Source organism: Canis lupus, chromosome 20 (genome assembly GCF_048164855.1).
Source record: "Canis lupus baileyi chromosome 20, mCanLup2.hap1, whole genome shotgun sequence".
NCBI classification, from domain to species: Eukaryota; Metazoa; Chordata; class Mammalia; order Carnivora; family Canidae; genus Canis; species Canis lupus.
The window spans coordinates 25,665,577-25,737,665 of record NC_132857.1 but is presented as its reverse complement, the minus strand read 5'-3'; the positions used below and the strand labels follow the sequence as shown (position 1 = coordinate 25,737,665).

General features: G+C 42.5%; 2 protein-coding genes, 1 non-coding gene and 1 pseudogene across 3 annotated transcripts; 1 reads left to right on the top strand and 3 right to left on the bottom strand.

Annotated features, from left to right (window-relative positions):
* Window positions 1–33,312: 33,312 nt before the first annotated feature.
* AMER3 (APC membrane recruitment protein 3) lies at window positions 33,313–44,439 on the bottom strand. The gene is made up of 2 exons (XM_072788664.1): window positions 44,300–44,439; window positions 33,313–38,895 (listed from the first exon to the last, which is right to left on the bottom strand). The coding sequence occupies exon 2, from the start codon at window positions 38,873–38,875 to the stop codon at window positions 36,470–36,472; it is 2,406 nt and encodes an 801-aa protein (XP_072644765.1). The 5' UTR covers window positions 38,876–38,895; window positions 44,300–44,439; the 3' UTR covers window positions 33,313–36,469.
* A 116-nt stretch (window positions 44,440–44,555) lies between these two features.
* Window positions 44,556–56,498, top strand: LOC140611784 (heterogeneous nuclear ribonucleoprotein A1-like; annotated as a pseudogene).
* On the bottom strand, window positions 46,364–46,467 carry LOC140612196 (U6 spliceosomal RNA). The gene has a single exon (XR_012013501.1). It is a non-coding gene; the product is annotated as a U6 spliceosomal RNA (small nuclear RNA).
* A 2,104-nt stretch (window positions 56,499–58,602) lies between the features above and the next one.
* Window positions 58,603–69,301, bottom strand: GPR148 (G protein-coupled receptor 148). Its single transcript, XM_072788230.1, is given in 5 exon segments — window positions 58,603–59,132; window positions 59,135–59,263; window positions 59,266–59,638; window positions 59,640–59,680; window positions 69,157–69,301. Coding segments are annotated over 5 exon segments (1,218 nt in total).
* Window positions 69,302–72,089: the final 2,788 nt, after the last annotated feature.

The window sequence follows — 72,089 nt, the reverse complement described above, 5'->3', positions numbered from 1 at the left end:
ATGTTAGGAAAGCTATTACATTCCTGCTCCTGAGCGTAATGGCTATATTTAGAAGAGGTCCTACACTACCTTGGGCCTGGTGCTTCAGGAGGTATTCAGAGCATATATTCTGCTGTTGTGTTTTGGCTGCTTCTTCTTTCAGGTCAGTCCTCAGCAGAGTTTCTCCTTGCCTGCAGTGAGGGTGTTTGGACCTTATCCACTGTGTGGCAAGCTTTAACTAGGTGTGTTTTGGTCTTTGTGTTAAAAGAAGCTTGATCCTATTTCCCCTTGAGCTGAAGCTTTGTAGTGCTCTATCATCTGCACACTTGGTGCATGTCAGGTGTGTGTAGTGGTCTTCTGGGGCAAACTTGCTGCTGATTCTCAGGCAGACTTGCTCTAGTGGAGATACACCTTCAGTGGGCCGGGGCGGGGGGTGAGGTTTGGTATAAGTGGCTCCAGCCTTCACTGGGGGATGTTGTGTTCCTCACTGAAGTTGCTTAGTACTTAAGGGGGTGGAGGAATAGCATTGCCTCACACTCTTGGTCCAAAAGCAGGGAGTTTAAACCTGCCATTCCTCAGGAAGCCCTCACAGAAGGGCAAACAATCTCCCTTCTTGTGTACCTGGCTACCATAACATTCCTGCCTTCATCCTGTCTGTGTCTGAGTTGTCTGCCTGCCAGATGAAACAGCACTCCTGTGTTTTATCTCAGGTGTGTAGCTTGGTTTTCAAAACTTCAAATTTGAGGAAACCATAAATCCTTGCTGATCCTCTGGGGGAAGGTCTTGCAGCACTGTGGCCAGTGTTGGTTTGTCCCAGAAAAACAGTCTCACAACCACACAGCAGTTTGGAGTTTATAGTAAAATGCAGCAAAATGGCACCACCAAGGATTTTTGCCCTCATCAGGCATTTCTGTTCCTATGCTAGTGAACAAGGCAGCACCTTGTGGCCCACCAGCTATTTGTACTCAGAGAGGCTGTACCACCACTTCCAAATGCACTCCAAGAAGGGGAACTATCTCTCCCAGTGAGACCCAGAGGACCCTCAGACCATGCTGCCTTCTCCAGGGCCTCAGCCTTCCTTCTCCACAAGGAGTACCACTAAGCCCACCAGGCTTGATTCCAGCTATGATGTGAACTTCTAAAACTTCAGACTTTGAGCTCTGCTGCTTATAAAAAGTTGTGGTAGTCCACCCCTCTCCCTTTCCCAGTAAGTGGTTTTGGGAAAGAGTTTTTCTTGTGCAATCCCCTGCTTGCTTTCTCTCTTTCTCCCTGTCTTTCCTTCTGTCTCTCTCTCTCTCCCTGTCTCTCCTGTCTCTCTCTCTCCCCTCTCTCCAAGTCTCTCCCTCTGACTCCCTGTCTCTTTCTCTCCCTGTCTCTCTCTATCCCTTTCTCTCCTTCTCTCTCTCTCTCTCTTCCCGTCTCTTTCTCTCCCCCCCTTTCCTTCTCTCTGTCTCTCTCCCCGCTCCTACTCTCTCTCTCTCCTTCTCCCCTGACCTCATGATCATGGCTAGCTCCACTCCACATCATCCACAATTCTTTTCTCTCTCAAATCCACTCTCTGCAGCTCTTTCCTTCCACGATGTGGCCATTTTCCTACATCTAGATTTGCAGTTTTTTTTTTCTCAGCCCTCAAATTGATTTCTTGGGTGTTCAGAATGATTTGATATTCATCTAGCTGTGTTTGAGGGAGGAGGCAGGCTAGGGTCCACCTACTTCTTTGTCATCTTAACTGAGGTGATCATGTTTTTTGTCTCTCATCGTGCTAATATCATGTGTTTCGTTGATTTTTATATGTTGAACAATCCTTGCTCCCAAGAATAAATCCAAATTGATGGTATATATTCTTTTTAAGGTGCTGTTGAATTCAGTTTGCTTGTATTTTATGGAGGATTTTGCATCTATGTTCATTGGGGATATTGGTCTATAGTTTCTTTTCTTGTAGTATCTTTGTCTGGATTTGATACTAATGAATGTTGACCTCATAGAGTGAGTTTGGAAGTGTTCCTTCTTCTTCAATTTTGGGAAGAGTTTGAGGAAGATCGGTGTTAATTTTCCTTTCAGTGTTTGACAGAATCCTCCAGTGAAAGCATCTGGTCCTAAGCTTTTCTTTTTTGGGAGATTTTTGGTTACTGATTCAATCTCCTTACTAGTTATATATCTGTTCAGATTTTCTATTTCTTCATGATTCAGTCTTAGATTCTGTTTCTAGGAATTTATTCATTTCTCCTAAGTTATCCAATTTGTTGGCATATAATTATCCATAGTAGTCTCTTAAGAACCTTTTTATTTCTGTGGTATTGCTCTTTCATTTCTGAGTTTGTTATTTGAGTCTTCTCTCTTTTTCCCTTGGTATTTAAGGGTTGATCAATTTTGTTAATCTTAAAAACAAAACAAAACAAAGCAAAACAACCACCCACTGTCAGTTTTGTTGATTTTTTTCTATTATTCTTCTCTTCTCTATTTCATTTATTTCTAATATTTATTATTTCCTTCATTCTCCTTTTTTTCTTTTTTCAGGTCATTGAGTTGTAAAGTTAGATTGCAGATCTGAGATTTCTTTTTAATCTAAGTATTTACCACTACATCTGTCCTTCTTAGTACTGCTTTTGTTGCATCCTCATAAGTTTTGGTATGATATAGTTTTGTTTTCATTTGGCTCAAGATATTTTCTAAGTTCTCTTGGGATTTTTTTTCTTTGACTCATGGGTTGTTTAATTTCTACATATTTGTGAATTTTCCAGTTTTCTTTCTGCTGTTCATTTCTACTTCCATTGCATTATGATCAGAGAAGATACTTATATGATTTAAGTCTTCTTTTTTTTTAAAATTTATTTATTAGTCACACAGAGAGAAAGAGAGAGGCAAAGACACAGGCAGAGGGAGAAGCAGGCTCCACGCACCGGGAGCCCGATGTGGGATTCGATCCCGGGTCTCCAGGATCGCGCCCTGGGCCAAAGGCAGGCGCCAAACCGCTGCACCACCCAGGGATCCCTTAAGTCTTCTTAAATTAAGATTTGTTTTGTGCTATAACATGTAGCCTATTTTGGTTAAAATTCCAGGTATGCTTGAGAAGAGTTCGTATCTTGTGGTAGCATTCTGTATCTATTAGGTCTATTGGTCTAGAGTGTTGTTCAAGTCCTCTTTCCTTAGTGATGTGGCTGTTCTATACACTATTGGAAGGAGAGTATTGAAATCCCTTCCTATTATTGTAGTGTTTTCCATTATTGAAAGTGGGGTGTTTCTTAAATTCCACATATGAGTAAAATCATATAGTATTTTGTTGGAGGGAAGAAAGAGAAAGAGAATTCGTAAGGGACTCTTAGAGAACATATTGAGGGTTGATGGGAGGGAGGTCGGTGAAGGATGCGTGAAGGGTATTAAAGGAGGGCACTTGTTATGATAAATGCTGGGAGTTGTATGTAAGTGGTAAATCCCTGAACTCTACTCCTAAAACCAATATTTCGCTGTATGATAACTAGCTAGAATTTAAATAAAAATTTGAAAGGAAAAAAAAAAAGAAAATGGAGTCTTGAAGCCTCTGACTATTATTGTGTTGCCATTTCTCCCTTCATTTTTGTCAATATTTGCTTTGTATCTTTGGGGTCTCTGATGTTTGGTGTCTATGTAGTTATAATTGCTGTATCTTCCTGTAGAATTGACCCTTTTATCATGTATAATGTCCTTCTTCTCTTACTACTGTTTTTTTTTCTTCTTACTACTGTTTTTGATTTAAAGTCTATTTTGTGTGACAAGAGTATGGCTTCCCCTGCTCTCTTTACATTATTATTTGCATGGAAGATCTTTTTCATCCTTTGCTTTTCAGGCTAGGTGTGCCTTTACATCTCAAGTGAGTCTCTTAGCAAATGATCTTTTGTTTTATTTAATCCATTCTGCCAGTTAGGTCTTTTTGTTGGGGACTTTAACTTACTCACATTTAAGTTAATTACTTAATTACATTAAGTTAATTTAAGTTAATAAGAAAGGACTCACTATTGCTGTTGTTGATTGTTTTCTATATGTCTTACAAGTATTTGGTACCTCATTTCCCCTCTGGTTCCCTTCCTTTGTGTTTCATTGATTTTGTGGTGACGTGCTTTGATTCCTTTCTCATTATCTCTTGTGTATCATCTATAGGTATTTTGTGGTTAAAAATACATAAAATGTCTTTCCTATCTCTGCTGTGGTAGGGCCAATTTAAAATAAAGAATCTGAACAATCATTACCATTGTCCTAATCTGTGCCCAGCGCTGAACCATCAGTTGATCCATGTGGACAGTCTTGTCCGTCAGTGACAATCCCAACAGGATGACCCTTTCTGCCTGCACCAACTTCCCAACCTCATGACCATGCACACAGGGTTGGGGAGAGTGGGATTCTCGTACATGGATTCCAGAATTACTGGTTTCTAGGAGACATGACTATCAGCCTGGCAGACTTACTTCCAGAGGGGGCTGTTAAAATCCACACAACTTCCAGAAAGCCGTAAATTCCTGTTTTCTCCAGTAAAGTCCTCCCCATTCCTAAGGCCAGAAAGGAAGGGGACGAGAAATCACCAGGGACAGTGACAAAGGGCCTCATTTGGTTTCCACTCCACCCTGAAATCCCTCCTTACTCAAATGATAAAGGAAATCCCTTTCACTTCTACTGGGTCACACTCCCCTCTTGAGGCTCTGAAGGGAATAGCACATTGTCTCCCCTGACTGGCTGTTTTCCTCATGCTCCTTCCAGGGGTGACCTGAGAGGGCAGATTGTGCGAGACATGTCTGGGGAGGCCATATAATTGGACTCACAGTCAGTGTTTATTGTCTGCCAGGCTGAAGGCACTCAGACCACCTTGGAGTGATCCTATGTTGGGATCCTATGGACAATTGGACACATTCCATGCTGAGGGGCTTTATTGGCTCCTATACCTGTGAGGAACCTTCAAAGGAAGCAGGTCTATGATAGTAAGTAGTGGATTGAGCTATCCTGGGTCCCCAGAAGACAGGCTAATAAACTAAAATCCACCTTTCTGAGCCCAGTTGGGCCAGCTACTTCTTCACCACATGTGATTCCCTCCCACAGAGGATACAGAGTGTGCAGAACTCAGGAATGTATGGTGGGGGGTGGAGGCACACACTACAAAGGCAAATGGAGGAGGCTTCTCTGAAGGACAGGTTTTGAGGCAGACCTCAGGTTGAATTGTTTAAAACACAGCCTGCAGGTATGGCAGGTACTTGCAGCATCCTGGGTGGCTGGGCTGTTGGAGGTCTTGCTCCTGCCTAGGGTCTTCCCCATGGCTCTGGGTGCTTGTGCTGCAATACCCACTGCCCTGGGGCATCTGTTCCAGCATTCCAGCAAGACCCTTCATCCTGATTGGTTCCCTCAGCACCATAAAGTGCATAGAGTTGGCGCAACAAGAGAGGACTTGGGTCAGAGAAGGTGGGAATGTCTTTAACTATAGAGGCAGCAGTGGCCTGGGAAGGAAGCCATTACACTGTGGCCTGGCCAGCCCTTTGGGCACTTTGGTCTGAAACAGTAGAAGGCTGCTTCAAGAGAAGTATAGCTGCCCCTTGCCAATGGTCCCACTTCCCATGCACGTGTGGCTACCTTAGGGGCCAGGAGGATTGGGACCCCTTTCTGGGTCTGAGTATGCTGTAGCGCTGAGTGCTGTGACAGAGACTGGTTACCTTTCTGTGGGACAGGCACATGCAGGGGGTCTTCAGGGAAGACAACTTGACACTCTGAGGCAGCCTGAAGGAGGTAGTTGGTAGTAGAGGGTGTCATCAGACCTCAACTACTTCTGCAGCTTTTAGAACTGTGAAAAAATTCTTGTGAGGGGACCGTGGAGGCTAGAGAAGGAGCATGAGCACCTGCTGCCTCCACACTGGCTGCGAACAGAGCCAGGTGAAAGCTGGGCCTTGGGTGAGCCAGAGGTGGTAGTCCTATAGCTGTTAGAGGTAGTACTGCCTTTCCTGGAGCCATAATGTTCTCTTCTTCCTCAGGCCTTGGGCTTTCAAGCTCAGTCAGTCTCCCATCTTCCCTCCTTCCTCTACAGACAGGATCATCCATTAAAGTTGCCTAAAAACAAGGCTCCTATAGGGAGCCTTTGGCATAACCCAAACTCAGGTTTGTTTTTGCCTATTTTTATTTATTTCTTTTAAGACCACCTCCTTACAATCTCCAGAGAGAAAGTACAAAACAAGAAACAGACTTGATTTTTTCAATTTTAGTTTTATTTATTCATGAGAGACACAGAGAGAGGGGCAGAGACACAGGCAGAGGGAAAAGCAGACTCCATGCAGGGAGCCCAATGTGGGACTTGATCTCGGGACTCCAGGATCACACCCTGGACTGAAGGCAGGGACTCAACCATTGAGCCATCCAGGATCCTCAGACTTGATTTTACATACATAAACAGTGTGCTGGACTTTAAAGCACTACTGATAACATTACAGAAGAACTTCACCTAACTCCAGGGCACTTCAATATTTCAGAAGAGTAGGTAAAGCATGTTCTCTTTATTCTCCTACTGGATGTTCTCAGGTGTAAGTCACTGCTCCTGCTTTTTGACATATATTCCATGTAGAAGATATGGAGCCTAGAAATCACACTGACAGTTGCAGTAGGCCATAGGATGCCTAGATACCCCAGGATACCCAACATACAAAAACTGCCCCCTGTGGGTTGGCCCCAGCCATACTGACCTTATCATGGCCCAGTTCTGAGGGAGTATTTGTGGTGAGCCTGTCATGTGAAGGCACTGGGCTATCCATACTCACCACGTGTAATCCTCACTGACTATGAGGCAGGACCACCATGATCTAGGTGAGATGTGGTGCCAGGAGACTGTTCTGAGGGCCAAGGTCAACATGTAGTGGCCTAAGCCGTTGGGCCTAGGCAGTCTACCTCTCTTCAAATTCCAGGGCAGGGTCAACAATGGTGCTATAACAAGGAAATTTTGCCCAACTGATAGTCAGGTTGTCATTAAGCTGTAATAATTATGACAGGATGGTGTTGGTACAGAGAAGTATAAATGGGCCATGCAGTGTAATAGCACATCCAGCAGCAGAACTTACTATAGATGGAAATCCAGTTTATAATAAAGCTTGCAGATCAGTGGGCAAATTGTGGGCTGAGAAATCAATTTGCCAGAGCAATTTGTTATCCATATGGAAAATGAAATAAAATTGGATGTTTGTTTTAAACCATAAATAAAAATAAATTGCCAATGGGCTAAAGACCTAAAAGTGAAAATTAAACATTTAAAACTGTTAGAAAAATTTGCAGGAGACTATATTTATGAGTTTTCTGTAAGGATTCCATAAACAAGACACAAAGTGTAAATCATATAAGAATTTGACATCATAAAAAACAGCAACAAAAACAAAAAGCCCATTAACAGGGAGAAAATAGTAGGTTAGTGTACAGAATGCATAATGAAGTTGCATAAATCAATAAGAAAAATATATAAAAATTTATGGGTAAGTAACATGAAAAGGCATTTCCCAGAAGAGAAAGTGTGGGCTGCCCAGAAGAATGTGAAAAGACACTATGTCTCATTAATCAGCAACATGCCACATAAAATCACAGTGAAATACTATTTTACACCCACTAGACAGCCCTGAACAAAAGTTTCTGACAATACGGAAGTCCTGTTCACTGTTGGAAGCAGGTCCATCACTGTCAAGAGGAGGGTAGTTTGGCAGAAGAAGTGGAGGGATGCACCCCTCACACCCAGCAGTTCCAGTCCAATGAATAGAAATGTAGAGAATAGAGAATAAGGCACTCCACTGACCATGAACTTAATTCAAAGGGTCAAGGCCAACATCCAAAAATAGAATAGAATTGAAAATATCAACAGTGCACTAAAGGTAGTTAGAGCACACATTATTTCAAGGAATTCTTGTAAACCTATATGTATTGAGTTAAAATAAAGAACTGTTTTTCCTCTGCAGATCACAGTAAAAAAACTGATTGAAAGCCTCTATTTTGAAGGAATGGCTGTCTGTACATCAGGAACAGCCAAGTTGTTTACTGTAGCACTTGAAAGAACAAAGAACTGTAAGCAAATGAAAGGACTGGCAATCAGAGAACAGATTGTGGGACACTCTAAAAGTGGGGTATTACAGAGGAGAAATACATGCACCAGAATTGTGCCTAGCCATAGATGAGCATCAGAGACTTTTTAAAAGATTTTATTTATTTATTCATGAAAGACACAGAATGAAGGCAGAGTCATAGGGAGAGGAAGAAGCAGGCTCCTCGCAGGGAGCCTGATGTGGGACTTGATCTCGGAACTCTGGGATCATGCATGCCCTGAGCCAAAAGCAGAGGCTCAAGTGCTGAGCCACCCAGGTGTCCCAAGCTTCAGAGACTTAAAGCTGAGTAAGAAAAGAAAATTACACAGGACTTTCTTCAGAATGATGCCATATATACAACATATAAAAATTACAAGCCACAAGGACAGTATATAGTTTAAGAATTAACCTATATTGAATGAAAGTATAAAGGGATGCATGGGGCTAACAATAAATACCAAATTCAGGACAGTGGTTACTCTGGATGGAAGGAAGTAGAGGCAACTGGGGAAAGTATATGAGAACAGTGTTTTATTTCCTAAGCTAGTGGTGGGTACGTGGGTATCTACTATGCAATTTTTATATGTTTTGGTATCTTTTAAATAGTACCAAATTAAAAAATTATCTTTTAAAAAACTGTCTTCTGGGAACTTTATCAGTTCCTTACACCGGTCAGTCCTATCCACCCCAAGATGAGGTTTCAGGGAAGATGTGGGCACCACCCCCTCAGGAAAACAGGAAGGAGGTTCTTTATTGAGGCATAGAAAATGGGACCCTCCCACCTCACTGTTTGCTCTTGTGCACAAGGCCCTATCTCCTCTGCACTAAGCAACTTGTATCTCCTTAACCCAACTGTACATGCATGCCCATCTCCACGCTTTGGCTCAGGACCTGACATCCCTGGGCCTGCATCCAGTGTCATTATCCTTATCCTTCAAGATGTAGCTTGGGGCCTCCTTGAAACTTCTCCTGAAGAGTATCACTGACCCGTGCCCTTCTGGGGGTCAAGCACCCCTGTGAGCATCACTCCAACAAATCAGTTTCCTCCCTGGGTATCACTGCCTGTGTGGTGATCTTCCTAGTGGGCCTCAGCTCCCAGAGGGCAGGGACTATTTAGAAGTTATTTGCCATATCATCAGCTCTTAGCATAGATAAGACACTTAGTATACACCAGATGATGAAGGAATGGAATTAAAATGTTCTTTAAAAAAAAAAATCAAACAATTATTTGCATCTCCTGTCTTGATAGTTAAGATGATGAACCATATGGTGGAGGACACAGAAAACTGACCCCTCATTCCCTGAAAAAATGTTGAATGATGAGAACAGGATGGTGGCACAGACAACCTGGATTCCAACCACGTTGGTTGGAATCCAACCTATGGTTGGTTAGCATCATGAAACTCCAATGACAGTAGTAAAAATGAATCTCCTCTCATTTCCTCCCTTCTTTTATATTTTAGATTTTGGAGAATCATTTTGTCTCTATATGTTTCCTTTCCTTAAAAATTACCTGCCTCACATCAAAAAGAAAATATTCAGGGATAAATTTAACAACAACAAAAAAAGCACAAGACTAGTGCACTGACAACTACAAAATATTGTTGAAAAGAATTACAGACCTAAATAAATGGAAAGACAACCATGATCATGAATTAAAACATTTAATATTATTAAGATGTCCATACTCTCCCAAATGATCCCTAGATTCAACACAATCCCTATCAAAACCTCAGGGGGGGCCTCGGTGGCTCAGTAAGTTAAGCATCTGACTCTTGATTTTGGCTTAGGTCATGGTCTCAGGGTCATGAGATCAAGGCCCATGTATCAAGCCCCATGTCAGTCTCCTCAATATGTGAGGATCCTGCTTGGGATTATTTCTATCGCTCCCTCTGCCCTTTCCCCTGACTCTCTCTCTCTTTCTCTATCTTTCTCTCTCTCTCTCCAGAATAAATATTATTTTAAAAAATCCCAGCTAAGGGCACCTGGGTGGCTCAGTTGGTTAAGCATCTGCCTTCAGCCCAGGTCATGATTCTGGGGTCCTGGGATCCAGCCCACATTGGCCTCTGTACTCAGCATGGAGTCTACTTTTCCCTCTTCCTCTGCTTCTCTCCCTGCTCTCTCTCTCTTAAATAAATAAGTAAATAGAATCTTTAGAGCTTCCATGAAGCTATATTAATCAAGCTAGCATGGTACTGGCATTAAGTAGAGATATATAGATACATGGAATAAAAAAGAAGCCAGAAATAAACTCTTAATTCACGGTCAATTGATTTTTGGCAAGCATGCCAAAATAATTCAATGGGGGAAAATCTCTTCAACAAATGGTACTGTGACAACTGGATATTCAAATGTGAAAGAATGAAGCTGGAGCCCTAACTCATGTCATATATAAAAATTAACTCTAAACAGATGATAAACATAAGTGCATAAAACAACAAAACTCTTAGGAGAAAGCAGAGTAGTAAATCTCTACGAACTTGGGTTAGGCAATGGTTTCTTATATATTATGACAAAAGCACAATCATAAATAAATTGGATGTCATCAAAATGAAAAACTTTTGTACTTAAAAGAACACAATCAAAAGTGAAAGGACAACCTTCAGAATGAGAGTAATTATTTGCAAAATATATATCTGACAAAGGTCTAGTATCCAAAATATACAAAGAAGTATAACAACAGTAAAAAGACAAAATCCAAACTTAAAAAGGACAAAGATTTTAGTAGACATTTCTCCAAGTGATCAATAAGTACACGAAAAGATGCTCAACATCATTAGACATCAGGAAAATGCATCAAAATTACAGAGATATCATTTTTATCCACTAGGATGGCTATAATAAAAAGTGTTGGAAAGGATGTGCAGAAACTGGAACCTTCATAAATCATTAGTAAGACTGTATGAGGGTGCAACTGTTGAAAAAGTTTGGCAGTTCCTCAAAATGTTAAACATCGAGTTGCCATATGGCCTAGAAATTCCACTCCTAGGTATATACCTTAAAAAAAGCCATACATCCAAAAAAAATTGTACTTGAATATTTATAGCAACATTATTCATAGTAGTCAAAAAATAAAAGCAAAAGCTACTCAGATGTCTACCAGCTTATTAATGAATAAATAAAATGTAGTATGACTACAGAGTAGAATATTATTCAGCCATATGATACACGTGACACCATAGATGAATCTGAAAACATTACATTGCCTAACGGAAGCTGATCCAAAAAGACCACGTATTATGATTCTATTTATATGAAATGTCCAGAATAGGAAAATCTGTAGAGACAGAAAATAGAGGAAAGAGGACACTAGCAAATATAGGGTTTTTATTTTTTTTTAAGATATCATTTATTTATTCATGAGAGACACAGAGAAAGAGAGAGAGAGGCAGAGACACAGGCAGAGGGAGAAGCAGGCTCCATGCAGGGATCCTGACATGGACTCGATCCCAGGTCTCCAGGATCAGGCCCTGGGCTGAAGGCAGCTCTAAACCGCTGAGCCAATATAGGGTTTTTAAAAGAAAGGACAAAACTATTTTAAAATCAGAACTATGTGAAGGTTGTACAATTCTGTGAATACACTAAAAATCCATAGAACTTTCCATTTTAAAAGGGTAAATTTTATGGTATATAAATCATATTTCAATACAGCTCTTATAAAAGAAATTACCTGCCAGAGCAGCAGCCCATGAGGGTGTGGGGGCCGGCCTTAAGTATTTCACAAAGTCTGACAGACCCAGCTGCTGAGTCTTGCTGAGGCAGCCCAGATGTCAGCAGGTACATCTCAGGCCAACAAGACAATTAGGTTATTAATACCTCCTTACCAACAGAGCATGTTTGCCTTTACTTTACAACCCTATTTAAGTAAATAGGCTCATTTGGTTGAAGGTGACTGTTGAGTGTTAAATGGCAGTAAACAGACATTACTGCTCACTCTATGGCTTGGGGAATTCCCCAACAGAAACCTTGACTTGACTGTTGGTTTGAGCCTGTCATCCAGCAGGGACTGCCCATGGACCCGGTTTGTGATTTCACCATCCAAGCACTGTCTGTTGGCTTACCACCATGAAGGGACAAGTGTCACTTGCCTTCATGGTGACATGTGTCACCTCAGGCAATGGTGTTTGGCATTTAGGATAGCCCAAGCTTCCTAAGGCCTATTGTTTCCCCTTTTGAGCCCTAAAGGAAGCTATGAGGAGCCAGCACACCACAGACTTACCTCCTCAGTGCTTCCAGATGGCGTAAGGACCTTTTCCCCCTGGCTTACCTAAACTCAGGCATAGTTGGGTCCAGGCCCACCTGATTCCCATGGTACTGGGGCTGAACCACCATTGCTGGGTCACCAGTGGGTGTGTTCCTTGGTTGAAGGAAGGGTCAGGTGTTAAGGTATGTCTCTAACCTGAATCACTCAACCTCTCTGGGCTCAAAATAGAAATAAGTACAGCTATTTTGCAGGGGTGTTGTTAAAGGAAGGCAAACACACACTTTGGGCCAGACAGATGGTTAGTGCTCAATACATCATCTGGTTATTCTTAGGCCAGAGTTTCCATAAAACTTAGTCTTTAGTCTTCTTAGTCTTTTCAACCTTTACTCTCAAATTCCACCTCCTTTGCCCTCAAAACCCAAGCAGAATGTGTGGACGAAATTGAAGAAGGCTGGCCCTGCTTCATGGCTTCAAGTTGACTGTGAACCATGAAGCCTTTTGTTTCTGCATTTCCAGTTTAAAAACACCTACCTCAGAACTCTTTGGAGCTCTCTGCCCTCTCTCAGCACTGCTACTTTCCATTTTATCTCTGTCTGACCTTGACCATTTGCCCCTAGATTGTGATCTCTTCTTTAGTAGTAGGTGTGGGTGATCAGCCTTTAATTAACCACATTTGTGCTGTACCCCAAAAGCTCAAGGGACCTATGTGGAAGGACAGATAGCAACAATGTGATGAATTACTTTCTCTGTCTTCTTCCTTTTCACCCCAGCCCTAAGTCCCCACCACTGCTATCATTATCTAGCAGCCTAAGAATTAAGGAATTGGAAGAGACCTCTTAAGGTAGCCTGGGGCCCCTAGAACGATAGTGAAATTCATTCCCATCTCATTGATGGAAGAAAAAGATGTGTGAGTAAAGCGCCAAGAATCTTCCCTAAGGATCGGGCAGGTGTCTTCTGATTGTACTTCTGATGGCTGTACTTCAGGAACTGAAGTTTGGAATTTTCTAATACCATCCATTCATGCATCCAACCATTCATCCATCTATCTATCCCTCTATCCATTCAGACATCCACCCAGACATTCTGGGCACTATCTTAGCTTGGTACTATATACCAGAAACTTTATAATACTTTAACTTTTCCTTAGGGAGCTCATAGATATGTACACACAATAACACATAAAAATCACATTAAGTCAGAATCTCACTAGCTACAAACAGCAATAAACAAAATGCTGCAGCTAAGGGTGCATTTGCGTTGGAAAAAACCAGGAAGTCTTAGTGAAGAAGAAGGTTTTCAATGGATAAGAAATGGAGTGAAGCTGGGATTTCATGATGAATGGAGATGATTAAGGGAGAGAATGGCTGGGGCAAGGGATGCTGCTGGCGTGGGGTTGACTCAGCATCCTGACTGGGAATCCCAGTGCGGCTCAATAGTTTTATATGTAATCTCAATTAAAATATAGGAGTTTGGACTTCAAAGTCTTCCAGGTCAGATGTAAGAAAGCTTTTTCTGTAAAAAGCCAAATAGTAAATATTTTAGGCTTTTTAGGCTATATTATTTACTGTTGCAAATACTCAACACTGTTGTAACAAAAGTAGCTATAAATATTATGTCAATAAATGGGTGTGACTGTGTCCAAAAAATTTTATCATGGACTTTAATCAAATTTTATATAATTCCATGTGTCATGGAAAGATTCTTTTCCTTTTTTATCCATTTAAAAAATATATATCAAACGACATATGTGACTTCACCTTCTGTCCTCCCACAAAGATCAATAATTAGACAGATAGCCACTAACATAAACAGCTTTGGGAGAGCTCTGGAGTCCACTTAAGAAACTTTAGCAACAAAGTAGGATAAAAGCATAAAAATAACTGTAAGAGAAGGAAAACAGCTTCATTTTGCCTACATCATCCCAAGTCAGCATTGCTCAGCACCAACAGAGAATTTCCTTACTAGAAAGAAGTCCTATCACTAGGAAAATTTTATCCAATCTAGATGGGTCTTACTTTGGTTCTATTCAACCCAAATTGGCAAAGCTTAGATGTATAGGAACAGCTAGAAACAAGGGAAGAAAATGAAGAAGCTACCAGTAGCTAAGTATAAGAAAGAAAAGCAGAGGCTACCAGTGACAGCCATGCTGCAGGAGCAGTTAAACTTGCTCTGTGATAAACTCAGCAGATTTTCTTACTGAAAAAACAGTCAGCATAGCCACCCTGGGCCCTTGGCAGATTTCACCACCTTTCTCCCAACAGTTTTTTATGTCTGCTGACACTTAAGTCCTACCCTACTTCCTCCACTCCCTACCTCTACAGCCTAAGAACTACAATGGCAGATAGACCAGGACTTTGTGGCTTCACAGTACAAGACACCAGCTTAGACCCCTAGAGCTAACCATCCTCCCCACTATGCATGTACTCAGAGCAAACCCCTCCAGCTGTGCACCTGCATGCCTGCAACCTAACTTCCATCACCAGCCTCTATTACTGTATACATGCCAGTAAGGGTGGGGGAGACATTGAGCAGCCAAGGAGATCATGTTGATAACCAGGGTAACTACAGCTGCCAGTGAGCCTATATAGTTTGGCTCTGGCCCTTTCTTCCTGCCTTGGCACACCCACTAGTTTCTGCAATTAGCCCTTGCCACTACACAGACACCAACAGTTGATCCCTGCAGCCAAGTGTATGTACATCATCGTCTCCAGCCATCACACTTGGAACCCTGAACCACTAGACCCAGGGATACAGTATGTTCCATTTTCCTCACCTGCAGGCAAAAGTCCTCCTTTACTGAAGCCATTTCATAAAGTCTGGAAGAGAGGAGGGAAGGCAAGATGGCAGAGGAGTAGGGATCCTTAACTCACGTGGCTCCATCAACTTACCGAGATTACTTTCAACTCATCCTGAAAACCTATGAATTCAACCTGAGATTTAAAGAGAGAATAGCGGGAGGGACAAGATGGCAGAAGAGTAGGGTCCCCAAGTCACCTGTCCCCACCAAATTACCTAGATAACCTTCAAATCATCCTGAAAATCTACGAATTCGGCCTGAGATTTAAAGAGAGACCAGCTGGAATGCTACAGTGAGAAGAGTTCGCGCTTCTATCAGGTAGGAAGACGGGGAAAAAGAAATAAAGAAACAAAGGCCTCCAAGGGGGAGGGGCCCCGCGAGGAGCCGGGCTGAGGCCGGGGCGAGTGTCCCCAGGACAGGAGAGCCCCGTCCCGGAGGAGCAGAGGCTGCACCAACCTTCCTGGGGGGAAAGGGGCTCCAGGGAGGTGGAGCAGGACCCAGGAGGGCGGGGATGCCCTCGGGCTCCCGGGGACACTAACAGGCACCTGCGCCCCGGGAGAGTGCGCCGAGCTCCCTAAGGGCTGCAGCGCGCACGGCGGGACCCGGAGCAGCTCGGGGTGGGGCTCGGGGGGGGGCTCGGCGGAGGGGGCTGCGGGGCGGGAGGGGCTCGGGTGGGCTCGGGGGTGGCTCCGCGGAGGGGGCTGCGGGGCGGGAGCGAATCCAACAGCGCAGGCTCTGGAGCACAGGACGCCGGGACACAGCCCAGGATCCGGCCTCCCCCGGGACAGGCAGAGGCCGGGAGGGCCCAGGACAGCGAGGACGCTCCTGCCCCAGCTGAGCAGATCAGCGGCCCCGCCCCGGAGCCTCCAGGCCCTGCAGACCGAGAGCTCCGGAGCTACTGCGGGGGCTGACTCCAGGGCTCCAGAGCTGGCCCCACCACTGCGGTTGCTCCTCCTGGGGCCTCACAGGGTAAACAACCACCCCTGAGCCCTGCACCAGGCAGGGGGCAGAGCAGCTCCCCCAAGTGCTAACACCTAAAAATAGCACAACAGGCCCCTCCCCCAGAAGACCAAATACAGGGACAGGGGAAAAACAAATTATTGACCACGCAGCACTGGAAAGTTCCAGGGGAAGTCAAGGGACTTACAGTATACAGAATCAGAAGATACTCCCCCGTGGGTTTTTTTCTTTCTTTCTTTCTTTCTTTCTTTTTTTTTTTTTTTTTTTTTTTTTTTTTTTGCTTTTTGCTTTTTGATTTGTTTGCTCCTTTTCCCAATACAAATTGTTTTTGGCCACTCTGCACTGAGAAAAATGACTAGAAGGAAAACCTCACCTCAAAGGAAAGAATCAGAAACAGCCCTCTCTCCCACAGAGTTACAAAATTTGGATTACAATTCAATGTCAGAAAGCCAATTCAGAAGCACTCTTATAAACCTACTGGTGGCGCTAGAAAAAAGCATAAAGGACTCAAGAGACTTCACGACTGCAGAATTTAGATCCAATCAGGCAGAAATTAAAAATCAATTGAAGGGATGCAATCCCAACTATAAGTCCTAACGATGAGGGTTAACGAGGTGGAAGAACCAGTGACATAGAAGACAAGTTGATGGCAAAGAGGGAAACTGAGGAAAAAGACAAACAATTAAAAGACCATGAGGATAGATTAAGGGAAATAAAGGACAGCCTGAGGAAGAAAAACCTATGTTTAATTGGGGTTCCCAAGGGCGCCAAAAGGGACAGAGGTCCAGAATATGTATTTGGACAAATCATAGCTGAAAACTTTCCTAATCTGGGAAGGGAAACAGGCATTCAGATCCAGGAAATAGAGAGATTCCCACCCCCAAAATCAATAAAAACCGTTCAACACCTCCACATTTAATAGTGAAACTTGCAAATTCCAAAGATAAAGAGAAGATCCTTAAAGCAGCAAGAGACAAGAAATCCCTGACTTTTATGGGGACTAGTATTAGGGTAACAGCAGACCTCTCCACGGAGACCTGGCAGGCCAGAAAGGGCTGGCAGGATATATTCAGGGTCCTACATGAGAAAAACATGCAACCTAGAATACTTTATCCAGCAAGGCTCTAATTCAGTATGGAAAGAGAGATGAAGAGCTTCCAAGACAGGCAGGAACTGAAAGTATCTGTGACCTCCAAACCAGCTCTGCAAGAAATTTTAAGGGGGACTCTTAAATTCCCCTTTAATAAGTCCAGTGGAACAATCCACAAAAACAAGGACTGAATAGATATCATGATGACACTGAACTCATATCTTTCGATAGTAACTCTGAACGTAAACGGGCTTAATGACCCCATCAAAAGGCGCAGGGTGTCAGACTGGATAAAAAAGCAGGACCCATCTATTTTCTGTCTACAAGAGACTCATTTTAGAAGGACACCTAATCCTTGAAAATAAAAGGTTGGAGAACCATTTACCACTCAAATGGTCCTCAAAAGAAAGCAGGGGTAGGCATCCTTATATCAGATAAACTAAAATTTACCCCAAAGACTGTAGTGAGAGATGAAGAGGGACCCTATATCATACTTAAAGGATCTATCCAAGAAGAGGACTTGACAATCATCAATATATATGCCCCAAATGTGGGAGCTGCCAAATATATCAATCAATTAATAACCAAAGTGAAGAAATACTCAGATAATAATACACTTATACTTGGTGACTTCAATCTAGCACTTTCTTAACTTGATAGGTCTTCTAAACACAACACCTCCAAAGAAACCAGAGCTTTAAATGATACACTGGACCAGATGGATTTCACAGATATCCACAGAACTTTACATCCAAACTCAACTGAATACACATTCTTCTCAAGTGCACATGGAACTTTCTCCAGAATAGACCACATATTGAGTCACAAATCGGGTCTGAACTGATACCAAAAGATTGGGATAGTCCCTTGCAGATTCTCAGACCATAATTCCTTGAAAGTAGAACTAAATCACAACAAGAAGTTTGGAGGACCTCAAACACATGGAGGTTAAAGACCATCATGCTAAAAGATGAAAGGGTCAACCAGGAAATTAAGGAAGAATTAAAAAGATTCATGGAAACTAATGAGAATGAAGATACAACTATTCAAAATCTTCGGGATGCAGCAAAGGCAGTCCTGAGGGGGAAATCCATCCCAATACAAGCATCCATTCAAAAACTGGAAAGAACTTAAATACAAAAGCTAACCTTACACATAAAGGAGCTAGAGAAAAAGCGGCAAATAGATCCTACACCCAGCAGAAGAAGAGAGGTGATAAAGATTTGAGTAGAACTCAACGAATCGAGACCAGAAGAACTGTGGAACAGATCAACAAAACCAGGAGTTTGTTCTCTGAAAGAATTAATAAGATAGATAAACCATTAGCCAACCTTATTAAAAAGAAGAGAGAGAAGACTCAAAATAATAAAATCATGAATGAGAAAGGAGAGATCACTACCAACACCAAGGAAATACAAACGATTTTAAAAACATATTATGAATAGCTATATGCCAATAAATTAGGCAATCTAGAAGAAATGGACGCATTCCTGGAAAGCCACAAACTACCAAAACTGGAACAGGAAGAAATAGAAAACATGAACAGGCCAATAACCAGGGAGGAAATTGAAGCAGTCATCAAAAACCTCCCAAGACACAAAAGTCCAGGGCCAGATGGCTTCCCAGGGGAATTCTATCAAACGTTTAAAGAAGAAACCATACCTATTCTACGAAAGCTGTTCGAAAAGATAGAAAGAGATGGAGTACTTCCAAATTCATTCTATGAGGCCGGCATCACCTTAATTCCAAAACCAGACAAAGACCCCACCAAAAAGGAGAATTACAGACCAATATCCCTGATGAACATGGATGCAAAAATTCTCAACAAGATACTAGCCAATAGGATCCAACAATACATTAAGAAAATTATTCACCATGACCAAGTAGGATTTATCCCCAGGACACAAGGCTGGTTCAACACTCGTAAAACTATCAATGTGATTCATCATATCAGCAAGAGAAAAACCAAGAACCATATGATCCTCTCATTAGATGCAGAGAAAGCATTTGACAAAATACAGCATCCATTCCTGATAAAAACTCTTCAGAGTGTAGGGATAGAGGGAACATTCCGCAGAATCTTAAAAGCCATCTTGAAAAGTCCACAGCAAATATCATTCTCAATGGGGAAGCACTGGGAGCCTTTCCCCTCAGATCAGGAACAAGACAGGGATGTCAACTCTTACCACTGCTATTCAACATAGTACTGGAAGTCCTAGCCTCAGCAATCAGACAACAAAAAGACATTAAAGGCATTCAAATTGGCAAAGAAGAAGTCAAACTCTCCCTCTTCACCAATGATATGATACTCTACATAGAAAACCCAAAAGCCTCCACCCGAAGATTGCTAGAACTCATACAGCAATTTGGCAGGGTGGCAGGATACAAAATCAATGCCCAGAAGTCAGTGGCATTTCTATACACTAACAATGAGACTGAAGAAAGAGAAATTAAGGGGTCAATTCCATTTACAATTGCACCCAAAAGCATAAGATACCTAGGAATATACCTCACCAAAGAGGTAAAGGATCTATACCCTAAAAACTATAGAATGCTTCTGAAAGAAATTGCGGAAGACACAAAGAGATGGAAAAATATTCCATGCTCATGGATTGGCAGAATTAATATTGTGAAAATGTCAATGTTACCCAGTTCAATTTACACGTTTAGTACAATCCCTATCAAAATACCATGGACTTTCTTAGAGAGTTAGAACAGATTATTTTAAGATTTGTGTGGAATCAGAAAAGACCCCGAATAGCCAGGGGAATTTTAAAAAAGAAAACCATAGATGGGGGCATCACGATGCCAGATTTCAGGTTGTACTACAAAGCTGTGGTCATCAAGACAGTGTGGTACTGGCACCAAAACTGACACATAGATCAATGGAACAGAATAGAGAACCCAGAAGTGGACCCTCAACTTTATGGTCAACTAATATTCAATGAAGGAGGACAGACTATCCACTGGAGGAAAGACAGTCTCTTCAATAAATGGTGCTGGGAAAATTGGACATCCACATGCAGAAGAATGAAACTAGACCACTCTCTTTCACCATACACAAAGATAAACTCAAAATGGATGGAAGATCTAAATATGAGACAGAATCCATCAAAATCCCAGAGGAGAACACAGGCAATACCCTTTTTGAACTTGGCCACAGTAGCTTCTTGCAAGATACATCCATGAAGGCAAAAGAAACAAAAGGAAAAATGAACTATTGGGACTTCATCAAGATAAGAAGCTTTTGCACAGCAAAGGATACAGTCAACAAAACTAAAGACAACCTACAGAATGGGAGAAGATATTTGCACATGACGTATCAGATAAAGGGCTAGTTTCCAAGATCTATAAAGAACTTATTAAACTTAACACCAAAGAAACAAACAATCCAATCATGAAATGGGCAAAAGACATGAACAGAAATCTCACAGAGGAAAACATAGACATGGCCAACAAGCACATGAGAAAATGCTCTGCATCCCTTGCCATCAGGGAAATACAAATCAAAACCACAATGAGATACCACCTCACACCAGTGAGAATGGGGAAAATTAACAAGGCAGGAAACCACAAATGTTGGAGAGGATGCGGTGCATGGTGCAGCCACTCTGGAAAACTGTGTGGAGATTCCTCAAAGAGTTAAAAATAGACCTGCCCTACGACCCAGCAATTGTACTGCTGGGGATTTACCCCAAAGATGCAGATGCAATGAAACGCCGGGACACCTGCACCCTGATGTTTATAGCAGCAATGTCCACAGTAGCCAAACTGTGGAAGGAGCCTCGGTGTCCATCGAAAGATGAATGGATAAAGAAGATGTGGTTTATGAATACAATGGAATATTCCTCAGCCATTAGAAATGACAAATACCCACCATTTGCTTCGACGTGGATAGAACCGGAGGGTATTATGCTGAGTGAAGTAAGTCAATCGGAGAAGGACATACATTATATGTTCTCATTCATTTGGGGAATATAAATAATAGTGAAATGGAATAGAAGGGAAGGGAGAAGAAATGGGTAGGAAATATCAGAAAGGGAGACAAAACATAAAGACTCCTAACTCTGGGAAGCAAACTAGGGGTGGTGGAAGGGGAGGAGGGCGGGGGTGGGGGTGAATGGGTGACAGGTTCTGAGGGGGGCACTTGACGGGATGAGCACTGGGTGTTATTCTGTATGTTGGCAAATTGAACACCAATAAAAAATAAATTTATTATTAAAAAAAGTTTAAAAAAGGAAATAATAGGAAAAAATAAAATAAAGAGAGAATAGCTGGAACACTACAGAGAGAAGGCTTTTCACTTTTAACAAGGTAGGAAGGCAGAAAAAATAATAATCCAGTGGGGGAGGCGCCCTGCGGGAAGCCGGGCTAAAGCCAGGGGCGAGAGCCTTGGGGAGGGGAAAGCCAGCATTGAAAAATCCGCACCAGATTTTTCTCGGACTGAAAGGTGCTTAACAGGAAAATCAGGCAGAACTGCAGGAGGGGCAGTGGAGCCTCCAGTTTCCCGGAGTTACTAATAGAGGAAGTGTGACCAGGGGGCAGCGCGCCACACAGTGACTGATCTCCATAAAGGGCTGGAGTGCCCACCTGTGGGGCCTCGGGAGAAGCCAGTTGGTCAGGCGGCGGTTCTGGACGGAGGGGGCTGCGCCCTCTTGCCTTCAGGAGTCTCGTCCGGGGAGCGCGATTCCAGCAGCACAGGCCCCAGATCCAAGGGCACCAAGCAGACATAGCCCCCATCTTGCAATCCCCCTGGGACAGGTGGAGGCAAGGATGGCACAGGACAGCAAGGCCGCTCCTGCCGCTGGGCGCCCCGAGCTGTGCTGATCAGCGCCTCCGCGCCTCCCCAGGAGCATCCAGGCCAGTGCGGACTGGGAGCTGCGGTAGTTACTGCGAGAAGCTGAATCCAGAGCTGGGGACCTGGCTGCTGCTAGTGTTGTTCCTCCTTGTGTGACCCTGTGCCTGAGAGAGGTGGGGCCGCCAGGGGACTGGGGCCTCATGGGCTCAACAGCTCCCACTGCGCCTGGCACCCGATGGGGGTCGGGACAGCTCCCCCAAGTACACACACCTAAGAATTAGCACAGCAGGCCCCTCCCCCAGAGACCAGTTGGGAGGACAGGAGAAGAGCAAGTTCTTGACCAAGCAGTGCTGGAGAGCTCCAGGGGAAGTCGAGGGATTTACTATATATAGAACCAGAGGGTACCCCTCCTTTTTCTCCCCACTCCTTTTAAAAAAAAAAATCTTCTTCCTTTTTCCAGTACAACTCGTTTTTAGATCAGACTGTTAATTTCCATTTTTTCCCCTCTTTTCCCACCTTAACTATAATATTTCACCTCCTCTTCATTTTTAAGATTCTTCCTTTTTGACTTTCATATTTCTACTATTACAGGTCCTAGATATATTTTCCACTTCTAGATTCCCTTCAACATACTCAGTTTAATTTTGGGAGATATACACGATATGGGGTTTTTTGTTTGTTTTGTGTTTTTTTGTTTTCTCTGCCTCATTTTGTTCTACAATGGGGGAAGTTAATACCTTCTAAAATATGACCAGCATGCACCCAGAACCAAGTGGTATACCATGCTAGTTCATTCTGTGAGATTCCTCATTCCCATTCTGCCCCCTTCTTTTATCTCATTTATGTTTTGGTGGTCAATGTTGGGGCTCTCTACAAGTATTTCTGGTTTATATAAATTTGTGACTGAGCATCTTCTAACATACAGAACTTAATATACTCAGAACCAAGGGGATCACCCTTTTGAACCCCTCAGGTAGACTACATACTCCCTCCACTACAACCTCTTCAGCACCACCATCTCCCAGTCGCTCCCCCATCTTTTCTTCTCCTTTTTTTTTCTTTTTCTTTCCTTTTTTCTTTTCTTCTCTTTTCTTCTTTAAGTTTCCTGGCCTTTTATTTTTTTACTACTTTGTTTTAAAACTTGTTTTTCACTGTAGTGGTCCTTTTGTTTTATTTCATTCTGGTCTTTGTTTTCAATTTCTGGTCTCTGACCATGGCAGAATCATCTAGGGTGAAATTTATTTAGTTCGTGGTTGATATTATTGACTCAGCCCACTCATACAACCACTCTGCACTGAGAAAAATGACTAGAAACAAAGAACTCAACACAAAAGAAAGAATCAGAAACAGTACTCTCTCCCACAGAGTTACAGACTTTGTTATAATTCGATGTCAGAAATCCAATTCCGAAGCACAATTATAAAGCTACTCGTGGCTCTGGAAAAAAGCATAAAGGAATCAAGAGACTTCATGACTGCAGAATTTAGATCTAATCAGGCAGAAATTAAAAATCAATTAGGTGAGATGCAATCCAAACTGGAGGTACTAACGATGAGGGTTAATGAGGTAGAAGAGTGAGTGACATAGAAGACATGTTGATGGCAAGGAAGGAAGCTGAGGAAAAAAGAGAAAAACAATTAAAAGACCATGAGGAAAGGTTAAAGGAAATAAATGACAGCCTCAGAAGGAAAAATCTACTTATAATTGGAGTTCCAGTGGGTGCCAAGAGCACAGAGGGCCAGAAAGCATATTTGAACAAATCATAGCTGAAAACCTCCTAATTTGGGAAGGGAAACAGGCATTCATATCCAGGAGATAGAGAGATCACCCCCCAAAATCAATAAAAACCATTCAACACCTCGACATTTAATAGTGAAACTTGCAAATTCCAAAGATAAAGAGAAAATCCTTAAAGCAGCAAGAGACAAGAGATCCCTACTTATATGAGGAGAAATATTAGATTAACAGCAGACCTCTCCATGAGACCTGGCAGGCCAGAAAGGGCTGGAAGGATATATTCAGGGTCCTAAATGAGAAGAACATGCAGCCAAGAATATTTTATCCAGCAAGAATCTCATTCAGAATAGAAGGAGAGATAAAGATCTTCCGAGATAGGCAGAAACTGAAAGACTATGTGACCATCAAGCCAGCACTGCAAGAAATAGTAAGGGGGATTCTGCAAAAGAAAGAGGAAGCCCAAGGAAACAATCTGCAAAAACAGGGACTGAATAGGTATTACGATGACACTAAATTCATATCTTTCAATAGTAACTCTGAATGTGAATAGGCTAAATGATCCCATCAGAAGACGCAGGGTTTCAGACTGGATAAAAAAGAAAGAGCCATCTATTGGATGTCTACAAGAGACTCATTTTAGACATAAGGACACCTACAGCCTGAAAATGACAGGTTGAAGAACCATTTACCATTCAAATGGTCCTCAAAAGAAACCTGGGGTAGCAATCCTCATATCAGATAAATTAAAGTATATCCCCAAGACTGTAGTAAGAGATGAAGAGGGACACTATATCATACTTAAACAGTCTATCCAACAAGAAGACCTAAATCATGAATATTTATGCCCCTAATGTGGGAGCTGCCAAGTATATCAATCAATTAAGAACAAAAGTAAAGACATACTTAGATAATAATACACTAATCCTGGGAGACTTCAACATGGCACTTTCTGCAAATGACAGATCTTCCAAGAACAACATCTCCAAAGGAACAAGATACACTGGACCAGATGGATTTCAGATATTTACAGAACTTTACATCCAAATGCAACTGAATACACATTCTTGATACACTGGACCAGATGGATTTCAGATATTTACAGAACTTTACATCCGAACGCAACTGAATACACATTCTTCTCAAATGCACATGGAACTTTCTCCAGAATAGACCACATACTGGGTCACAAATCAGGTCTCAACTGACACCAAAAGATTGGGATTGTCCTGTGCATATTTTCAGACCATAATGCCTTGAAACTTGAACAAGTTTCTTTACAAGAAGAAATTTGGGAGAAACCCAAACACGTGGAGGTTAAAGAGCATCCTGCTAAAAAATGAAAGGGTCAACCATGAAATGAGAGAAGAATTAAAAAGATTCATGGAAACTAATGACAATGAAGATACAACCGTTCAAAATCTTGGATACAGCAAAAGCGGTCCTAAGAAGGAAATACATCATAATACAAGCATCCCTCAAAAACTTGGAAAAAACCCAAATACACAAGCTAACATCGCACTGGATGTTATGCTATATTTGGCAAACTGATTTCCAATGAAAAAATATACAAAAAATGTCTAGAAGAGGTGACTCTTTCTTCAAATGTACAGATAACTATACAAATCTACAGAGGTAATGAAGAATCGGGGTAACAGGCACCAATGCAATACAGTAAACCTCCTGTAACTAGCACCAAAGAAATGGAGATCCAGAAATTGCCCAACAAAGAATTCAAAATAAAGTTTCTAAAGATGCTCAGAGAGCTACAGGTGATATAAATAAACAATTTAATGATATCAAGCAAAGAGTATGAGAACAAAATGAGAAGTTGAATAAAGAGATTAAAAACATAACAAAGAACCAAAAAGAAATTTGGAGCTGAAGAATACAATGACTGAAGAATTCAACATAGAGGTTCAACAGCAATTAGGCCAAACAGAAGAAAGGATTAGAGAGCTAGAAGACAAGAACAATTGAAATTATCCAATAAGAGGAGTAAAAAGAAAAAAAAAGGAATGAAAAGGAACGAAGGAAGCTTACAGTACTAATGGGACACCATTAAGAGAAATAATGTACTTATCACTGGAGTCCCAGAAAGAGAAGAGAGGAAAAAGGGAGTAGAAATAAAGCCTAAGATGTTCCCATACATGGAAATAGATTTGAATATCCAGGCTTATGAAGCTAAAAGGTCACCCAAAAATTTCAATGCAAAACAATCTTCTCTAAGACATGTTGTAATCACACTGTCTAAAAGGAAAGACAGAATTTTAACAGAGAGGGTCAAAAAGAAAAAACAATTCTCTCATTCAAAAGAAAATAAATAAGTTCTGGAGATCTAATGTGCAGCATGATGATTACAGTTAATAATACTGTATTATATACTTCAAAGTTGCTAAGAGATTAGATATTAAGTATTCTCACCACAAAAAATAAATAATTATGTGAAGTGATAGAGGTGTTAACTAGCTAACACTGCTAACACTATGGTAGTAGTTATTTGCCATTTATAAGTGTATCAAACCAATGTACTTTACTCTTTAAGTTACACAATGTAATATGTCAACTATATTTCCATATAACTGGAAAAAATTATCAGTAGCAAATAAAAAATAAAAAAATAAAATATAAAAACCATTCTTAGTTTGTGGACCATATGGAATGTGGTCTGAAAGACAGATTCTTCTGAGCAGTTTGTTAAGTCAAAAACTATCTGAGTTTTCTACCTAAAGTTCTAACCAGGAGGCCAAGATGAGGCTGAGGCATCTTGACTCCTAATTATTTCCCCAAGATTCTAGTACAGCTGGCCCAAAACTGAGTATTCAAAATTACTGTGGCTGGTGGGAGAGTCTTTGATAGTTTCTATTCAGGGGTGTAATGTTGTTGATAAATCTCCTGAGTTGAAATATAGAGGATGGACTGAATGAGTTGGAACTAAAGTCAGAAAGCCCTACTAAAGGGCTCTGACCTGGGTCCAGGGACAGCACAAGAGTCTTGAAGCACAGCAGTGCTGGAAAGACCAACAGAGGCAGAGGATGGGTTAAAGATAAATGCTTGAGAGAAAGAATAGAAGAACTGATAGAACTTGTCTGGATATAACAAATTGGACAAACATAGAAGGTTTAGAATGCCTTATGAAGCTGGGGAGATGGGAACAGTGAAAACTACAGATTTTAAATGAAAATGCTGAGATCAGGTTGGAATGTGTGATGCATGGAGGTGTCTGTGGGATAGCCTGTGATCTTGAGAACCATGATGATAACTGAGATTGACTACAGGGGTAATAGGTATCTACTGAAAGTCTTTAATCTAGAAGTGCAACATGGAGGATTTAGAACTTAAGGAAGGTTGCATTGGTGTGGAAATTGCAGTGTAGATGGGGTACATAGGAGAGAGATCAACCACTTAGGAGGTGATGGTGCTTGTCCAGGTGAGAGATGGTGGGGACTCAAGCTGGGAAATGCAAGGGTGCTACTAAGTGCTCTCTCTAAGGAAGAGTATTAATAAGATTTGTGAGCTCCTTTTGATGGAAATAAAGTAGCTATTAATTCATCTGGATTATAAATCCCCTCGTTCATACTTGGAATCTTCTTAAAGTGGGGCCACTGTATGCCTGTCTAGGACAGGGAAGTCATGTGGGAGAAGGCCCACTGGTTCCTTTTTGCATCTCCTAGAAGCTGTCTGAGAGACTGCTTATCTCCTGGCAGGTTCAACACTTCTTTGCTTTTTGCTTAATAGTCCTACTCTTACCCTGGCTTCCCAATTGTGCTTTCTTAGGAATGATGGCCACAAGGAGCCAGAGCCTCACCTGCTTTGTGCTCAGGACTGGACTAGTTGATAGTGCATATTAGTTCTTCATGCTTAATGGGTCATGTCTATCCTTTCCCCCAATGGCTGCCATATTAGAGAACAAGCCAGGTTCACATGTCTGCTCATTGTAGGCTCCACACTGTGGCCTAGTCTGAGGAAACCTCTCCCAATCCTCTTTGTTAATGAGATAAATAAAAAATCAACAAGGTATAGGCTTTTAAAAAAAAAAAGATTTTATTTATTTATTCATGAGAGACACACACACTTTCCTTTCTTTCCCCCATGTTCATTTGTTTTGTTTCTTAAATTCCACAAAGAGTGAAATCATGTGGTATTTGTCTTTCTCTGACTAACTTGTTTCGCTTAGCATAATACCCTCTAGTTCCATCCACCTTATTGCAAATCGAAGATTTCATTCTTTTTGATGGCTGAGTAATATTCCATTGTATGTATATACCACTTCTTTATCCATTCTTCTGTCGATGCACATCTGGGCTTTTCCCGTAGTTTGACTATCATGGACATTACTGCTATAAACATTGAGGTGCGAGTGCCTCTTTGAATCACTATGTTTGTATCCTTTGGATAAATACTTAGTATACAGTGCTGGGTTGTTGGGTAATTCTATTTTTAACTTTTTGGGGACCCTCCATACTGTTTTCCAGAATGGCTGTTCCAGTTTGCATTCCCACCAACAGTGTAAGAGGGTTCCCCTCTCTGCATCCTTACCAATGTCTGCTGCTCCCTGAGTTGATCATTTTAGCCATTCCTACTGATATAATGTGGTAACTCATTGTTGTTTTGATTTGTTTTTCTCTGATGATGAGTGATGTGAGCATTTTTTCATGTATCTGTTAGCCATTTGCATGTCTACTTTGGAGAAATGTCTGTTCATGTCTTCTGGCCATTTCTTAACTAGATTATTGGGGTTTTGGGTGTTAAGTTTGATAGTTCTTTATAGATGTCGGATACTAGCCCTTTATCTGATCATTCATTTGCAAATATTTTCCCCTATTCTGTAAGTTGTATTTTAGTTTTGTTGACTGTTTTCTTTACTGTGCAAAAGCTTTTTATCTTGAGATCCCAATAGTTCAATTTTGCTTTGTTTCTCTTGCCTTTGGAGATGTGTTTAGCAAGAAGTTGATGTGGCTGAGGTCAAAGAGGTTGCTCATCATGGCTCTCAGGATCACAGGCTATCCCATAGATACCTCTCCTCTAGGATTTTGATGGATTCCTGTCTTACATTTAGGTCTTCTAGCCATTTTGAGTTTAGTTTTGAGTTGGGTGTAAGAAAGTGGTCCAGTTTCATTCTTCTGTATGTGGCTGTCCAATTTTCCCACCATTTGTTGAAGAGACTCTTTTCCCATTGGAAATGCTTTCCTGCATTGTTGAATATTAGTTGACCATAGAGTTGAGGGTCCATTTCTGGGTTCTCTATTCTGTTCCATTGATCTATGTGTCTATTTTTGTGTTAGTACCATACTGTCCTGACGATTATAGCTTTGTAATACAGCTTGAAGTCTGGGATTGTGATGCCTTCAGTTTTGGTTTTCTTTTTCAACATCCTTTGGCTGTCCAGGGTCTTTCCTGATTGCACACAAACTTTAGAATTGTTTGTTCCAGCTCTGTGAAAAATACTGGTGATATTTTTATAGGGATTACATTGAATGTGTAGATTGCTTTGGGTAGCACAGACATTTTAACAATATTTGTTCTTATAATCCATGAGCATGGAATGTTTTTCCATTTCTTTGTGTCTTCCTCAATTTCTTTCATAAGTGTTCTATAGTCTTCAGAGTAAATATTTTTTTATCTATTTGGTTAGGTTTATTCCTAGGTATCTTATGGTTTTTGCTGCAATTGTAAATGGGATTCCTTGATTTCTCTTTCTGCAAGCCTCATTATTGGTGTATGGAAATGCAACAGATTTCTGTACATTGATTTTATATCTTGTGATTTTGCTGAATTTCTGTATCAGTTCTAGAAATGTTTTGGTGAAGTGTTTCAGGCTTTCTACATAGAGTATAACATTATCTGTGAAGAATGAAAGTTTGACTTCTTCCTTGACAATTTGGATGCCTTTTAATTCTTTTTTGTTGTCTGATTGCTGAGGCTAGGGCTTCCAGAGCTATGTTGAACAACAGTGGTGAGAGTGGACATCTCTGTCATATTCCTGACTTTAGGGGAAAAGCTCTCAGTTTTTGCCCATTGAGGATGATACTAGCTGTGAGTCTTTCATATGTGGCCTTTATGATGTTGAAGTTTGTTCCTTCTCGTCTATTTTCATTTCCAATTTTAGTACTTTGAGTCCTCTTTTTATTTCCAATCTAGTTAGAGATTTGTCAATTTGGTTGGTTGAGCTTTTCAAAGAGCCAACTTTGTGTTTTTTAACTTTTTCTAATATTTTTCTATTCTCCATTTTATTTATATCCACTTTAAACTTTCTTATTTCCTTCTTTCCACTGACTTAGTTTGTTTTTCTTTTTCTAATTTCTGATGGGGCAAAATCAGGTTATTGATTTGATATCTTTCTTATTTTGATTTTTTTAATATTTATTTATTTATTTATTTATTTATTTATTTATTTGAGAGAGAGAGAGAGAGAGAGAGAGAGAGAGAGGGAGAGGCAGGCAGAGGGAGAAGCAGGCTCCATGCAGGGAGCCTGATGTGGGACTCAATCCCAGGTCTCTAGGATCAGGCCTGAGCTGAAGGCAGGCGCTAAACCGCTGAGCCACCCGGGCTGCCCTCTTTCTGATTTTTAAATGTGTGGATTGTAGATATTAATTTCTCTCTTGTACTGATTTCTCTGTATCTCATAAATTTTGGTATGTGGAGTTCCATTTTTACTTGTATCAAGATGCTTTCTAATAAAGCTTTCTGATTGTTTACTCAGCCTCATTGAATCTGCAGATGAGCCCTTCCAAGGAATTCTTTATTTTGTTAACAGTATTTTTGATTTATCACAAATTCTTTTGATTCCTTCCTTAGAAGTCTTTAGTTTATATTACCACAGATATTACATATTGCCTACTTTTTCTCATTAGAGCTCTTAACATATTAATAATACTTATTTTATAATACTTACCTGATAATTCCAATATGTTTGAATCTAGTTCTGATGATAGCTTTGTCCTTCAGACTTTGTTTCTTCTTGACTTTAGCCAGCTTTATAAATTTTTATTGAAAACTGGACATATTATATAGGGTAATAGGTAGTGAGGCAAATAGGCTTTTAGTGTATGCATTTACATTAATCTGGCTGTTAGTCTGGTTTAATATTTGTCATAACTAAAGGTACCAGAGGCTTCATATTACTCTAGTGAACTTATTTTTCCTCCCTCCTACACTTTTTTCCCCTTCTTCCTCCTCACACTCGCCCTCCTCCCCTTCCTCCTTCCTGTCCTTCTCCATTGTCACTGCCTTCTTCTCTTTATCCTCCTCTTTTTTTCTTTTTCTCCTTTTCCTCCTCCTCCTCCTTTTTCTTCTACTCTTCCTTCTTTTTCTTGTTCTTCTTCTTCTTCCTCCTCTTTTCCTTATCCATCTTCTCCTTCTTTTTTCCCCCCCTTTCCTTCTTCTTCTTCTGGTTTCCCTTGTTCTGGTCCTTAGATGGAATCTTTATCTTGCAGCTCTTTTAGCTGTAACCCACTGTTGTTATTACTAGATCCTTATTAATGTGGTGGTAGGGTGAGTGGGTAGAGTAGGAAGGGAAGGGATGTTCCTTTATCTCCTAAGCTTTGAAGTAGGTCTCAGCTCTTTGTGGGCTTGTGCCTCAGGGGTGGGGTTAAATCTTCAGAAGACTTAGTCCCTTCATTCCTACTGTTTCCAGTCTATTTTCTTGAAATCCTCTCCCAATTCACTACACCTTACTTTATGTAATTATATACATATTTACTTACTTGTTTATTCTTACGCAGGACAGAAAGGTTGGAGAGGACCGTAGTGAGGTGAAGTTCCTTCCCTTCAGCTTGGAAAATTTTCAGAATAGCCCTCTGGAGAAGTCCTTTCCCTGTGAGGTAGACCTGCTCAGAGAAGGGTCTGGAGGGTTCCACAGTAGCTACTTTTCCATTCCCTCTGCCATGTCCATGAGGGGATTTTTCTCTATCCTCACCCTGAAAACTTAATGTGGTTTCTAGAGAAAGGGCTATGAAAGCATATGCCCCCTCTTTTTATCGTCCAGCCCCCCATCTTCCTCCTTGTCCTGCAAGAATTTGTCAAAATTACTTTTTAACTCTTCCCACCAGTTTTTGTCATTTCGTAGCTTCTGCTGCAGTTCTTTGTTGCTGTATTTCTCTGTATCCACTATTTCTCCATGTTTCAAGAAGTTACTTGCCCTGTTCTCTGATGGGTCAAGAAAAGTTATTCAGTTTGTCCAGCTTTCTCTTGTTGTAAGGATGAGAATGACAATTTTCAAGGTCTTACATGTAATAAAAAAAAAAAAAAACACCTTTCCCCTCCCAAATATCGGTGTGTGTGATACTTCCATATCACCATGGAGCCTAGGCATTAACATCAGGGCCTCAGGACAGCTGGGCCTTGGTGTGGATACAGGAAACAAGATAGGATGTGTGATTCATTTTTAAAATGCATCTTTTTATTGTTAAGCATCATTTTTATAGTTTTTAAGAGGACTTTAATAAATAAGATTTAGGAGAATAAAGAAGTGAGCACAGCATTATTTCTAACAGCAAAAATCAAAATAACTTGAATATCCATCAATAGGATAATGTTTAAATTAATTGCTACCTATAGGAGACTGCCATGGAGCTGTTCAAGAGAATGGAGAAACTGCTTGCTGCTGGTACCTGCCAAGAAGATGTCTGACAGAAAGAGAGAAGGGCACCTGGGTGGTTTAGTCAGTTAAAGTGTCCTTGGTTAACGGGTTAACCATCAGCCTTTGGCTCAGGTCACAAACCCAGGGTTTTGGGATTGAGCCTGCCTCAGGCTCTTCACTCAGCAGGGAGCCTCCTTCTCCCTTTCCCTCTGCCTGCCACTCTACCTACCTGTGCATTCCCTCTCTCTCTTTGTGTCAAATAAATAAATAATTTTTTTAAAAAAAGAAGAGAGAGAAAGAGAGAGAGAGCAGGCATGAGCAGAGACAGAGAGGGGCAGAGGGAGGAGATGCAGACTCTCTGCTGAACAGGGAGCAGAAGCAGGGCTTCATCCCAGGACCCCAGGGTCATGACCTGAGCTGAAGGCAGATGCTTAAGTGAAATAAGTCAGTCAGAAAAAGACAAATACCATATGATTTCACTCATATGTAGAATTTAATAAACAAAATAGATGAACACAGGGGCACCTGTGTGGCTCAGCAGTTGAGCATCTGCCTTCAGCTCAGGTCGTGATCCCGCAGTCCCAGGATCGAGTCCCACATCGGACTCCCTGTATGGAGCCTGCTTCTCCCTCTGCCTCTGTCTCTGCTTGTCTCTCTCTGTGTATCTCATGAATAAATAAATAAAATCTTTTAAAAAATAGATGAACACAGGAGAAGGGAAGGAAAAAGAAAATAAGACAAAGTCAGAGAGGGAGACAAACCATAGACTCTTAACTCTAGGAAACAAACTGAGGGTTGCTGGGAGGGAGGGGATGGAGGATGGGGTAACTGTATGATGGGAATTAAGGAGGGCAAGTGATGTAATGGGCACTAAACTCTACCTCTGAAACCAATAATACACTATATGTTAAATAAAATAGAAGATATCTGTGATATACTGTTCAGTAAAAAAGATTGAAGTTTATGTGTGTTTACGTATGGGTATAAAAAGGGTCTGAGGACACATTCAGTGTTTGAGAAGGTCAGGGAAGTGGACGCTCAGCACTTCACATTGTTTGGTTTGGTTTTAGTAAATGGGAATTAGTTTTATAATCAAAACAACAGAAGGGTAAAAGAAGAAAGGAGACTCACTTTTTATTGTTTTCTGTCTTTTGAGTTTTGAATCTTATATTTATTCCATAAAAAGTAAAATAAAATAAGAAACCAGGAAAGGAAAGAGGTACCCCCTGATGTAGTTCACTGAATCTTCCTCAGCATATGCTGGCCTTTACCCATTTCCAGCACTTCCCTGCTGATCTCTGTCCTGCCCTCCTGGTGCACCCCAGGCCACGCTGCTGTAGGCCCAGGCCACCCCCACCACTGGGAGACTGCCTGGCCCCTTCCCCAACACTTCCCAGTACCCAGTACAACCTCGGAATCCTGGAAGGTTGAAAGGCACAGTGCAGCCAGGGTGAACCCCAGCCCTCTGCTTGCCACTGTGTGGCCCTGGGGAGTCACCTGGGGACTTTTACTTTATATGGGAGAAAAAAATCTCCTATAACCTCTACAGCCATGCATGAATGAGAGAGTAGAAATGGCCAGAATAAAAATGTCCTTCAGGCCTATGCTATTCCTAACACTGGATAGGCACTCATCTCAGGAGCTGGCTCAGTAGTTCCATTCTTTCGTCTCAGTGAGTCACCTGGACAATATGCTTGAGACCTGGAGAATCCCATCAAACTGGTGCTGTCTGTACCCATCTCGCAGAGGAGGGCAGCCTAGGAGGTGGGATATAGAGAGAGATGGTCTGAGGTTTTCTCAGACCCACTGGACCTAAGAGGAAGGGAAGGCTCTCCTTCATTCTCTCAGCAAGGTGCCTAGCAGGCCACTGCTGTGATCTCCCAATCCAGAGAATGAGAATTTCTAGGGTGTCAGGATTGCCCAAGATGCTTCCCAGAGTGAGAGTCACTGGGCTGGTGACTCTTTGGTAGGCATGGCCTCAGTTCCTTATCTCTGCTGCTCTGTTGCTGGGTCACTGCAGACCACCCTCACTACAACTTCTGTGCTCTGAACCTCCTTTGTCCTTGCCTTTCCCAACACTCTTGGGATTGACTGGATTCACCCCATCACCAGTAGTCATCATGTCACAACAAGGAAACACTCCCTCAGAATCCTGCAAGGTAAAATCTTAACTCTGCTACTCTCTAGACACAGGCTTACATTCAATAAGAAATCAGAAAACCATGAGCAACCTTTTGATATTTCATTCTTTTAACAAGTAAACATGTTCTGAGCACTTGCTCTACTCAGGTGCAGTACAAAGAGATAAGGGCCTTGATTCAATAAGGGATGTCCCCTGTCCCCAAGTGCTCAGGCTGCTGACAGAGAGACACACAGCTGGCACCCAGAGGGTGCCTGGAAGAAGGGAGGAGTGAAGGTTTTGAAAGAGTTCACAGCAGGAGCTCAGCAAGAGAAATTCTAGAGCCTCATGAAGAGCTGGGCCTTAGGAGCCAATATGTGGGACTCAAACCCTATTGGCCCCACACACTAGCTGTGTGCATCCATGGGCAAGTCACATCAGCTCTCTGCACCTTGGTATCGTATCTGAAAAATGAAGACAACATCTGCATTTAGGCTGATGCAGGGATGAGGTAAACTATTCCATGTGTAACCTGCTCCCAGCACAGCTCAATAATGCTAATCATTTGTGGAGGTCCTGGGAGGAGGAATCACCTGTGGTTTTCTAGGAAGTCTGGTCTGATCTTCCTCAGTGTCACAGGGATGGGCCTGGTCAGGAGCCTACAAAAGTTCACAGTAGGCCCCAGTAAGCCCTTGTTAATGAGGGCCACAGAACATTTTCTAGTCTGAAGTGAAGCCTCAGGCAATCAGGAGAGGCAGCAGCCTGTGGTCAGCTGTCAGACTGCATCCCTTTGGCTGGAATTTCTCCCCCACCACCTGACCTACCTCTTTCTATGATGACCTTTCCTCTAGAAACAGTTGCATGTCTGTGGCATCCCATTCTTTGCATCTCATTGCAGCATGTCAGGTGAGATAGGAGGGCCTTGATACAGGGTCTATCACTGTACCTGATGTTCTGGCACCTGCCTTTTCTGAGGATGTGGGCCATCTTTTCCCTCCATGATTCTGAACATCTGGTGCTGTGCATGTTGTGACTTTCAGGAAGATGAGAGTTACCGCTGCATTCCAAGGTAAGTTTTCCTGAATGGGGAGGCAAAGATGCTGAGAGTGTGGAATGGTGAGAATGGTAGAGTTATGGACAATCAAGCAGCTCCTTTCCTAAGAACATTGCCATACTTGGCTTCATTTAGAGGGGTTGGGGAAAATTATTGGTCTGATTTTTTTTTTTATTGGTCTGATTTTTAATAGAGAATTCACCAACACCCGACTAGGGTCTATAGGGTCTAGCCTTGGCAAGGTTGCACAGTCTGCTGATTCAAGGCTCTTAGTGAGATGAGGCTGGTCCTGCTTCTTATTCCACAAGAAGTCCTTCAGGGCTCTAGTGCACTATGGCTGCCTGTTCTGGGGGTAGAGAACAGGCTGGTGTGGGGCTGGTGGGCATTACTGAGCTCATCCACAGCCCCCCAACTTGCCTATCTCCCATTCTACATCCCACCTCTAAGCCTTCGACCATACACTTATTTTTTTTCAACTCCTATGTAGATTTCTTGGCTCCCTCTACTTCCCATTTATAAGACGTACTGCTATCTTCCCACCAGGTTCAAGCCTGAGCTCTTCTCTCTAACATGCTGTATAAGGAAAAGCCAGGTTTGGCCACTTCACAGCCGGTTGGGATTGGAGTCTTCATTTCTTTGTGGAGAAATCAGTGAAGCACACTTTGAAAGCAATGGCAGTTGTGCAGCTGTCCTTGGCCTTGGGCTGGCCTGGCTGAGCTGGTTGAGGCATGGATGCCTCCACATTAAAATGCTCTGCTCCACTTGCCTGTGTCCTGCTACCTCAACCCCCCAACAGTCCTTACATCAGGGACAAAGGATGGAGATTTGGGTGTTAGGTTTTGTTGAACGTGGCCACAAAGACACAGTTTTTGGTGAGTGAGGGCCCATGCTACAGATGAGGCTCAGCCATGGCTGGCCTAGGGGCCCCTGCTTCTGGCTGGTTGCAAAGGAGGCCCTCATGGGCCAGGAAACTGTACTAACTTTCTGGGGCACTTGCAGAGGGGGGATCACTTGCACTGGCTGTTGGAAGTGAGGTCCAAAATTCCTGGCAGTTGGCCCCTAGGGCTCAGCTGTGTAGCAAGGCCAAGCAGGGCTATGAGTCCAGCTGATTCCTATGTGCCACCTGATTCACAGCCCTTGAACTGAGCTGCAGGGGCTGATCCTCCGTAGAGGCACGATGAGCCTGGGTATCCATCCTTGTGGGCTCAACCCTGAGCCGGCTAAGTTCTAGGATGTGGCCTAGGCACCTCTGGTCCTGTGAACTATGGAGTGGACTAGCCAGGGAGGGCAGGCCACACACAACTGACATGTTAGGGAAGCTGTTAGGTTGTTTCTGCTGGAGAATTTCAGGGCTCCTGGCCTGAGGCTGCCTACAGAGCCCACTGCTTGTGTCCTGCCTTGGGGGCTGTGTAGTAGGGGACTGGCAGTCTGAGTGGATCTGCAGGGCTGCAACCTGGGCCACACAGCCTGTCAGGGAAGGCTCTACATTAAAGGTGCTTCCTCCAGGACCTGACCTCCAAGGACCTTGGAAACACTCCAGATTCCCAGGTGGCCTGGACTCCTGGAAGCCAGGCCAAGGGTTTGGGAGCTTGTTTTTGCGGTAAGTGTCTGTTGCTGCAGAGGCTGCAGACCCCACAGAGAACAAGCTTTCATGGCAGCCTTGTGTCCCTCCTTCCCCAGAGACCTGTACACATTCCAGAGATGGGTCCCTGGACAGACTGCTGGTTCCTTGTTTGGGTCCTGCTAGGCCCTTGCTCTCTCTAGCAAGTGGGCCCTTGGTACCCGAATGTGCCCACAGCTCCTGCCTGCTGGGTGCTAAACCCACAGTGGTTCTATTTGCATCTGAAACCCCAACCCCCCTGCTCTCCTGCTTCCCTGGATCTGAGCCCTTTTTCTCAGAGCCAGCTCCTAGCTTCTCTGCAGTTTCCCCAGGGGCTGAGGCAGGTGGGGTACGGAGCTCAGGGCCACGGCGAAGCCAGTTGATAATGCCCATGGTGATGGCAAGCTCAGTGTCACAGAGCTTTAGCAGACACTCCTTGCCCTTCCAGGAACTTTGCAAAAAGCTCTGGCTGAGCACGTCTGGGCCTGGTGCTGGGGCCAAGTTCTCCTCCGCCCCCACATGGAAGCTGCACATGGACAGTGGTGCTCCTAGTGCTGGCCCTGACAGACTCTCAGACACACATAGGTCATCATCCAGGCTTGGGCCAACAGGGCCCTCACTGGGGTCATAGAAGAGTTCATAGAGGGCGTCTCCGCTGTAGCTGTCCCGGGGGAAGACAGCTGAACGTGTGCCTGGGCTCAAAGCCTCCTTCTTGTCTTCCTCAAGGCCAGGTGAGAAGGAGTCATAGTAGCCCTCATCACTTGTGGACACAGATTCCGGCTGTTCACTCTTAGGGGTGCCTGTGTCTATGGAGCTGGCTTTTGAGCCACTGTAGGGGTCTCTGCAGGGACACAGGGGGAGCTCAGCAAGCCCAGCAGCATCTAGCCTGGGCCGATCTGTGTCTGTCCCCAGCCGTGGGCCCAGTAGGGCATGGTGCTGCTGCCTCACAGAGTGATTCACACTGTCCCAGAACTTGGCAAAGTCAGACATCTCATTTTGGGCAGGTGATGCCAGCTGTTCCACGCTGCCCTGGAAGGGACCCCTCAGAACCTTGTTTTCAAGGGCCTGTGATACTTGGGCTGGGCTCTCCAGGCCCTCATTCAGCTCCAGGGATGGTACTGAGCTTTCATCTGCAAAGATCTCCCCACAGCCTGTGAGAGAGTCAAAGCTCTTGAGAGAGGCCACATCCTCACACAGGGCCCTGCAGAGGTCAAAGGAAGAATCAGGCAGGAGGAGCTCACTGTCAGATAGGTCCTGACACAGGCTGTCTGACCCCAGCCCCTCACCTAAGGGGAAGAAGGCTTTGCCTGGCTGCCCCCCATTCTCTGATGGGCCCCTAGAGGAGGACAGGCTCTCCCCCTTGGTCACCAGTGAGGCCAAGTTCTCAGTCTTGTTTCTGCGAATGTGGAATAGGTTCCGAAAGCACTTCTTAGGTCGTTTCAGGGAGATCCTCTTCCTTGGGATGCTCTTGGCCACGGCTGGCACAAAGGGCATCTGGGGCACAAAGTGGCGGTAATCAATCATGCGCTGGCTGCTGGAGGGCCCTGGGAAGCTTGTGCTGCCCACCAGCTGCCCTGTAGCCGTGCTCGCCCTGCCAGCCCCAGGCACACTCTCATGAGTCTTGCTCTTTCGCACCAGTTTGAAGGTGGCCCCACAGAAGGCTGCAGCCCCCACCTCAGGTTCTGGTTCTGCTCCCTTACTGGGGTATCTGTCATACCCTTGGGTGCTGGGACTAACCTGTGGGGCCCTCTCACTCTGGGGCTGCTGTTGCCCTCCTGGTGAGACTGACCGGGGACCTGCATCCTCCATGGTCAGAGCAGTAGCTGCTGGGTCTGAGGGTTTCTCGTGGGAAATCTGCAGGCTGGATTTAATAAAGGTCTTTCCTCTCTTCAGTTCCATGCTGCCAGTGCTCCAAGCTGCTGTGAAGGAAAGCAGGAGGCACTTAGTATCCAAGATGAAGGCCTATATGGCTCTAATGACCTCTGCCTACCTCTGCTTATACAGTGGCTTTGGAGTCAAGTTCTGACATCTAAACTTGGATCCTCCATGGAGATAGGGATAGGGAGATAAGAATGGCCCCATCCATGCTCACTGCTCCAGGGCTGTTCGTTGCTCCATAGAAAGCTGATACCAGAGAAGTTAAGTCACCTGCTTAAAGTCACATAGTAGGAGCCAAATTAGAGTAGGTTGGGGGTCTGGTGCTCTTGTAGTCTGATCTCTCAACTCAACTCAGCATCCTCTCAGAGCTTATCTGTCCAAGTCAGATTCCCATTTCCAGGCCCAGGCACTCTACAAATAGCATCCTTACAAGGGAAGTGTCACAGACTTTCTAAGTGGTGGAGTAGAGAATTCAATAAATAAATTTCTGCTTTTATTTAAGAGACAAAGCTCAAAGGGAAACCCAAGCCTGCCTTCTGGGATGGACACAGGTGCTTATCAGCTGGAAAAGAAGATATATATTCTGCCTTCCAGGGATATTGCATCCATCTGAGAAGGCAAGACTCAGTCTACACAAAGGTCATCAGGGCAAGCACAGCCAAGCATCTAATGGTGCATGCTGAGTTTGAGCACTGAGAAGAGAGATGGCACCGTGGTAAAGGAAAAGTGAGGAGTCAGGCATAATGCCAGGGCCAGGCAGGTTGGATAGACACAACACATGATGGGCTGGAGAGCAAGCAGGTATCACCTTCTGTGTAATTCCTGAGAGGTATCGATGCCTAGAGTGCCATCCAGAGTGCCACCCAGACGGATGCCCAGTCTTAGTCCAATAGGAAGGGATGTTGGGATTGATTACTGATGTCTGTCCTGGTTGTGGGATGGAGAAGCCCGTAAGAGTGTTATCTTGACCATTTTTGCATAGCTGGTGAGTGTGGCCTTTCTCTGAGGCCAATGAAGAACTATAAAATCTTCTGAGTGAGTGGGTGGGTAGAAACAGTGGCATAATAAAGTTGGTGGTCTAAGACCATTTCTCTGACATCTGAGTGGAGGACAGAATAAATTAGGAGAGAAGCTTTGAGCAGAAAAGATTCATAAAAGGCAACTAAAGTGGGCTGAGTATTTGGGGATAAGCTCCAGATAGAAGCTGCAGTCATAAGTCACAGAAAAGAGAGGAGAAATTATAGGGCCTTCAAAGGCAGAAACACTAGGATCCAGCAACTGAATAAAGAGAAAGAAGTTATCAACACTCAGGAAGCAGTAAATATTGACCCACAAGTGGGAAAACATAAGGAAGTGGAAGCTGAGTAAAGGTGAGGAAGGAGCCTATGCTAAGAGCTTATTTGAGAGAGACAAACAAGACTCTATAGTTTTAAAAATGTTGCCTTTGAAGTAAGTTTAAAGACCCATAAGAGAGGAAGAAAGAAGGTGATGCCTAAGAGCACCATTTGAGAACTTCCCTGGACTCCCTTATTGTCTCTTCACAGGCACCCAGCTCACAGCTCAGCCTGTTCCAGCAGGTCCTCCTCTCTTTTGGTGGTGAGCAACCTACCAATCAGTCCTGTCAGTTTGGCCAGGGAAAGATTTGGGGAGAGAGTATGGGGTTTCTTTGATTCTCCATAAGAACTTGCTTCATAGGGAGCACTTGAATTCACTCCCCCACAGTTTGCAGTCTGCGAGGAAGGGATGCAGCAGGTGTAAAGGCAAGTGGCTCTGTCAGCCTACATGTCACTCAGATCCACTGCCCACAGAGCTTTGCAGCTAACTTCAGAAAGCTGCTTGATAGCTATGAGCTATTCAGGGTCAGCTCCAGAGTCTCTCAAATGCTTAGCCATGAGGACCTGGAGGTGAGCAGAGTGGCTGCCTCACAGCCCAGTTGACATTAAAGCTGAAGAAGATGAGAAGGGGTTACAAGGCTACCATTGCAGAGGTTCACAGAGGCAAGCTGATCAGCCTCCACCCATTGGCAGTGCTTCCTCCCCTGCAGAGGACACCTGGGACTTTAGGCTGGAGGACAGGAGACAGAGCAGGCACCGTGCCAGAGAAACCCACAGAACCTCAACTTGGTTCTGGTGGCAGTTCATCTCTTGATGGAAGCACCCTGGACAATGCAACAGTGCTTCTAGCCACCTTTCTGCCTCCTGTGAGGTTGCATGTGCCCATACCTTTCCTACCCTATACCTACAGATCCTATTTTCACCCCTCACCCTTTGTGGCCTAGATAAGTCATTCCCTAGCTCTGTTGGGTTTTATTATACACAGCATAGTGGTTACTATCTGGACTCTGGAGTTGGAGAACACAGATTTGCATCTATCTAACCAGGTGAGTGCTTGGCCTATAACCTTATAAGAGACATACTATAGTAACCTTCATTTTATAAAGGAGAAATTAAGGTCCAGTAAAGTCAATAGATTGGTCCAGGTCACACATGTGGTAAGTGACAGAAGTAAGATTTGAAATCGAGCCTGTTTGATTCTGATCGTGTGCTCTTAACCACAACAGACATTCTATGAACCAACAGTCCAAACTCCTCTTCATAAGAAATTTAAGAATCAAATAACAAATGTGTTTTTATGAAGAGTTTTGGAAATCACAACAAAAATGACAATTCAAATAAAAAGTACAGCTCACACAAATTTAGAAAAATTGTAACTGAAGATAGTATAATTTCTATGACAAGAAATTTTAGAGATATTTATTATGAGATCTCTATTCTATGTTTTAGAAAAGTCTTTTTATTACCATAGTCTTGGAAATAACTTCAAGTAAGCACGATAAAGATCATTTCACTATGTGCAGAAGTTGCAACTACAAGAACTAAGATGGTTTATCTGATATTGACCTCTATAAATAAAACTACTGATTTCTTAATTCTTAATTCAGTTAACTGATTTAAAATCCTCCAAAACTGGAAATTTCACCACATTCTGAACTTGGAAAATGACCTCCCAAAATAGCAGTCATTGCTACAGATGGATGGACTCAGTGTCACTAATGTTGCCAACTCTGTTTCCTGAGTTCGTTTAACACTTTGGCGCATTGATAGGGCAATGAGCACTACGATTCAGAATAATGAATGAGAGACTTACAAAATACTGGAGCAATCATGTGAAATCCAGTGTATATTCAGTCCAGCTTCCACTTTAAAATATTGCATCAGAGCCTGACTCTTTAGAAATGTGGAGCCCATATGTGACATGGGTGGGAACTCTGAGGGGTCAGAAAGCCCATTGCCTAATGGGAGAAAGAGCAGTTACCTTCTGTGACAGTTCTCAGGGACAGAGTGGAATTTATCTGGACAGCCAGATGCTGGCACTGATGTTGCCTGAGGCCAAAGAGATATAGGTTCTCAGCTGCAAAAATGCACATTCTGCTTTGTAACTTTTTAGCTAAAGGCCGCTTCACTGAGCCCCTGAGAGGGAATCCTTTACCATGTGCCACATCCTTCTCCAAAGGACAAAGTAGCCCTGTCCCTTCCTGGTTTGGCCCTTTCTTATTGTAGCACTCAGTGATCACTGGCTGCTTATTCTGGTGCTTATTTGGTCTTTATACTCCCCAGTGAGGTTGAAAAATTCTCAAAGATTCAGGACTCCAACTGTGGTTGAAAGTGAGCTACTACTTATTTAAGTGAAGTATTTATGTTTTGGAGACATTTTAGCCATATATTTACATCTAAGTTTCCTAGAAAGGATGCTGAGTCTGGAGTTTTTAATTCTACAGTTTGTGCTCACTCTCTAAGATGGGTCTCAGTGACACCAAGACCCTGGACCAAGTCTTGCATCTCTAAAATGAACTTGCAAATTCCATGAGTACAGGGACCACACCGTGTACTTATTTAATCAACTCTGATTCACAGATGTGGTATTTAAACCAAGATCTAAAAGACAGCCAAAGACAACCAGGTAAAAGATGTGGGAAGCATATTTCAGGCAGAGAGCACATCCCTCAGAAAAGCCTTGTGGAGCAAAGGATGATTTAAAAGCTCTGAAAACAGGCCCAGGTGGCCAGAGCAGCAAGCCAGTGGGATGGGGCTGGGAGATGAGCAGGGAAAACTGTACCAGGCCTGAGGTCACGAGAGGATCTTGGCTTTTATTCTATACCCCATGGAGAGCCAGCCATCAAGGGTATCAGGGGTCAATTTTCAGTTTTAACATATTAGTTGTAAATGAGAATGAAAAGTAGGCTCAAGGAGTGGAGGCAAGAAGGCTGATTAGGAGCCAGAGCAGGGCCTAGTGGAGAGTAAGTAGTGAGAGACTTTCCTTCTATGAAACCTTTCCTCTCAGTGTCTTACACAGAGTATACACTTGGATATGGATTTATTGCAAATTGAGAAAATGAAGTAATTCTACTGTCTGTTTTTCTACAAGATGGATAACTTTAGTTCACCCACCTAGGGATTTTCTTTTCCCTTTGAGAAGGTAATTCTGTGAGCTTCATTCCCTTTTTTCTTTTTTTTATTGGAGTTCAATTTGCCAACATATAGCACAACACCCAGTGCTCATCCCATCAAGTGCCCCCCTCAATTCCCCATTTTCGACGAGATCAGGCACACTCAGGGTGGTATGGCCGTAGACAATTCCCTTTTTAACATGAAAGTGATTGGGTATATCATGGAGCAATATAAAAACCTCGCAGGTACACATATGTAATAAAAATGGTTTGGAGACAAAATTTTTTCTTAATAGTTTTGGCATTTGCCATGCTTTTCCCTGCTCCACCCCCAACATCCAGTAAAATCACAAGCCTTGAAATACAAACAGGTGAATGGTGATAAGAAAGCAGAGGCCTCAGAGGGGAGACCAGCCCTGAGGGACTTCCTGGACATTGGCGTCAGAGTGGCAGGCTATGTATGGGGCAATAGTTTATCTGTGCAGAGGGTGCCTTGTCTAAGCCAAAACCTTCAGGATGGATGGAGTGAAGGCTATTGTGGAGAGAGAAAGCCTCTGTTATGGGGTGGGTGGGGGGTGGAGAATGAAGCAGAAATAGAATCTGCAGTGAGAACATTACCAATTCACCCACCCCCCACGTTGGAGAGACAAAAGGCCTTTTGGGGAGTGAAGGTTCCGGCCCACCAGTCTCTAGGTGTTCCCGGGTTTCCTGGCTGAAAGAAAATGGGTCTCCAGTTTTATCTGTACTTTCCCAGCCTCTGCATCCGTGCACAGGGATTGTCTCCCCTTCCTTAGCCCGGGCCTAAAAGGGTCCTCGCCGTCCCCCCGCCCAGGTCCCAGATTCCGCATCATCTACGCGGGACACTGTGGGGTGGAGAGAGAGCCAGAGAACCCCTGGTTCCTCCACTCAGCCCTCCCATCACGCGAAAGAACCCATAAAAATTCCCAAATCATCCTCTTTCTCCCCAAGCCTAAATCCTAGGGCCTTTAGCGACTTACCTTTGGTTGCCGAGAGTGTCGCAGTACGAGGCCTTGGCAGGGCCGGGAGCCGCGCCCGAGCCCCGGCCGCGCGCCCAGCTCAGCACCACGGTCAGCTCCCGGCGCCGCGCGTCCCCGCGGGTGGGGAAAGAGCAGGGCCCGCGCCGGCTGCCGCGGATGGGGCGGCGGGGGCGGCGGGGGCGGCGGGGGCGGCCGGGCAGCCGGCGCGGGCTGGCGCTTCTGACGCGGCGGTAGGGCAGCCGGGGGCGGGGCCAGCTGGGGGCGAGCTGAGTGCGCCCGGCCGGGGTGGGGCTGTTCCCGGAGAAGTGTGGCCTCGGTGAGCCGCCGCCGCCCGGGCCTCGGTCTGTCTCGCTTTGTTAGCTTCTCTGTGTCCCCGCAAGGCTGTGGTTTGCATCTCTCAGCCCAGCTGCGGCTGCTGCCGGCACGTACCGCAGCTCAGTGGTCTCCTCTGACTCCCGACCGCATGCCTGCGAAGTGGTCCGAAACGCTAGAGCGCACAGCTGTGGGTGCCCTGGTCTCCGCAACCCACAGCATCCAGGCGGATTGAACCCTGCCTGTCGCGGAAGGGCTCCGTCACACGGGGCCCAGTGGCGATGCCTACGCAGGATTCGGAGCTGGCTTGGAAGAAAGGGGCATGCAGCATGACAACAGATGTCCCCTCTCCCGGCGTTGGTGGTGTGATCCTGACCTTCCCTGGCAGTTTCTGGCCATTGGAGCTCGCTTAGTCAATTCTTCCCCTATTAGGTAGAAACAAAGGTGGATCTATATTTCATTTCCACCTATACCCTGAAAGAAGAATAGAATTCCCACAGATTCCATAGTCCTTCCTGGTTGAAGTTAATAAACATTAGTTTCTTCTATTCTGGCCTTCGCTCTTCTGCATTACAAGGACTTTATATTTTTCTTCAGCTTTTCCTTTTTTGAGGACAATTATGGGTTTAACTTCATCCAATGAGTAATAATTGCTCTTTTCCATTCCAACTTGTCACCCTTTGGCCAATGAGAGCTATTCTAAGCCATCCACTTTCGTCCTTTCAGAGAGTTTTAAAACATACATAACTTTTAGGTAACAAAACAAATTAAATATATAATTTATAATATACAATTTTTTTATCTTCCCCCAAGATATGGGATCAGGTCTTCTCCACGGACCCCTGGAAAGATCTTTCACCAATATTTCCAGTTCAGGTATTCCTGAATCATTTTTAACAGTGTTCTGTTGTAAACTTGCTTTCTGTTATTTTTATAATACACTTCGTTTTCTCATCAGGACTCACATTTCTGGACTGTAGCTCTAACGCTTTTCTTTTCTCTTGTCTGGCCTTGCTCCCTGGTTATTTGATTGACCAGTGGGTCTCAGACCTTCTGGCCATAACTTTTGCTTTCTGACAGATTCAAAGGATCTCACCTGGGCAGCCCTGGTGGCTCAGCGGTTTAGCGCCGCCTGCAACCCGGGGTGTGATCCTGGAGACCCGAGATCGAGTCCTGCGTCGTACTCCCTGCTTGGAGCCTGCTTCTCCCCCTACCTGTGTCTGTGCCTCTCTCTCTCTCTCTCTCTCTCTCTCTCTCCCTCTGTCTCTATGAATAAATAAATAAAAATCTTTAAAAAAAAAAAAAAAAGGATCTCACCTGACTATGAGCACAAATATGACAGTAGCCTGTTAACTGCGTTAGAGTGCAAAAATTCCAGATTTGAAGATTAGACTCAGTACAGTCTTGTGGGTCCCACATCAGAGAAGACTGAGAGATAAGGCAGTGGGATCCTATGCCTCCAAGGAAGGATAAGAGGGCTGGGACTGTCAACTTGGAGAAAAAAAAGGTCAAGAGCCACAATTTGGAGTAGATGGCTGCATGGGGAAGAGGGATGATGGCTCGAAGGATGGGCATGGCAAGAGGCACCCTAGTACTCATGCTAGTTCCCCTGAAGAGAGATGTCCTTCACAATTTCAAACAAACTAACATTAGGGAATACATTCACATGATGTGGCCTACTGTGATGACTGGGTGTTTGCTTATTCTTTCAAAAGTATCTGTATTTTGTTTTATTTTTAAAAATTTAGTTTTAAAAATATGGAACACTTTATGAATTTGCATGTCATCCTTGCATAGGGACAATGCTAATCTTTGTATCATTCCAATTGTAGTATATGTCTTGCAGAAGTGAGCACAAATTACCTATATTTTAAAAGTTTAAACTTAAAAAAATGAACACAGCTTGTTTCTTTTTTTAAAAAAAAGTCTCATAAAATATATATAACATTGAATTTCCCATTCCAATACTTTTTAAGTGTATGATTCAGTATCATTGGGTACAGTCACATAGTTGTATATCGTTATCTTGATCTATTTCCAGATATTTTTATCACCCCAACAAAACTCTACCAATTAAACAAAAATTCCTCATTTGTCTCTCCCTCTAGATGCTGGTAACCTCTATTCTACTTTATTTCTATATGAATTTGACTGTTCATATAGATGGAATAATACTATACTTGTCCTTTTCTATCTGGTTTATTTCCCTTACCATAAGCTTTTTTTTTTTTTTTAAGATTATATTTATTCATGAGAGATAGAGAGAGGCAGAGACATAGGCAGAGGGAGAAGCTGGCTCCCTGCAGGGAGCCTGATTTGAGACTTGATCCCAGGACCCCAGGATCACAACCTGAGCCAAAGACAGACACTCAACCACTAAGCCACCCAGGCGCTCCAAAGCACAAGGTTTTCAAGGTTCATCTATGTTGTATTATGTATCAAAATTTGACTCTTTTTTAAGGCTGAATAATACTACACTGTATGTATATACTACATTTCTTTATCCATTTTTCCATTGATAGACATTTTAGTTGTTTCCACCTTTTGTCTGTTGAGAATAATGCTGCAATAAACAATGGTGAATAAATATCTGTTCAAGTTTCAACTTTCATATCTTTTGAGTATAGGCCTGGAGGTGGAATGGTTAAATCATAATAGTAATTCTTTGAGAGAACATTGTACTTTTTTCTACAACACTTTATGTTCCTACCAGCAATGCCAAAGAACTCCAATTTCTTTACATCCTTATCAATACTTTCTGCTTTTTTTAACAATAGTCATCCTAATGAGCATGAAGTGGTATCTCATTATGGTTTTGATTTGCATTTCCCTATGGAACTAGTGATATTAAGGAATTTTTCATGTAACTAGAAGTGATATTTATATATATTTTTGGAGATATGTCTTTTAAAGTCCTTTAGATTTTAAAATTGTACCATATTTCTTCATAGCTGTATTGAGATATTATTTTTTTTTAATTTTATTTATTTATGATAGTCACATAGAGAGAGAGAGAGAGGCAGAGACACAGGCAGAGGGAGAAGCAGGCTCCACGCACCGGGAGCCCGACGTGGGATTCGATCCCGGGTCTCCAGGATCGCGCCCTGGGCCAAAGGCAGGCGCCAAACCGCTGCGCCACCCAGGGATCCCCATATTATTGACATATCCATATGGAAGTTTAGGGTATATAATCTGATTATTTGATACATGTATATATGGTAAAACATCCCCCCACAATATGAGGGTGTGAGAGTAACAATTTAAGGTTTACTCTCTTAACAACTTTCTTTTTCGTCTTTCAAAATTTTATTTAGGGCAGTCCCAGTGGCTCAGCAGTTTAGCACCGCCTTCAGCCCGGGCATGATCCTGGAGTCCTGGGATAGAGTCCCACGTGAGGCTCCCTGCATGGAGCCTGCTCCTCCCTCTGCCTGTGTCTCTGCCTGTCTCTCTGTGTGTGTCTCTCATGAATAAATAAATAAAATCTTTAAAAACAACTACCTTAAAAACAAAACAAAACAAAATTTTATTTAAATTCAAATTAGTTAACATATAGTATAGTATTAGTTCCAGGGGTAGAAATTAGTTGCATAACAGTTGCATATAACAACCAGTACTCATCTCATCAATTGCCCTTCTTAATGCCCATCACCCAATTATCCCTTACCCCCCAAACCACCTTCCCTCCAGCAACCCTCAGTTTGTTCCCTAGAGTTGAGAGTCTCTTATGATTTGCCTCCCTCTATTTTTTTTAAATATCTGATGCTGAATTTTTTGTTTATTTTTTTATTGGAGTTCGATTTGCCAACATATAGTAAAACACCCAGTGCTTATCCCGTCAAGAGCCCCACTCAGTGCCCGTCACCCAGTCACCCCATCCCTCTGCCCACCTCCCTTTCTACCACCCCTTGTTCGTTTCCCAGAGTTAGGAGTCTCTTATGTTCTGTCTCCCTTTCTGATATCTCCCACTCATTTTTCTCCTTTCCCCTTTATTCCCTTTCACTACTTTTTATATTCCCCCAATGAATGAGACCATATAATGTTTGTCCTTCTCTGATTGACTAATTTCACTCAGCAAAATACCCTCCAGTTCCATCCACGTCAACGCAAATGGTGGGTATTTGTCATTTCTAATGGCTGAGTAATATTCCATTGTATAAATATACCACATCTTCTTTATCCATTCATCTATCTTTTTTTAATAATAAATTTATTTTTTATTGGTGTTCAATTTGCCAACATACAGAATAACACCCAGTGCTCATCCCGTCAAGTGCCCCCCTCAGTGTCCATCACCCATTCACCCCCACCCCCTGCCCTCCTCCCCTTCCACCACCCCTAGTTAGTTTCCCAGAGTTAGGAGTCTTCATGTTCTGTCTCCCTTTCTGATATTTCCTACCCATTTCTTCTCCCTTCCCTTCTATTCCCTTTCACTATTATTTATATTCCCCAAATGAATGAGAACATATAATGTTTGCCCTTCTCCTATTGACTTATTTCACTCAACATAATACCCTCCAGTTCCATCCACATTGAAGCAAATGGTGGGTATTTGTCATTTCTAATAGCTGAGTAATATTCCATTGTATACATAAACCACATCTTCTTTATCCATTCATCTTTCGATGGACACCAAGGCTCCTTCCACAGTTTGGCTATTGTGGACATTGCTGCTAGAAACATCGGGGTGCAGGTGTCCCGGTATTTCACTGCATCTGTATCTTTGGGGTAAATCCCCAGCAGTGCAATTGCTGGGTCGTAGGGCAGATCTATTTTTTTTAATAAAATAATTTTTATTGGTGTTCAATTTACCAACATACAGAATAACACCCAGTGCTCATCCCGTCAAGTGTCCCCCTCAGGAGCAGTTCTATTTTTAACTATTTGAAGAACCCCCACACAGTTTTCCAGAGTAGCTGCACCAGTTCACATTCCCACCAACAGTGCAGGAGGGTTCCCCTTTCTCTGCATCCTCTCCAACATTTGTTGTTTCCTTTCTTATTAATTTTCCCCATTCTCACTGGTGTGAGGTGGTATCTCACTGTTGTGATTTGTATTTCTCTGATGGCCAGTGATGAGGAGCATTTTCTCATGTGCTTGTTGGCCATGTCTATGTCTTCCTCTTTGAAATTTCTGTTCATGTCTTTTGCCCATTTCATGATTGGATTGTTTGTTTCTTTGCTATTGAGTTTAATCAGTTCTTTATGGATCTTGGATACTAGTCCTTTATCTGATACGTCATTTGCAAATATCTTCTCCCATTCTGTAGGTTGTCTTTAGTTTTGTTAACTGTTTCTTTTGCTGTGTGGAAGCTTTTTATCTTGATTAAGTCCCAATAATTCATTTTTGCTTTTGTTTCTCTTGCCTTCATGGATGTATCTTGCAAGAAGTTACTGTGGCCAAGTTCAAAAAGCGTGTTGCCTGTGTTTTCCCCTAGGATTTTGATGGAATCCTGTCTCACATTTAGATCTTTCATCCATTTTGAGTTTATCTTTGTGTATGGTGTAAGAGAATGGTCTAGTTTCATTCTTCTGCATGTGGATGTCCAATTTTCCCAGCATCTTTTATTGAAGAGACTGTCCTTTTTCCAGTGAATAGTCTTTCCTGCTTTGTCGAATATTATTTGACCATAAAGTTGAGGGTCCACTTCTGGATTCTCTATTCTGTTCCATTGATCTGTGTCTGTTTTTGTGCCAGTACCACACTGTCTTGATGACCACAGCTTTGTAGTACAACCTGAAATCTGGCATTGTGATGCCCCCAGCTATGGTTTTCTTTTTTAATATTCCCCTGGCTACTTGGGGTCTTTTCTGATTCCACACAAACCAGGTTTTTTTAAAAAAAAAAACAGTTTCAGAAGAATAGGTATTAATTCTTCTTAAATGTTTGGTAGAATTCCACTGGAAGGCCATCTGACCCTGGACTCTTGTTTGTTGGAAGCTGTTTTTAAGATTTTATTTACTTATTCATGAGAGACACACAGAGAGAGGCATGGACATAGGCAGAGGGAGAAGCAGGCTCCCTATGGGAGGACCCTGGGATCCTGACCTAGTCAAAGGCAGACACTCAACCACTGAGCTACCCAGGTGCCCCGATTTGTATATAATATATTCTGGAAAATAATCCATGTGCACTTGAGAAGACTGTGTATTCTGTTGCTTTAGGATGAAATGCTCTGAATATATCCGTGAAGTCCATCTGGTCCAGTGTGCCATTCAACGACCTTGTTTCCTTGTTGATCTTCTGCTTAGTTGATCTGCCCATTGCTTGGAGTGGGGTGTTAAAGTCCCCTACTATTATTGTAGTATTATCAACGTGTTTCTTTAATGTTATTATTAATTGGGTTATATAATTGGATGCCCCCAAGTTAGAGGCATAAATATTTGCAATCATTAGATCTTCTTGTTGGATAGACACTTTTATTATAATATAGTGTCTTTCTTCATCTCTTATTACATTTTTTTGGCTTAAAATCTAGTTTGTCTGATGTAAAAATCACTACTCCATTTTTCTTTTGATGCCTATTAGAATGATATATGGTTCTCTACCCCCACACTTTCAATTTGGAGGTGTCTTTGGGGCTAAAATTAGTCTCTTCTGGACAGATATCAATGAGTCCTGTTTTTTGGTTTTTTAAAGATTTTATTTATTTATTCATGAGAGACAGAGAGAGAGAGAGGCAGAGACACAGGCAGAGGGAGAAGTAGGCTCCATGCATGGAGGCCAACATGGGACTCGATCCCAGGTCTCCAGGATCACGCCTTTGTCCGAAGGCAGGCACTGAACTGCTGAGCCACCCGGGCTGCCTGAGTCTTATTTTTTTTAATCCAGTCTAATATCCTGTATCTTTTGATTGGAGGATTTATTCCATTTACATTCAGAGTGAGTATTGAAAGATATGGATTTAATGCCATTGTATTACCTATAAAGTCACTGTTTCTGTAGATTTCTCTGTTCCTTTCTGGCCTTTGTTACTTTTGGGCTGTCTCTTCACTCACAGGAGCCCCGTTAATACTTCTTGCAGGGCTCTTTTAGTGTTCATAAATTCCTTTAATTTTTGTTTGTCTTGAAACTATTTGTACATCTTCTGTTCTGAATGACTGTCTTCCTGAATAAAATATTCTTGGCTGTGTATTATTCCATTTAGCACATTGAATATATCATATCAGTCCTTTCTGGCTGCTAGGTCTCTGTGGGCATATATGCTGCCAGCCTTATGTGTCTGTCCTTATAGCTCTTGGCCCCAGCTGCTTTTAGGATTTTATCTTTATCTTTGAAAGTTGCCAGTTTCACTATTATGTCACAGTGTTGATCTATTTTTATTGATTTCTCTGTGTCTCCTGGACTTGAATGCCTGTTTCTTCTCCCAGATTAGGGAAGTTCTCACTATAATTTGATGAAATAAAACTTCTGTCCCTCTCTCTTGCTCTTTATGGTCTGAGACTCCTACCATCCAGATATTATTTCACTGTATGGAGTTGATAAGTTCTCGAAGTCTCCCTTCAGGATTCAGGAGTTGTCTTTCTTCTTTTCAGCTTCCTTATTCTCCATCATTCTGTCTTTTTTTTTTAATTTTTATTTATTTATGATAGTCACAGAGAGAGAGAGAGAGAGGCAGAGACATAGGGAGAGGGAGAAGCAGGCTCCATGCACCGGGAGCCCAACGTGGGATTCGATCCCGGTCTCCAGGATCGCGCCCTGGGCCAAAGGCAGGCGCTAAACCGCTGCACCACCCAGGGATCCCCATCATTCTGTCTTATATGTCACTGAATCTCCTGCCTGATTTTTCTCTCTGTTAAAGCATCCATTTGTTACTACACATCAGTAATTGCATTTTTAAGTTTGGCCTGGTTAGGTATCAGTTCTTTTATATTTACAGTGATTCCTTAGTGTCTTCTATATTTTTTTCAATCCCAGTTAGTATCTTTATAATCATTTTTAAAAATTCAAGTTCAGGGCAGCCCAGGTGGCTCAGCAGTTTAGCGCCACCTTCAGCCCAGGGCCTGATCCTGGAGACCCGGGATAGAGTCCCACATCGGGTTCCCTACATGGAGCCTGCTTCTCCTTCTGCCTGTGTCTCTGCCTCTCTCTCTGTGTGTGTCTCTCATAAATAAATAAAATCTTTTTTTAAAAAAAAGAAAAGGAGCTAATAAAAAATAGCAAAAACAACACAGCAGTAACAATGACAACAACAACAACAACAACAACAACTTCAGAAAGTTTCTGGTGTGTGCTGTGTACACTCTGCTTTGTGTTTTGGCAGCTCTTTTCCAGTGATCCTTCCCCTACAGAGCTTCCTCATTACTTGCAGTGGAGAGTGTTTGGAACTTTATGTAGGTGTGCTTTGATTTGTTTGCCAAGAAGTCTGTAAAAGAAAAAAAAAGAAAAATTAACAAAACCCAAAAAACTTAATCCAAGACAAGAGAATGGAAATGGAATAAAATGGAAACAAACAGAGAAGCAATAAATTATAAGTCCGATTCTAAAAAATAAGAAAGGTGAAAGGAAAAAAGAGTGAGGAAAGAAGAAAAGAGAAAAAAATAGAAGGCTTATCTGAAAAATATGAGAAGGAAACAAATGACCAACAAATTAACAGAAGTATTAGCCTGATACCAAAAAAAAGATAGAAAAGAAAAAATGTATATAAATTAAAGGATAGAGAATAGAAAATAAGAGATAGAAAAATAAAAAATAGATAAAAATTAAGAAAAGGGTAAGAAAAAAGCAGAGAAACAAGCCTGGTCTTATTTCCACTGGATGTTGGTGTTTTGGATCTCTCTTTAATCAGTAGACTTGGTAGATGTAGGGGGCCTTTGTTAAACTTCTGAAGGAAAGACCTGCTGGGCTGGCTCACAAGCTAACTTGCCCTTGTAAAGATGCCCCTGCCAGGCATAGGGGGGTGGGGTATATTGTAGAGGACTCCAAGCCTCTACTGGAAGCGCTATGTTTCTCTCTGAAATATGATTGTGCTGGTGGGCATGGGCAAGAGGTAGGGATGGTGGAGGAGGAGGAAGAATATGGCACTCCCCTTCCCCACTGGCCCTGCCCTCATCTCTGGGGGTTGGGCCTCACAGCCATTGCAGTTCCAGAGGCCATCTTAGAGAAACAATCTGGGTCCCGTGCTTTCATTAGTTCCTTGCCTTTAACCTGCCTGTGCCCAGGCCATGGGCATGCCTGGAGCCACAGATCTCCTGTATTTTATCTTTGCTAGCACTTCTGACTCAAAACTCCAAGGTTTTTGTTTGTTTGTTTGTGGGTTTTAAAGATGTTAATTATTCATGAGAGACATGGAGAGATGCAGAGACATAGGCAGAGGGAGAAGCAGCTCCCCATGTGGAGCTATATTTGGGGCTCGATTCTGGGACCCAGGGATCATGCTCTGAGCCAAAGGCAGGTGCTCAACCACTGAGCCACTGAAGCATCCCAAAACTCCAAATTTTAAAGGGTGTGGCAAGGTGTTGGCCCACTCCTGTTCCCCAGAGGAGAGGCTCGAGACATGTCTAGCACTGTCTTACACCCAAAAATCAGTCACTCAGTGCACTTTCAGAGGCTAGAATTTATTGTAATGCTCAGTGGAAAGTTGTAACTTGGTTATTGGCAGTTTGCACTCAACTCAGTCCTCTACTTCTTTCTGCCCCAGAAAAGCTATCAGAGGCTTAAATCTATTGCAGCAGACAGCAAAAAGCAGTGGCTGGGTTATCTGCAATTTGCTTCTCTCTGTTCTCTGCTCAGTATTGCCACAAAAAAATATCTGCTTGGCTGGCATACAGAGGTTTAAGCCTATTGTGGCTCACAGTAAGAAGTAGTTTAAGAGGTTTTCTGCCCCCTGTGTGTACCCTCTGACCCTGCTGTTGAACACCACTCAAAGGCTCCCAGTTGGCCTTTGTCCTTGGAGATGGAAAATATACTCTTCCAGATGCCCTCCCAGAAGGGGAGCTATTTCTCCCTGTACAACCCAGAGTATCTTCTTACCATGGCTTATTGTACTGTCCCTAACTGCTGGACTCTCTTCCACTTTCTCCCTCTCCCAGATTTTGCTCCATGAAAAGGATTCCCTCCCCTTCATGGCTGTGCAGCTTTCTTCTCCCCCAGTTCAAGGCTTCCAATTTCACATCTGCCATGTTCTCTCCCTCCAACTGCGCAGATTCCTTAATCCTCAGATCATCTTCCTAGTTGTTCAAAATAGTTGAATGTTGTCCTTTCTGCCCCTGGACACTGCCAAGTAAGCATCGTTAAAGTCTCTCCCCTCCCACCACTGTCATGTCTATGTCAGAGTCTCCCAAAGAGCCTGAGCAGCTGTGGAAGCTCTTCATCGGAGGTTTGAGCTTCGAAACAACCAATGAAGTCTGAGGAGCCATTTTGAGCAATGGGGGACGCTTATGGACTGTGTGGTAATAAGAGACCCCAACACCAAGCGCTCCAGAGGCTTTGGGTTAGTCACCTACGCCACCATGGAAGAGGTGGACGCAGCCATGAACGCTTGGCCGCACAAGGTGGATGGAAGAGTTGTGGACCCAAAGAGGGCTGTCTCCCAAGAAGATTCTCAAAAACCTGGTGCCCACTTAACTGTGAAAAAGATTTTTGTTGGTGGCATTAAAGAAGACACTGAAGAACATCATCTAAGAGATTATTTTGAACAGTATGGGAAAATTGAAGTGATTGAGATCATGACTGACAGAGGCAGTGGCAAAAAGAGAGGTTTTGCTTTTGTGACCTTTGATGACCATGACCCTGTAGACAAGATTGTCATTCAAAAATACCATCCTGTGAATGGCCACAACTGTGAAGTAAGGAAAGCCCTATCGAAGCAAGAGATGGTTAGTGCTTCGTCCAGCCAAAGAGGCCAAAGTGGTTCTGGAAACTTTGGTGGTGTTCGTGGAGGTGGTTTTGGTGGGAATTACAACTTTGGTCGTGGAGGGAACTTCAGTGGTCGAGGTGGCTTCGGTGGCAGTCGAGGTGGTGGTGGATACAGTGGCAGTGGGGATGGCTAAAACGGATTTGGTAATGACGGAAGAACTTTGGAGGTGGCGGAAGCTATAACAATTCTGGCAATTACAACAATCAATCCTCAAATTTTGGACCCATGAAAGGAGGAAATTTTGGAGGCAGAAGCTCTGGCCCCCTATGGTGGTAGAGGCCAATACTTTGCCAAACCACAAAACCAAGGTGGCTATGGTGGCTCCAGCAGCAGCTATGGCAGTGGCAGAAGGTTTTAATTACTGCCAGGAAACAAAGCTTAGCAGGAGAGGAGAGCCAGAGAAGTGACAGGGAAGCTACAGGTTACAACAGATTTGTGAACTCAGCCAAGCACAGTGGTGGCAGGGCCTAGCTGCTACAAAGAAGACATGTTTTAGACAATACTCGTGTATGGGCAAAAAACTCAAGGACTGTATTTGTGATTAATTGTATAACAGGTTATTTTAGTGTCTGTTCTGTGGAAAGTGTAAAGCATTCCAACAAAGGGTTTTAATGTAGATTTTTTCTTTTGCACCCATGCTATTGATTGCTAAATGTAATAGTCTGATCATGATGCTGAATAAATATGTCTTTTTTTTTAAATGTGCTGTGTAAAGTTAGTCTACTCTGAAGCCATCTTGGTAAACTACCCCAACAGTGTGAAGTTAGAATTCCATCAGGGTGATGCCAGGTTCCAATTGAAATTTATTTGCAACCTGCTTGGGCACAGAAACCATTGTTTCCACAAACCTTGGTGTGGTTGAACTGACAGTTAATGTGTTGTGACCTTGAGTTCACCGTTAAAAGGGTCATCCAAGCAAAGTCCTGGAGTTTATTTGGTTATTATGATTGTTGGCACATCCTATGCAATATATCTAAATTGAATTATGGTATCAGATAAAATTATAGATGGGATTAAAGCTTGTGTATCGTCCTTATCATGTGTAATCAATAAACGATTTAATATTAAAAAAATAAAAACCCAAATTGTTGAATGTTGATCTAGCTGTATTCGAATACAAAGCAAGGTCAGGGTCCCCCTACTACTCTGCCATCTTAACTCTATCCCCTATGCACATGGTTTTCAATATTTATTTCTCACTATTTTTCCCCATGCACTTCAAATCTTGTATCTGGAATAATTTTCCTTCTGCCAGAAATATATCCTTTAAAATTTCTTTACTGTATCTTATTAGGAATATTGTCTCTTGTGTTTTGTGTTAATGATTTCTATTTTTGCTTTGTGAAGATTGTTTTCCCATAGGTAGAATTCCAGGTCAAAAGTTATTTTCTCTCATCACATTAACAATATTATTTCAGTTACATCAGACTTATACTTTTTTTTCTTTTTCTTTTTTTTTTAATTTTTTAAAAATTTTTATTTATTTATGATAGTCACAGAGAGAGAGAGGCAGAGACACAGGCAGAGGGAGAAGCAGGCTCCATGCACCGGGAGCCTGATGTGGGATTCGATTCCGGGTCTCCAGGATCGCGCCCTGGGCCAAAGGCAGGCGCCAAACCGCTGCGCCACCCAGGGATCCCCTTTTTTTTCTTTTAGAAATCAGAAGTCAGTTAAATTGTTCTTTTATCTCTTATCTCTGCCTGCTTTAAATATCTTGTCTTTGTATTTGGTTTCCTGCAGTTTCACATCCACTTAAGGTGGATTATTTGTCACTCATCTTATTTTCAATTGGTTAGAATTCTTGAGTCTGAGGTTTGATATCTTTCAATAAACCTGAAAAATTGTCAGCTATTATCCCTTTAAGTGTTTTCCTTTCCACATTTTCTCTATTGTATTCTCTAATTGGACGTCAGTCTTTCTATTCTAAAATCAATATTTCTTAATATCTCTTTTATATTTTTTGCCTTTTTATCACTCTAGACACTTTAGATCATTTATTTAAACCTATCTTCCAGTTTACCAAATCCCTCTTCAGTTATCTCTAATATACTTTTTACCCCATATTAAATATAACCCATCTTTTGCAATTCTGGTTATTTTACATTTTTTATTTCTAGGAGTTTTATTTAATTCTTTTCCTAATTTGAATAGTTATTTTAAAAATGTATTCCTTCTCATTCCTATTTCCATCTCATTTTTCATGTCTTAAAACATTGAACATTTTTGTATTAGCCAAGTGTCTGACAATTTAAGGAGGCGGATGGAGTATACTGATGCTATCTTGTTTCTTCTTATTTTCATTCATGGTGTCGTGTGTGTGTATGTGTGTGTGTGTTTTGTGAATTTTGACTATGTGCAACTCATTTTCTTTGAGATTCTTTTACCACAGAAATTCTTTGAAACCTGAGCTAATGCTCTAATCTTCCAGAAGAGCCACACCAACCACAGAATGAGGTCTATTAACCACAAAAATAGTTTAAAACCTAGTTCTAATCCTGTCTACAGGGTGGCTTCTCCCCAAGAGTAATTGAGGAATTTTCTTCCTTTTCTGCACAGCACCAATATCAAGGAAGAAAAGTCGCCCTGCTATTCTGTTGGTTGTCATTTATCTTTGTTCTGAAACTATAATCTTTTGGGGTTCCAGCTTCATAAATGTCTTCACAACACCCCTCAGTATACATGGGTCCTACATTGTTCTCCTCCTTCCCATATACTGAGGAGCTTCCAAAATGGAGGCTCATGGTTCCAGATTCAGCAGATCTGCTTGCTCACTTTCCAGGTTCAAGCTTTCAGTAACATTTTGGTTTCTGTGTGTTTGTCAGCAACAGTGCTTTGCCAGTGGTGATAGAGGGTATGGTGGAAGCCATTGGAAAAACACAGCTCAGGGCCTCACCCCACTTTGATCAGAGTTCTGCTGAATCACTTTTATTTGCTTCCATTTTCAAGTAGAAAATCTTCACTTCAGTGAGCTTTCTCTACTTAAAAACTTTTGAAATGTAAAAAAAAAAAAACCTTTTGAAATGTTGAAAACCATCAGTTGAGATAATCTTAGAGGTTCTGTTGTACAAGTATATGGCAATTTCTCTGGAATTGGCAATAATTGGATGTTGAAGCATCTGATGTATAATTTTTAACCTCAGCTTGCCAGACTGTGAAGACTGTAGCTCTGAGAAATAGTGAAGATGTCACTGTGCCTCTTGGATGAGAAGTGGCCCCAGACCATCTCCAGTAGCTTCCAGTAATGAAGTGTGTACAGATATGGAAGTTGGGCACAAGGAGGCATCATGAACACCTCGTTCTTCACTGCCATGAGCCACACATGAGTTCTGGCATCAGTGTGGTGGTACTTGATTAGCATGATGTCCAGGGAAAATACCACAACTGAGCTAACATACAGTATGATTAGCACTGTGTGGATAAGCAGGATACCCCTGGATCAGGAACAGCCTTGTACCCAGATACCTGAAGTCCTGGTCTCTGCATAGATCCTCCAGAAGCAGTAGGTGTTGAGAGGTGTGCATAGAAAGAGAATGCATAAAATTCAGGTGTGGGTGACAGTGACCAGTGGGCCACAACCTGACTCAGTGCCCAGAATTAGCTGCAGGATACATTAGGCCCCTTGCTCCTCTAACCTGGCATTTTGCTGCTTGCTAAGCCAAATGAGACATCTGAGAAGAAGCAGGCCACCAGCCAGATGAGGGCCACCACTTTCTGGGCAGCCTCATAGGACATGAAGGAGAAATAGCACAGAGGATAAGCAACTGCCAGGTAGGTGTGTAGCACAGTGGCCATGAAGGCAAGATGGTGCTGATATAGGCAGTGAAGATGGCATCTGTGAGAATACCACAAGCAATGAGGCCCAGGGACCAGCTGCCCAGGTTGCTAGGGGAAATAAGCATGTGGAAGACAAGATAGGCCAGATCCGAGAGCAGGATGTTAGCCAGTAGTAGATAGTGGGACTCTTGCCACAGTCTCTGCCCCTGCAGGATGGTTACCAGCAGCAGAGGGCTCAAAGTCAGTATAGCTACAGCCAGCATATTTCAGGGGAAGAATAGCCAGTGCAGCAGGGAAACAGCCACCTTGAGGTCTCCAAAGCTCAGAGAGGTGTTGTTGGATAACTGAGGCATGCAGGAAGGCTCACGTATGAGCTGGTCAGAGGCTGGCCAGGCTGTTTGTGTCCAGGGGGAAAGGTGTCAACTGATCCCCTATGCTTCCTGATAGGAATGGCAGGTTTTCTCACAGGTGGTTGGTTCTGTACCCACCCAAGGTATGGATCTCCCCTGCAAGGATCCTGATGGTGCTACTCCTCTACAGAAATGCTATGCTTAAAAAAAAAAAAAAGAAATACTATGCTTGAGCAGGCCATAGGAATAACTATTTAACAAAAATAAAACAACAAAGCAAAATTCTATTCACACACGGCTTCCTACATTCATGCACATCTGCCAGCTATCCTGACTTTATATATATGGGCACACCTAAATGGGACAGTCAATTGCCATGATTCATTGGTCACTGATCTCTCAAGAAGTGTCCCCCATCTGGTTTAGGTGAGCAGGCTTTATGCCTTTGAGATCCTGGCTCTGAGACTTTGGGAAGCTTTGTTCATCTCTCCACATTTATTTCCTAATATGTGAAATGTCAATGCTGCCCATGCAGACCTCATGGGAAAAAAATCCAGAGGTAACATACTTAGTGCAATACATAGCCTTGGGTAAATGCTCAATACATGTTATGTTTTACCTTATCACACTCTCCAGAGGTTAGGGTGCTCTCTGCTCCATAGACTCTCTTGTCCACGCTACAGAAGGAGTGTGCTAGGTGCTTCATGCCCTCTGGGATATAGATAGATAGATAAATAAACCATTAGCCAGACTTTTTAAAAAGAAGAGAGAACAGGCTCAAATTAATAAAACCATGAATGAAAGAGGAGAGATCACAACCAATACCAAGGAAATACAATTTTAAAAATGTATTATGAACAGCTATATCAACAAATTAGGCAATCTGGAAGAAATGGATGCATTTCTGGAAAACCACAACTTACCAAAACTGGAACGGGATGTAATAGAAAACCTGAACAGTCCAATAACCAGGGAGGATATTGAAGCAGTCATCAAAAACCTCCCAAGACACAAAAGTCCAGGGCCAGATGGCTTCCCAGGGGAATTTTATCAAATGTTTAAAGAAACATCAATACCTATTCTACTAAAGCTGTTTGGAAATATAGAAAGAGATGGAGTACTTCCAAATTCGTTCTATGAGGCCAGCATCACCTTAATTCCAAAACCAGACAAAGACCCCACCAAAAAGGAGAATTACAGACCAATATCCCTGATGAACATGGATGCAAAAATTCTCAACAAGATACTAGCCAACAGGATCCAACAATACATCCAACAATACAATACAATACAACAAAGAAAATTATTCACCATGACCGAGTAGGATTTATCCCCGGGACACAAGGCTGGTTCAACACTTGTAAAACAATCAATGTGATTCATCATATCAGCAAGAGAAAAACCAAGAACCATATGATCCTCTCATTAGATGCAGAGAAAGCATTTGACAAAATACAGCACCCATTCCTGATAAAAACTCTTCAGAATGTGAGGATAGAGGGAACATTCCTCAACATCTTAAAAGCCATCTACGAAAAGCCCACAGCAAATATCATTCTCAATGGGGAAGCACTGGGAGCCTTTCCCCTAAGATCAAGAACAAGACACGGATGTCCACTCTCACGACTGCTATTCAACACAGTACTGGAAGTCCCAGCCTCAGCAATGAGACAACAAAAAGACATTAAAGGCATTCAAATTGGCAAAGAAGAAGTCAAACTCTCCCTCTTCGCCAATGACATGATACTCTACATAGAAAACCCAAAAGACTCCACCCCAGGATTGCTAAACTCATACAGCAATTTGGTAGTGCGGCAGGATACAAAATCAATGCCCAGAAGTCAGTGGCATTTCTATACACTAACAATGAGACTGAAGAAAGAGAAATTAAGGAGTCAATCCCATTTACCTAGGAATAAACCTAACCAAAGAGGTAAAGGATCTATACCCTAAAAACGATAGAACACTTCTGAAAGAAATTGAGGAAGACCCAAAGAGATGGAAAAATATTCCATGCTCATGGATTGGCAGAATTAATATTGTGAAAATGTCAATGTTACCCAGGGCAATTTACATGTTTAATGCAATCCCTATCAAAATACCATGGACTTTCTTCAGAGAGTTAGAACAAATTATTTTAAGATTTGTGTGGAATCAGAAAAGACCCCGAATAGCCAGGGGAATTTTAAAAAAGAAAACCATAGCTGGGGGCATCACAATGCCAGATTTCAGGTTGTACTACAAAGCTGTGGTCATCAAGACAGTGTGGTACTGGCACAAAAACAGACACATAGATCAATGGAACAGAATAGAGAATCCAGAAGTGGACCCTTAACTTTATGGTCAACTAATATTCGATAAAGGAGGAAAGACTATCCATTGGAAGAAAGACAGTCTCTTCAATAAATGGTGCTGGGAAAATTGGACATCCACCTGCAGAAGAATGAAACTAGACCACTCTCTTTCACCATACACGAAGATAAACTCAAAATGGATGAAATATCTAAATGTGAGACAGGATTCCATCAAAATCCTAGAGGAGAACACAGGCAATACCCTTTTTGAACTCAGCCACAGTAACTTCTTGCAAGATACATTCACGAAGGCAAAAGAAACAAAAGGAAAAATGAACTACTGGGACTTCATCAAGATAAGAAGCTTTTGCACAGCAAAGGATACAGTCAACAAAACTCAAAGACAACCTACAGAATGGGAGAAGATATTTGCAAATGACGTATCAGTTAAAGGGCTAGTTTCCAAGATCTATAAAGAACTTATTAAACTCAACACCAAAGAGACAAACAATCCAATCATGAAATGGGCAAAAGACATGAACAGAAATCTCATAGAGGAAGACATAGACATGGCCAACATGCACATGAGAAAATGATCTGCATCACTTGCCATCAGGGAAATACAAATCAAAACCACAATGAGATACCTCCTCACTCCAGTGAGAATGGGGAAAATAAACAAGGCAGGAAGCCACAAATGTTGGAGAGGATGCGGAGAAAAGGGAACCCTCTTACACTGTTGGTGGGAATGTGAACTGGTGCAGCCACTCTGGAAAACTGTGTGGAGGTTCCTCAAAGAGTTAAAAATAGACCTGCCCTATGACCCAGCAATTGCACTGTTGAGGATTTACCCCAAATATTCAGATGCAATGAAACGCCGAGACACCTGCACCCCGATGTTTATAGCAGCAATGTCCACAATAGCCAAACTATGGAAGGAGCCTCGGTGTCATCGAAAGATGAATGGATAAAGAAGATGTGGTTTATGTATACAATGGAATATTACTCAGCCATTAGAAATGACAAATACCCACCATTTGCTTCAACGTGGATGGAACTGGAGGGTATTATGCTAAGTGAAATAAGTCAATCGGAGAAGGACAAACATTATATGTTCTCATTCATTTGGGGAATATAAATAATAGTGAAAGGGAATAGAAGGGAAGGGAGAAGAAATGAGTGGGAAATACTGAAAGGGAGACAGAACATAAAGACTCCTAACTCTGGGAAACAAACCAGGGGTGAAAAAAAAAAAAAAACAAACCAGGGGTGGTGGAAGGGGAGGAGGGTGGGGGGTGGGGGTGAATGGGTGACGGGCACTGAGGGGGGCACTTGACGGGATGAGCACTGGAGCACTGGGTGTTATTCTGTATGTTGGTACATTGAACACCAATAAAAAATAATTTTATTAAAAAATTCTCAACAAGATACTAGCCAATAGGATCTAACAATACATTAACAAGATTATTCACAATGACCAAGTGGGATTCATCCCCAGGATGCAAGGCTGGTTCAACACTCATAAAGCAATCAACATGATAGATCATATCAACAAGAGAAAAAACAAGAACCGTATGATCCTCTCACTAGATGCAGAGAAAGCATTTGAAAAAATACAGCACCCATTCCTGATAAAAACTCTTGAGAGTGTAAGGATAGAGGGAACATTCCTCAGCATCTTAAAAACCATCTACGAAAGCCCACAGCAATATCATTCTCAATGGGTAAACACTTGGAGCCTTTCCCCTAAGATCAGGAACACAACAGGGATATCCACTCTCACCACTGCTATTCAACATAGTATTAGAAGTCCTAGTCTCAGCAATCAGGCAACAAACAGAAATGAAAGGCATTCAAATTGGCAAAGAAGAAGTCAAACTCTCCCTCTTTGCAGATGACATGACACTGCACATAGAAAACCCAAAAGACTCCACACCAAGATTGCTAGAACTCATACAGCAATTCGGTAGTGTGGCAGGATACAAATCAATGCCCAGAAATCAGTGGCATTTCTATACACTAAAAATGAGACCGAAGAAAGAGAAATTAAGGAGTAAATCCCATTTACAATTGCACCCAAAAGCATAAGATACCTAAGAATAAATCTAACCAAAGAGGTAAAGAATCTATACCCTAAAAACTACAGAAGACTTCTGAAAGAAACTGAGGAAGACAGAAAGAGATGGAAAAATATTCCATGCAGGATCCCTGGGTGGTGCAGTGGTTTGGCACCTGCCTTTGGCCCAGGGCGCGATCCTGGAGATCCGGGATCGAATCCCACGTCAGGCTCCCGGTGCATGGAGCCTGCTTCTCCCTCTGACTGTGTCTCTGCCTCTCTCTCTCTCTCTCTCTGACTATCATAAATAAATAAATTAAAAAAAGAAAAAAAGAAAAAAAAAGAAAAATATTCCATGCTCATGGAATCGAAGAATATTGTGAAAATGTCTATGCTACCCAGGACAATTTACATGTTCAATGCAATCCCTATCAGAATACCATGGACTTTCTTCAGAGAGTTGGAACAAATCATCCGAAGACTTTTTTGGAATCAGAAAAGACCTTGAATAGGCAGGGGCATTTTGAAAAAGAAAACCATAGCTGGGGGCATCACAATGCCAGATTTCAAGTTGTACTACAAAGCTGTGGTCATCAAGACAGTGTGGTCCTGGCACAAAAACAGACACATAGATCAATGGAACAGAATAGAAAATCCAGAAATGAGCTCTCAATTCTATGGTCAACTAATATTTGACAAAGCAGGAAAGACTATCCTCTGGTTAAAGGACAGTCTCTTCAATAATTGATGCTATGAAAATTGGACATCCACATGCAGAAGAATGAAACTAGACCACTCTCTTGCACCATACACAAAGATAAACTCAAAATGGATGAAATATCTAAATGTGAGACAAGATTCCATCAAAATCCTAGAGGAGAACACAGGCAACACCTTTTTTGAACTTGGCCACAGTAACTTCTTGCAAGGGAAACAAAAGCAAAAATGAATTATTGAGACTTCATCAAGATAAGAAGCTTTTGCACAGCAAAATAAACAGTCAACAAAACTAAAAGACAACCTACAGAATGGGAGAAGATTTTGCAAACGATATATCAGGTAAAGGGCTAATATCCAAGATGTATAAAGAACTGACTAAACTCAACAGCAAAGAAACAAGCAATCCAATCATGAAATGGGCAAAAGACATGAACAGAAATTTCACCGAGGGAGGCATACACATAGCCAATAAGCATATAAGAAAATGCTCCGCATCACTTGCCATCAGGAAAATACAAATCAAAACCACAATGAGATACCACCTCACACCAGTGAGAATAGTGAAAATTAACAAGACAGGAAACAACAAATGTTGGAGAGGATGTGGAGAAAGGAGAACCCTCTTGCACTGTGTGGAGAAAGGGGAACACTTTTGCACTGTTGGTGGGAATGTGAACTGGTACAGTCATTCTGGAAAACTGTTTGGAAGTTCCTCAAAGAGTTAAAAATTGAGCCACCTTATGACCCAGCAATTTCACTACTGGGGATTTACCCCAAAGATACAGATGCAGTGAACGACTGAGACACGTGCGCCACAATGTTTAAATTTTTTTTTAAATTTTTATTTATTTATGATAGTCACAGAGAGAGAAATAGAGAGAGGCAGAGACACAGGCAGAGGGAGAAGCAGGCTCCATGCACCGGGAGCCCGATGTGGGATTCGATCCCGGGTCTCCAGGATCACGCCCTGGGCCAAAGGCAGGCGCCAAACCGCTGCGCCACCCAGGGATCCCCGCACCACAATGTTTAGAGCAGCAATGTACAATAGCCAACTGTGGAAAGAGCCTCGTTGTCCATTGAAAGATGAATCAATAAAGAAGATGTGGTCTATATATACAATGAAATATTGCTCAGCCATTACAAATGACGAATACCTACCATTTGCTTCAACGTGGATGGAACTGGAGGGTATTATGCTAAGTGAAGTAAGTCAGTCGGAGAAGCACAATCATTATATGGTTTCATTCATACGGGGAATGTAAAAAATAGTGAAAGGGATTATAGGGGAATGGAGGGATGATGATTGAGAAAAATTAGAGAGGGTGACACACCATGAGAGACTCCTAACTGGGAAATGAACAAGGGATAGTGGAAGGGGAGGTGGGCGGGGGAATTGGGTGACTGGGTGATGAGCACTGTGTGGGGCACTTGATGGGATGAGCACTGGGTGTTTTACTATATGTTGGCAAATTGAATTAAAATAAATAAATAAATAAATAAATAAATAAATAAATAAATAAACATATATAAACAAATTACAAATAAATAAATAAAATTTCAAAAACCCAGATTTTTAAAATAATTAAATAATACATATTAGTGAAAGATAAATTAAAATCCTGATAGCTCTCATAGCCCTTACTACTCTCCCTATCTCCTGTGTTTAGTTGGTGACATGGCTCTCTACCACACTGAGCTCCTTGAGTGCAGGACTGGAGCTTGTGTATACCCATGCACCTTCTCCCTTCAGGTGGTATTGACAGCTCAGCCCTCCTACCTGCTAATTTCTGGGATAATAAATAAATGGATGGTAGCACTGGGATCCTGTGCAGGGTTTCTGGGACAGGCAGACTGTAATGTTTGGCCCTCATTGTCTGTATGCAAACTTGAGTGCCTCATGCTCCTCAGGGCCAACCCACAATTCACCTTCTGCACACACCAAGGTGTCTATCACCCTTTCTCTGCATGGTAGTCAGAGGAACTTTTTTATTCATACCTTCCCTGAGGCCTTAAAGTTTATTTTATTGGATTTTAGCATACCGGGGATATCTTTGAAAAGCCTCTTTAATTCTGCCTATAGTTAAAGGCCCCAAAAGTCCCCATAAAGCCTGGAAAGTCATTCTTGTTCTGTCCCAGCTGAAGAAACCCTATGACTATCCCTCCCTACATGGCAGCTACCCATAACTCTCTCTGCCCAGTCTGTTCCCACTAAGTCCTCTGCCTGGCACGCTCCTCAGCCATTCTCTTCAGTTGTTCCTTTAATCTGGAGGCTGCTCCTTCCCATCTTCTGTAGACTCAGTTCCTCTCCATTACATCACCCCGCTGCTTCCGGTACTACCTAGATCACACTTGGGATTTATTTTGCCTACTTATTTAATTCTAAAAGTTAATATATATGACACCCTGTTCTTTTACAATCATTGTAAACTATTTTAAATATATTGAAAAATACAGAGAAGAATTTACAAATGCTCATGGACCTACTATCCAGAATTAACAAATGTTCATTTTTTGCCATATTTGCTTCCAATAATTTTATATATCATTTTATTTTATTTTATATGCAAATAAATGTATAAAATATTGTATGTTTTATATGTGATACATATCACATATAAATATAACAAAATATTTCACATATAATTTATAGCCCGTTTTGTCACTATCCTCTGGCCTTTCTCTTTCCTTCCTACCCAGAGATTACATCCACTCATAGAATTTGATCTATATTTCTTCTGCCCATGTGTTTGAACTTTCACTGTAAATATATGATTCCCAAAGCATATATGGTATTGATGTTCATGTTTGGTATTGCACTGTGATTTAATTATGCTATTGCATTTTTTACTCAGTATTATACCTTGTAGGCCAGTGTTTTCCCCACACAAGTCTAGTCTATTCTACAAAAATGTCCTACAGCATTTCATTCTCTAAACATACCATCGCTCTTTATCCTTCACCTATTGCTGACATGTATGCTATGTAATGTATTACAAGCAGAGCGGTGATGAAAATGCTAGATCAAGTCTTTGAAGTACATATATGATGTTTCTCTAGAAGTACTTTTGCTTGACCACTAGGAATCACACATTCATCAGAATTTTCCTCCTGTAAGCAACATGCAGGTAGGATGGAGTACCCTTCATTTAGGAAATGGATAGTCCCACTGTGCACAGTCATGTCTAAGGCCTGAGCACCTGTGATGAACTGAAGACATCCAGAGACCTCTGGAAGGGAAAATGCACCCAGGATGCTGGTGGAACAGGCTCTTCCTGGCCCTGCTCTCCTGGGGCTTCAGGTACCCCAGCTGCATATCATCACTCCACAAAGAGGCTGTGTCACACACAAAAGAAAGCAGCCTCTGCCTCAAAGGAGCTTGTGCTGCAGCAGGAGGGTGGGAAAGGGGGGCAGTGCACCCACAGGACGGAACAGAGGAAGATAATGTTTTTAAAACTCCCCACACGCTTGATGGGATGAGCACTGGGTGTTGTTCTATATGTTGGCAAATTGAACACCAATAAAAAATAAATTTATATAAAAAATAAATATATAAGAAAAATACATTAACAATATACAGTGAAATGTTAAAAATTTATTCTATATTTGATGGCATGTGGTATTTTAACAATAAATTTAATAATAAAAATAAATAAATAAATAAAACTCCCCACAACATACTAAGGGGATTTCCAGAGGCAGTGAGCTTCCATTTGGTGGGGGAGAATAGAGGGGGAGCCATTAGGGGGTCAGGTATGGTGCAGATGGTGGGAAGGTTAGAGGGATAAGGGTACACTGAACTAGGGATGGTGGAAAGAGTAGCTACCAGAGAACCAGTGTACCTGAAGATGAATGCCATGATTTTAGGTCCTACGTCTGGGGATACAAGCTGGTTAAAGCAATCTCAAACAGTTTAATGCTGCCACCTGGTGGCAAGCCTCAGAGCAACCTATTACTGAAGGAAGGAGAAAGTGGAAAAACCCAACTGGGCATGAAAATGCTAGAGGGGAAAGATGCTGTCCTGTCCCATCATTTGTAGGTGGTCGCTGCAGTGCAGACTGTAGAGAGGCTGTATGGAACAGTGGCTACCATCATGGGTTCTAGAGCCTACTAGTGGGGCCCAGTCCTGGTACTGACCATGCCTGTATGCCACTTTCCCTTCCTACATGTGAGGTAGGAATTAGGACAGTCCATCCCCCCAGGTGACTGTGTGACCTCACAGTGTTGCTCCTCTGCAGATGCTTGTCCAGTGCCCTGCCACTGCTCATAGCGTGCCCTTCACTTCTCCAGACCCACCCAGCGCCTGATGGTGGCAGGCCTGCTCTAAGCCTATCTCTGCATTCCCTTGGAAATAGCATAGAGTTGGGCAAACGAGGAACACGTTAGGGCTCTGACTGACTATAAACAGGACATAGGAGGGCATCAGCAGACCTGGGGTTGAGTCCTGGCCTTCTGTTCCTTGTGTAATGGTTGGTTTTCTTTGGATTCAGTTTCCTCACCTGCAAATTGCCAATGTACGTAGTTGTGGAGATGACATGTGGGAGGCATGGAAGGCATATGTTGCAATGCCAGACATGTCCTTCCCTCCCGCTGAGCACTCCAGAGGCAGCCCAGATTGTGAGCAGCAAATCTCCAGTACGTCATCCTCTCCAAATTCCCCTTCATCCCCCACATTCCCTGAAAACAGTTTTCCAGTGGCTTCTTATTGGGAGGCTGCCTTTGTCCTCACATCCACTTGCCTGGTGTGCCCTGGCTCCTGCCCAGTTGTCACTCCTACCTTCTGAAATGCCTCCATCCTCCCCACTCCTGTTGCTTCCTTTGAGGCCTGGTCATCATGCTTCCCCACTCTCCTCACTCTGTTCATTTCTTCCAGTTTCCCTTCAAAACTCTCAGTCTTGTCCTCTATGTCTCTGAATATATTAGGGAGAGGTATAGTACTTTTTATTCTTCAGCTTTTGTGTGTGGTAGGGGGTGGAGGGTATATACATAACTTCTCAAGAGAAAGCCAATTTAGAGAGGGAATTATCTCAAAAATATGTGTGGATGTGGATTTGCCTAAGAGAGTGAAAACAATGAAATCCACGTAAAGACCACAAGGTTCCTGAGTTTACGTCACAAGTAGTACTGTGGTCTGGTACTGACAGGAAAAGAAAAAGTACAAAATGAAAGTTTGGGCCCTCAGATCTCAACCAGGGGGAAGCAAGCTGGCAGATCTTGCAATAGGTGCCATTGCACCTATTCAGGTGCAATTTTGTGCAACCATGTGCTACTTCCCCCCCAAAAAGGGCATGGTGTTTGCAATTATTATTTTCTTTGTGATTTTTACAGTGAGTGCCCATTATTTTAAATGAATTTAGAGAAATATTTTAAAGTTCTTTAAAATATAGTCATTGAGATTAGGGCTATAATTTGTGAAAATATCAATTAATGACTACAGAATGCATACAGAAAAATTTAGAACTTCATTCATAAAAATCTCTAAAATACTATAAATGCTGTTTTATAGATTTTGAAGATTTCCTGTTAAGTTTAAGGAAATATTAAAGGGCAAGAAAAAGTATGGAAGAGGGAAAGCAAAACAAAACAGTTCAGAGAGTATAAAAGGAGCAAAATTAAATATAAAAAAAAAAAAAGGAAAGATGGCCAAGCGTCCAAAGGGCAGAGCCAAGAGTCACAGAATTTTTTCTAAGGCCTTGAGACCTTGCCCAGTAGAATATATAAACAAGTAACTCCTTTTAACTTTTCATCTCCCCTCTTCTTCCCTTCGAATGGCAATGTCTGAGATTGTCATCCTAGGCCTGTCCCACTATTGTAAGTTGGGAATGTTGGGTTGGTGGTTTCTTTAGTTTTATGGGTCCACAAATGGAGGAAGAATTGTGCTTAAGAACTATGCCTAATGGATTAAAGCTAGAAGCCTCATCATCACTTAATTTAGAGTACTTCAATAATGAGATTCTGGACTTTGGGCTGATGAGATACTGATGTTTTCATTTAGATAAGGTTGGCTTACAAACTGGCCCCAGCATGGATGGCAAGGAGAGACTAGAGAAAGAGGCTGCTGCAGATTGGTAGGTGGCAGATTTAATTTGCAAGGGAATGTAAGCATGAGGCTTGTTTTGGTGGGCCACAGAATGAGTGGATCTCTAAACGGGCAGTTTATTTATTTTATTTATTTTTTATTTATTTTTTATTGGTGTTCAATGTGCAAACATATAGAATAACACCCAGTGCTCATCCCATCAGGTGCCCCCCTCAGTGCCCATCACACAGTCACCCCCACCCCCCACCCACCTCCCTTTCCACCACCCCTTGTTCGTTTCCCAGAGTTAGGAGTCTTTATGTTCTGTCTCCCTTTCTGGTATTTCCCACTCATTTTTTTTCTCCTTTCCCCTTTATTCCCTTTCACTATTATTTATATTCCCCAAATGAATGAGAGCATACAATGTTTGTCCTTCTCCGATTGACTTATTTCACTCAGCATAATACCCTCCAGTTCCATCCACGTAAAGCAAATGGTGGGTATTTGTCGTTTCTATTGGCTGAGGAATATTCCATTGTATACATAAACCACATCTTCTTTATCCATTCATCTTTCAATGGACACCAAGGCTCCTTCCACAGTTTGGCTATTGTGGACATTGCTGCTAGAAACATCGGGGTGCAGGTGTCCTGGCGTTTCATTGCATCTGAATCTTTGCGGTAAATCCCCAATAGTGCAATTGCTGGGTCGTAGGGCAGGTCTATTTTTAACTCTTTGAGGAACCTCTACACAGTTTTCCAGAGTGGCTGCACCAGTTCACATTCCCACCAACAGAGCAAGAGGGTTCCCCTTTCTCCACATCCTCACCAACATTTGTTGTTTACTGTCTTATTAATTTTCCCCATTCTCACTGGTGTGAGGTGGTATCTCATTGTGGTTTTGATTTGTATTTCCCTGATGGCAAGTGATGCAGAGCATTTTCTCGTGTGCTTGTTGGCCATGTGTATGTCTTCCTCTCTGAAATTTCTGTTCATGTCTTTTGCCTATTTCATGATTGGATTGTTTTTTTCTCTGCAGTTGAGTTTAATAAGTTCTTTATAAATCTTGGATAATGGCCCTTTATCTGATAGGTCATTTGCATATATCATCTCCCATTCTCTAGGTTGTCTTTTAGTTTTGTTGACTGTATCCTTTGCTGTGCAAAAGCTTCTTATCTTGATGAAGTCCCAATAATTCATTTTTTGCTTTTGTTTCTCTTGCCTTCATGGATGTATCTTGCAAGAAGTTACTGTGGCCAACTTCAAAAAGGGTTTTGCCTGTGTTCTCCTCTAGGATTTTGATGGAATCTTGTCTCACATTTAGATCTTTCATCCATTTTGAGTTTATCTTTGTGTATGGTGAAAGAGAGTGGTCTAGTTTCATTCTTCTGCAGGTGGATGTCCAATTTTCCCA

Excerpts from the sequence above, each read along its gene's own strand:
- AMER3 (XM_072788664.1), bottom strand. The coding sequence starts at position 38,875 with ATGGAACTGAAGAGAGGAAAGACCTTTATTAAATCCAGCCTGCAGATT.